At 32.2% G+C, this 70995-nt stretch overlaps 1 protein-coding gene across 5 annotated transcripts; it reads left to right on the top strand.

The window, feature by feature from the left end:
- Positions 1-1853: 1853 nt before the first annotated feature.
- On the top strand, positions 1854-50731 carry LOC127707906 (sarcoplasmic calcium-binding protein-like). Of its 5 annotated transcripts, XR_007985080.1 has the most exons (5): positions 17276-17406; positions 30605-30683; positions 32619-32739; positions 36937-37038; positions 50183-50731. XR_007985080.1 is itself a non-coding variant. In XM_052212669.1 (3 exons), the coding sequence occupies exons 2-3, from the start codon at positions 36938-36940 to the stop codon at positions 50634-50636; spliced, it is 555 nt and encodes a 184-aa protein (XP_052068629.1). In that variant the 5' UTR covers positions 1868-1946; position 36937; the 3' UTR covers positions 50637-50731. The 5 variants fall into 5 exon arrangements, 1 of the variants encoding a protein (XP_052068629.1); XR_007985081.1 differs by lacking the exon at positions 32619-32739; XR_007985082.1 differs by lacking the exons at positions 17276-17406; positions 30605-30683; positions 32619-32739; positions 36937-37038 and adding exons at positions 1854-1946; positions 5526-5627.
- The last annotated feature ends 20264 nt before the right edge of the window (positions 50732-70995 follow it).

The raw sequence follows: 70995 nt of genomic DNA on the forward strand, positions 1-70995 counted from the left end.
ATCCTCCTTGTGCATTGTTTGAAAATTATTTGAAGTGTCTGCATCCAGTTATAGCATTTCTAAGAAAATAATGGGTATTAAATGTCATAGCTATATAGTAAGATAACAAAAAGTGTATGTGCTAAGGGAGACAATGCTTAAAGCTTTCAAAAAGTTAACTTGTTTTATGATTTTTTTTTTTTTGGATACATTGTTCAATGAAGTCTTGATTTGTATTATTGCATCGCCTTGACAGAGTCAAAAAGTGAGACAAAGGTATTCTGTTTCCAGCAGTAATGGCGGTGTCAGTGGATTCTGCGGTGACATCAACAATTTGTTTGGTTTATGGGCAACCACTAATGGTAAATCAATGATAATTGGTATGACTTTGTATAAGCCCTGGCACATTTCATTTCCATGGATATTATTTGTCCGGTCCCCCTTAGTCATGATCTATTGACTTTGAAACTTTTGCATAGTTTACTTGTTAAATTTTGTGATAGATCAGTTTTATGTTAACCGCTAATGGTAAATCAATGATATTGGGTATGCAGTTGTAAAAGCATTAGCACAATTAATTTCCATGGAGATTATATGGCCCTTCTCCATCAGTCATGGTCTATTGACTTTGAAACTTTTGCATTGTTTACATGATAAAGTTTATGATTATATCAGTTTAAGGGCAACCACTTATGATAAGTCAATGGTATTTAGTATACAGTTTAGCTTTGGCATATCTTATATATCAGAAACTGTTTGGCGCTGTCCCTTCAGTCATGGTTCATTGATTGCAAGTATTTTGCATAATTTACACGTTAAAGTATTTCTATTTAAATTTCACCATTTTTGCATTTTACTAACAAAATTATATACAGGGGAGACATACCTCTGTATCAACAGTTTATCATACCCCCGCTTTAAAAAAGCTGTTTTACATAATGATTACATTTAGTTGACATCAAAACATTTATATAAGTTAATCAGACTACATTGCTACTATTACTTTATCGAGCAGTTCTGAATATTGGCTATAGCATATGATAGCAACATGGTTAAATGTTTAAAATGAAGTTATCGTAAAGTTTTTCGGAATCTTTTGGTATAGAATTTTCAACAAAAAAGGAAATAAAGTAATACAAGGCATTATGAACACCGGTCATTATAACAGGATAATGATAAAATAATAAAATATGACAAGAACAACGAGAAATAGTAATAATTAAGTCATGGTCATTTTCCTTAAGACTAGTTATTTAAGATTAGTCTTGAAACAATTGGATGGAACATTTAAATTATGTTCTAGTTTACAGATACACCTCATCCACATATACTGATCAGCTATATCTAAACTAGGTCATTTAAGTTATATACAGATATGACTGATACATTAAATCTTCCATCTATTCAAATAAATTCTTTTGGGATCCTCAGCTCAGTATTCAGTGCTTCTGTACCGACGGTTTTTTTTTTTTTTGTTTTTTTTTTTTTTTTTGTTTTAAAGTTAATATTTTTTATTATATATCTGTTGTTTTAACAATTTACTCGGATTACAGCGTTAGCCCGAGTATCCCTGTTATTAGTTACTGAATTTCCAGGGGAAAAGCTCAGTAAAAAGTAATCAATTATTATAAGTATAACATCTACATTCTTTTAAATACAGTGTATATATTTCATGGTATAAACCACGTGTTTACGGAACATCAATTAATAAATTCCAGAAATAAAATCGTATAATAAAAAAGCAAAATGAGGATGTTGAATTTGATGTATTCCTTTTTGTGCTCCTTTGTTACATTTGTTTGTTTTTATAGTGATTAAGATGATAACACAATGTTGACACAGTTATTTTGTACTTGACCTTTTTTGCCGGATGTGTTAACACGTTTTCTAATTCATTGTCCGAAAACTAGAGTAAAAACGCACATATTTGTAGTTAATAAATTACTGGATTAAATTAAACTAGCTTGGTAAGTATTATATACTATTCATTTGTAATAATGTCACAGAAATAGATGTTTATAGATTTAAAGTGTTTAAATAACAGGAAACATAATAGAAAAAAAATCAACATGTGATTTGATACCAACATACTCAAAATTGCTTGATGTAAAACAAAACAGTCCTGGATTATGTTCATTTTAGTCTAAAAGTATAATAAAAAAAGTGTTTTGTTTTGTATGTTTATACATAGGTGAGATAAAAAATCATCAACAACAAAACAAAATCCAACAAAGGTATATTAACTTCAATAACCTTTATCTACTGAGACATTATTCATACATTTCATTTACATATATTATTGAATATTTTTTAACATGTGACTTATGTTATCTGTATTGACTTGATCAATAACATACGTTTTTAAATTTATATTTCTTTTTAAAGCATGTTTTTTATTTATAACATATTTTTTAATGTTATTTATATGACATTAATCAATTTAGGGTTAAAACATGTGTCTAAGAAGTTCTTTTGGAAACCGGGTTATAAATATATATTAAGCCTTAATTTATTTGCAAAATAACTCGACAATTTCAATATGTGAGAGATAAGAATTTAAAGGTAATCAATAATATTGCCAGCCATAAAATTAAGGAATAAAAAAGTTAAACTTAACAAGAGACCAATGAATGCAGGAAATACATGAAGTGACGTTTCAATAAACGTTTTTAAAGGCCTAACAAAGATTTTTGTCAGTTGATGTTATTGGTTTTTTTAATCTTTTTTTTTTTGGGGGGGGGGGGGGGGGGGGAGAGAGAACATGAAGTGAATCGTAAATATTTTGTCATGCTATGACCTACAAAACATGTAGCAAAAAGTGGTATGGCGATTATCACATTTATTTGTATCACTCACATCGTACACCTAAAGGAACTACAACTTTATATTTCCATTGTTTTTATTGAAAGAAATTCGAAACCAACGAATTGTTTAATTTTTCATTTTGGAGCTGGAGATATTTTCTTTTCAAATGTTTTAGACAAATTTTTCACATTTTACCAAAATCTATCAATTGCAGTTTTGGGTGTTATATGTTACAGGCATTTTATAAATTTAGGCATTTTATAAAATGCTTGCTAACTTTTCTTCATGTATTGTCTGCATTCATTGGTGATTTTTTTTTATCTTTTAATGTTATTGGTGGAAACAGTATTCATTACCGTTGAATTATTATCTCTCACAAATGAAATCGTCGAGTAATTTACAAACAAATCAAAACTTAATATATATTTATAACCCGGTTTTCCACTGGATTTCTTGGACAATCGTTTTAAATTTATTACTGATTGGTGTTTTATTGAGACATGAAAATTACATTAAAAAATATATAATTAGTCATTCTAGTACCAATGAACTGTCTTTATAGCTGATTATCCCATGTTTATCTTGATATAGTCGGAATGCGAATATATATGTTCAAACTATTTTAGGTCATTTTTTAGTTACAACAAACAAAAGAACTATGTCAATTGGACCTGCTTTGATACTATAACTGCACTTGAATTTTTACTAGATAACATTTTTGTTTGCTATGGAGATTCCGTATATCGTCAGGTTATCGGAATTCCCATGGGGACTAACTGTGCACCACTGATTGTGGACCTGTTTCTGTATTGTTATGAGTTACAATTTATGACTAAAATCAGCAAAGACCCATCGAAACAACATCTGATTCAAATATTTAACACTTTTAGATATTTAGATGATATATTGGCTCTCAATAATGACGACTTCAGTATGTACACTAAAGAGATTTATCCTGCCGAACTGACTTTAAATAAAGCTATTACTAACAATGAACATTGTCCTTTCCTGAATCTTGATATTTATATCGTTAACGGGAAGCTTAATACCAAAATTTATGATAAAAGAGATGATTTTTCATTTCCTATTGGTAATTATCCATTTTTAGATGGTGACGTTCCCTTGTCAACATCTTATGGTGTTTATATATCTCAACTTGTTCGAATCGCTCGTGTATGTAACAACGTATTTGATTTCAACGAAAGAAATCTCTGTATTGCTGAAAAATTATTACACCAGGGTTTTCGATATCACAAACTAGTCAAAACATTTACTAAATTTTATCAACGGTACAAGGACATCATTCGTAAATATAAATCAACATGCAGACATCTTGTACGTTCAGGTATTTCATATCCAATCTTTTATGGTAATATTCTTTACAAAGCATAAAAATGTCGGCATTCACCTCAAAAGCTTACCAAACCTTTAAACAGACTTATTAGGAAGGGATATAGTTACGATACTGTTGTCAGGTCATTAAGGATTGCATATTTTGGTATTAATATTGATTCACTCATAGGGTCTTTGCATCGGAAATAAACACATTTATTCCAAAACCAGTTGTTGGCATGATACGGGTTATGTTCTTCTCATATATTTTATGATGGTATGATAGTAATCTCCTAACGGGAGGTATTGTACTTGATTTTCATATGATGAAGACATAATCTTTCAATCAGTTTAATTGAGGTCTGGAGATGGCAAGTCAGTAACTGCTAGTAGTCCTTTGTTAATTTATGTATCATTGTCATTTTGCTTAGTTTCTTTTGTTACCTATTCTGACATCGGACTCGGACTTCCTTTAAATTCAGTTTTACTGTGCGTATTGCTATGTGTTTCTTTATTCTACATTGGCTAGAGGTATAGGGGAATGGTTGAGATCTCACAAAAAATGTTTAACCCCGCCGCATTTTTGCGCCTGTCCCAAGTCAGGAGCCTCTGGCCTTTGGTAGTCTTGTATGTTTTTTAATTTTAGTTCATTTATATGTTTTGGAGTTTAGTGTGGCGTCCATTTTCACTGAACTAGTACACAATTTTATTTAGGGGCCAGCTGATGACCACCTCCGGGTGCGGGATTTTCTCGCTGTGTTGAAGACCCATTGGTGGCCTTCGGCTGTTATCTGCTCTTTGGTGGGGTTGTTGTCTCTTTGACATATTCCCCATTTCAATTCTCAATTTTATGTAAAGCACTTTACACTTAAAAGCTGTATAATAAATTACACAACATGATTAACAAATAAAAATAGTTTGAAAGAATTGACGCACTTACTTAAAGCAAGCTAAAACTTCTTAAACTGTTGATCAGTCATCCTAGCGTCATGCAGTTTATATTAGTTAATATACTTAATAGACAATTTGATTTGGCAATGTAAAAAGGTACAGGAAAACACGTGTTTGTGCAATTCTAAGAACAAACTATACAGACAAACTAAAAGTAACATTTTGTGTGTCCTATCCAGATTGTGACATTTTGACTGAGTATGAATTTGCACGGTGGATGATGCATGCATAGTAGGAGACGCTAACCCTGTCAACGCACCTGGTCTTTCTCCTTTCGGACTTCGTGATAAATTGCAATTCACAAGTAAAAAAATATTTGCAATTAGATGGACACAATTATTTCCCATAGAGTAAAACATTTCCAATCTTGCAGTAAAGTGTTATACAATTACTAGCATATGTTAGCTCTAAAATGTTATGCTCACAAATTTTAGATACTAAACTTTTATCTTACCTAGAATGGCGAACACTTTTCTAATAAAGAAATGGACAAGACTGTATAAAACTTTTGACCTAAACAAAGACAACGTGTTAACAATTTCTGATGCCATTTTGTTTTCGTATGTATATTAAGCGTAATCCTATGTACAAATGTGGTTTCAAATTGTTTGTAAATGTAATGAAATAACATTCTAACGCTACCAAAAGGTGACAAACTATCAAATTGTTGGCATCTTATATCGGTTAAGGTTATGCTACAAGCATTTGTTGCCTGTTATTCTCTCTTACCTAAATAAATTTTAAGTTTATTTTCTGGTATTTTCTCTTTCCTTGATACATTGTGAGATAGTTGCCGGTTAAACAGTGAGGGTGTTAAATGGTGTTTTCTTTTCTTGATAAAGCGTAAGTTAATTGCTTTTTATTATATCTGAACTGAAAAAAAATATAACTGATCAAATGAAATTGAGAAATCTTAGAAGGTTGTGTGCTAAGCAGGTCATTCAAATGCATAAACTCCAAATGATTTTCAAATAAAGGCAACAGTAGTATACCGCTGTTCGAAACTCATAAATCGATAGAGATAAAAACAAATCCGGGTTACAAACTAAAACTGAGGGAAACGCATCAAATATAAGAGGAGAACAACGACACAACAAAATCACAACATTAAAATGTAACACACACAGAAACGAACTATAATATAGCAATGGCCACTTTCCTGACTTGGTACAGGAGATTTTAAGAAAACAAATGGTGGGTTGAACCTGGTTTTGTGGCATGCCAAACCTCCCGCTTTTATGGCAACGTCAAACACAACACCAAAACGACAACATCACATGACAGGACCACAATACAAATAAATGGGAGAACATAAAGGACAAAGAAACACACGAATAATAGCTAACAAATGGTACTAGGCTTAAAATTCAATACGCCAGACGTGCGTCTCGTCCACACAAGACCAACCAGTGACGCTCAGGTGAAAAAAGTTGAAAGCCAAAACAAGTACAAAGCTGAAGAGCACCGAGGACCTAAACTTCCAAAACGTTGCGCCTAACACGGCCAGGGTTTTCTGCCTGGGACAAGAACATCCTTATTATTTAGAATAATTTGTAATTTTGGAAACAGTAAATTTTATAAAATGACTATATAATAGATATACATGATAAAACCGAAGTGGGGACTAACTACAGAATAAAAACGGATACATTACATAAAACAACTTAATCCAACACATAAAAATACACAGCCGAGTTAGCCAAAGCCTCAACGCACAAAGTGACGTCACATTTGAAAATATACACACTTAAAAGAAAATTTACTTATTTTAAGGTTGTGATTTTTATATGTGTGCGTGTTTTACGAATTTTAACATTACATGTAACGTAAAATAAAACTTAATAAATTGTAATGGGTGCAATGTGTTATAACGTCATAAATCTTATTTAATAAAATGTTCAGTTGAAGCCTAGGTTGTATTTACAATTATATAATTGAAAAGGCTAAAGGCAGTGAACTTCCAGCGGCGTTGACTAATTTCTGCATTTTTCAACATGTATTTGCGCCTGTTTGCTCTTATAGCTAACGTTCAACAAAGACAATTTTGCCGTTTTTGTGCGGTTTTTCTTCATAGTATTGATTGACTTTTACAAGGCTTTCTGAATCTTTCAAGAAGCCTGATTATTGATGATTTGTCCTCCCTTCTTAAAACATATATTGTTTTTCCAGCAGAAAAGCCTTTAGCAATATTGTTTAAAATGCAAAAACCATTATTTGAAATGTCTCACTCAAGAACTTGGAATATACAGCAAAACAGAGAATTCCACATATACCCTACTTCTTTCACAAAAAAGGAGATTGTAGAAAATACGTCCCTTTCTCTTTTTTGGTAGTATCATAAAAAAAGAACGATAAAAATATTTATGCTGGATATTTAAATTTACAGAAATCATACAAAACAATATACAGGTGGGTCTTCAAGATGTTTGATTAAATATACTTCTGAAGTTCTTACCACCATGCCCTCTACAGTAAAATATTGCAATAAAAACATTATGATGAGGTTTATTCAACCAGAAGTGGCGTTCAAATATGTACTTTTTTTTTATTCGAAAGATCTACTCCAAAATCTTCAATCCCAATCCCAATCTTTACAATTATGCAATAATAGCAAAACCTTCGATTATTCTAAGCTTTTTACACTACTATTTCAGATGCTCAATTGAAAACAGAGTTTTTTTTCTACAAAAATTGGAAACGTTGATACCAATGCCTTTTTATAGGTAAACTTGATGAAGAATCACAGTGATTCCTACAACAAATACACCGAAGACGATACTATCAAAACGCTGGAATTTTTGATTGACAAGATATTGTTTGAGTTTGATAAATTGATTTTTCAGCATCACGATTGGTGACCAATACGATGTCGGTGACTCTACTCGCTAGCGACATTTCGTAGATCTGTAGATACCAGCATTGATGTATGACCTGTATTGTTTTCTTTTTTGTCCTTTTCTTGTTTGTATATGCATAAACAATCGTTTTAATAGGGGTTTTTTAATAAAAATATTAACTTCAAAATAACTTTTAATCCGTATAATGGTTATCAGGGTAATGAAATCATCTTTCGTTTATTCTCAAGAAGAGCATCTCGTCCACCCATTTTTTTTTAAAATATACAAATGAGGGATTATCCTGAACGGTTCCATACCGCGTCCGTCGATTGGCTGAAGGTCTAGTGCAATGCATGCATAGCCAACAATACGTCATTCAATTTCTTAATACCTTTCCTTAATTTTTCCAAAGAAATAAATGATATAAAGATTTGGTTTTGAAGTTTGGATGTACCTATAGAAAACTTATTTCAAACGGGATAGCACATCCTAATTTTTATGGAGATGTTGATTTCCGTGCCCGGACAATTAGATACAATACTGGTAAACTTATCGATCCTTTAAATAAAGTTATTCTAAAAGGTTACCAATTCAACACTATAATTAGATCTTTGAATTTGTTTCTATTAGTATTAATATTGATTTTGTTATCAGTAAATTAAAATCAAACTAAATATAATTTTTATATACATATGCACATCCATGGCTTTACAATCTATCAATACCTGTATCTTGGCATTGCACAAGGTGATTTTTTTTTCTCTGACTGTTAATGACGTCTTTTGACTAAATCCATTGCATGTTGGATGTGTACTGATTGATATTTAAGTCTTAAATGCATGATTATTTTAATAGATGTTATTTGGCTTTGAACTAGTTGTCAGTAACTGCGAGTACTCTCGGGTCTGTGCTAAATGTCTTTTTTTGTTTTGGGGATGTATAAGTTCCCTGCAACGTCCACTTTTTGTTTTTGTTTTTTTTCATAGGTATTCCTGTGTGTATCCATCTGATGAGTTTAGCCTTTTCAGCTGATTTTTATGAATTGTTTTTATGTTATACTTTTACACCACTGTCCCAGGTTAGTAGGGGGGTTTGGCGCCCGCTAAAATGTTTAACCCGCCACATTATGTATGTGCCTGTCCTATGTCAGGAGCCTGTAATTCAGTGGTTGTCGTTTGTTTCTGTGTACCATATCAGTTTTTCGTTCATTATTTTGTACATACGTTAAGCCGTTAGTTTTCACGTTTGAATATTTTCGGGGCCTTCTCAAGCTGACTTAGCGGTATGGTTTTTGCTCATGTTACAGGCCGTACGGTGACCTATAGTTGTTAATTTCCTTGCATTTGGTGGAGAGTTGTCTCATTAGCAATTATACCACATCATCTTATTTTTATGTTTACTCAGTCAAAAAGTAAAATATCGAACTCCAAGGGAATTTCAAAACGGAAAGTCCTCTATATAAAATGGCAAAATCAAAAGCTCAAACACATCTACCTATTTTTGACAGTTTTACCTATTATGTCTGTTTGTTTTGTTCACACATTGTTGTCATTATAAAGGAATTGTATGCGACTGTCATACAAATTAGAGGTTTAGCTTGCTATAAAACCGCGTTTAATCCACCATTTTCTACATAAGAAAATGCCTCTACCAAGTCAGGAATATGACAGTTGCTATCCATTCGTTTGATGTGTTTGAGCTTTTGATTTTGCCATTTGACTAGGGACTTTTCGTTCTGAATTTTCCTCGGAGTTCGGTATTTTTGTTATTTTACTTTTTATCTAACGAATGAAAAACAACTGTCATATTCCGGACTAAGTACGGGCATTTCCTTATGTAGAAAATGGTGGATAAAACCTGGTTTTATAGCTAGCTAAACCTCTCACTTGAATGACAGTCGCAAAGAATTCCATTATATTGACAATGGTAAAAACGTCAAAAAAATGGGGTACAGCAGTCAACATTGTAATATAATCTTAAATACTATAAAAAAGAGACAAAGTACAAAAGCAAAAATGAAAGACAAGAACTCAAAATTGGTCATAGCACAATAACACAATTGCGGGATGTATAAGTACCGATCCTCGTCATAAGTATATAATAAAAAAATGGATAAACAGTCAAGGTAAAGAATATGCAAGGACAGAAAAGGGGAATTTTTACACGTAATTAAGATGATAAACAACGTCAGTACCTAGTATCTATACTTCAAGACCATCATGTATTATTTGTGAAGTTGAAACGGAATATTTATCAACAAGGTCTTGGTATTTTCCAATGATCTTTTTTTAAAAACACCAAACTGTCATAATAGGAAATAGAACACAATTGGTAAGTTTGGAGATAAGATGACTTGATAGATTCTTCGTTTAGGTGAACTGGTTGTGATGCTGACTTTTATCAATAGCTCTAACTGGTGTTTTATCGATTCATGTAATTATTCCATAAAGCACTTATGTAGGATTCTTCTGTATTACGATTACACCCCTGTTAACAAAGCCTTAATAATGTGAACATGCACCTGCGTTACATATCAACTGTGAAATAAAACGATATATGGGGAAGAGGGGATAACCCATATTGGTATATATAAGTATTTATAGATTATTACATGACATTTTCCATATTGGCCTTGGTATCAGCCCTAGACTCCCATATCAGGCCAGAGGGCTTTAACCCGAAGGCTTGATATGGGTCGTGGGCTGATACCACGACCAATATGGAAAATGACATGTAATAATCTATTTATCACAAATTTTCAAGCTGGAGAAAAAAGAAAGCATATATCAAATTATGTTTAATATTTTTTTTCAACAAAAATTCAAAAATCATTTGAATAAAAAAAATCAAATAAATGTATCACAGTGAGTTAACAAAATTCGTATCACAGTGAGTAAACAAAGTTTTGTGAAAAGTTTAACAAATAATTAACAATAAACATATTATTTCTCAGGGTTATAAATATTAAGTGTTACATTTCCGATTAATGCTGAGGAAGAATACACCTTATCGCTAATTGGAAATCTGTTCCGCTTGACCCGAGAATCTGTTCCGCTTGAACTTTCGATGTCATACAACAATCACTTTTCCATTGTGGCGTCCTATATTTTCTATTATGACGTCAAAATTTTACGGGATCTTTTGTGATATTCAGTAATGGCGGACAAATAACTATTTCAACTGTTGATTTTTACATTCTTTCTGCTACAGCAGATTCATAACTTTCTATTGTTTTACAGACTTCATTGTTTTTTTCATTGTGTTTTCATTTTTCATTTCTTGTTTGAATTTACTTGCATCGTCATTTGATACTGGGAGAAACCTCTCCTGATCGTCTAGCTGCTTCAGATGACATCTTGTTTACAAATAGTTTTTGATTGACAGGTTACCAGATTTCAAATTCGGGGGCTCGATATGGATTTCGAGGGCTAATATCGATATTGGCCCCGAGGGCAAATAACCAACCTTGACTTCCGGCTATTATTGGCCAGGCAAAAACGTACATATTAGTACAAAATGTGTGATAAATCTTGTTATTACCTTTATTGCTTTGACTGTTTCAGAGATAGATTTATTGAAAGCAACAACATGCAGGGTGAACAGGCTAAAGACTACAAGACAAAATATTTAGATTGGTTTCGAGATTTTTTCCTGAAAGGAGAAGAGAAGATGACAGAGGATAGTTTCGTTAATAAGATGACAGGGGAATATAACAGAGATGGTAAAGAATTTGAGAAAACTATATGTCTGTACTGGTATCGATCACAGATGTTAACAAAGATAATATGATATCCAAAGATGAGTTTGTAGAGGCACTGAGGGCAATGGGATTGGTTACCTTTGATGAGAAGTATTTTAACGCATATCCTCAAGTTAAACCGAGTTGCATAGAAGCTAATCTATTTCTGCAAAGTTGGGTCGAGTATTGCTGTAACAGCGACGATAGTAACGTTAGTAATTTGGAGAAAGCTCGTCTGTATGGATTTAGAATTATTGATACTATTTAAGGATTCATTTTCTTTTATTATTCAATCATATGACATTAGAATGAACACTGTATCACTAAAGTATCTATAGATAAATAATAAACTTTTCAAATGTATTCTTTCATACTGCCAAGGCGTTGGCCCTCTCCCATTTTCAGTTACAAGAAATGAAAACCATTCGTAAATAACTATTACTACAAATAAAACGAATCCGAGTTTTGTGGTCCGGATTTGTTCAAATTAATTTCAGTATTTTATACTATGGAATTCTGAGGATTGAAGGATATATAACATACATTTCCACGGATGGTTTAACCTGAGAATTTATTTGGAGCAGAAATCGTATGATCATTATATTTTTGAAAAATCACAAAAAAATGAAAACCGCAATAGAAGCGTTTTTTATTGTATTTCAGGGCCACAGTATAAAGACTAAAACCAACCTTTATTCCATCAATGCTCACTCCGGGCCATATAAATTTTGCTTGCGATTTTGATGTGAGATTGTATTTTAAACAGCTTTAGTTTATATTACCATCGGTTTTAATATAAGTTTGTGTTGTTTGAAGGTTTAGTTTATGTAACTTCCGGTTTTGATTTAGTTTGATAGTCCATGTGAATACCTTAGACGCATGAAATTAATAGCAACATTCCAGCAGTCCTGTATATGGAGTATATATCTCCTAGTTGATACTTCAACTGCAAGCTGCGAGGATCGTAACAATCTTTACTAACACCGAATATATATATTTAGAGATTGGCTGGGAACTCCTACCCAATAGGAGGTACAGAAGAAAACTCAAATTATTTTATAAAATATACAATGGTCTCGCTCCACAATATTAATTTGATTTAATTCCCCCAACTATGCAAAGTACAACTGTTTATCCACTGCGTAATGACAATGACTTAATAGCCCCCTTTTGTTAACTCTCCTCAACAAATTCTGCATTTCTTCTCTCGTCCATAAGAGAATGGAGCAAACTTGATAATTCTACCTGTACACTTGATACCCTATCTAAGTTTAAACGCTCTTTGTTGAATAATACATACGAAGCAAAGACTGTACCTAAGCATTTTATGTACGGTCGGCGGAAATTGAGTGTAATTTTAACACAGCTGCGATGTTCAGCCTCATTTCTAAATAACGACCTATTTGAATCAAATATAATACAGAGTCCATATTCTGCTCCATATTTAATTGCAATAAATACATCGATATAAGGAACGATCTATTAACCAACATTCATCGTTTTCAAGTGAAACCAATCTATAGTTGCTCACTGAAGGTAGCCAAACTTTTACATACGAGGAAAGCTGTGAAATCTTGAAAGAAGTCTTTAAATTTATAAAATAAAATCAAAAATTCCTCATAGTATAATCAAATAAAGTATGAATAAACAAAATCACCGTGGCCACAGAATTTCATTGAAATTATTTATTTATTATTATCTATTTTAATTTTATTTAATTTTTTTTAATTTTTTTTTTTTTTATTTCATTTCATTAATATTTTTATTTTTTTCTCAATTTTCTATTCTTGTTCTTGTTAATAGTGTTAGGCTTTTTCATCAGACTCTGCAAATGCCCCATTTCAATATTACTTTTAAAAGAGAGATCTACTGAAATGGCAATTGTAATAATATTATGTAAAGGAGAAGATTTCATAAGTTGGTTAAATTTGTGTCAGATCCTATTTGTATTTTTGAGCAAATAAAATCGTTATAAACTAAAATAAAACTACGATATTCCAGGGCTTGCATTTCCTATCATGATTTCCTTGATAAAGGGTTGCTGCTGACAAAAAGCTATTAAACCAAGAGTTCCAAGTTGAAAAAAATCTCTTCGAAAATTTCACAGACGTTAAAAATAAGTTCCTTTGGATTAATTTCCGCAGTAGAGAATTCAATAGATTTTAAAGGAACAATATCCTCAATGTAAAAGAACGTGTTGTTGAATATATATATATATGTATATATAGAAGCACATCTATGCAGTCTCTGTTGTAAATACTTAACCTACGTCATTTTTGAAATTATAGAACTATACAAGCAGTGTTCGGTTTTTAATTGTATAACTGTAAAGATTGTTTAAGTTTTATTGGAATAGATTGAAATGATTTATTTTACATCATCATAATAATACTGATGAAGGATATCTGTTATCCGAAATATTTATAGATACTTATATCTATTGTTTCCTTATTTTAGTATTTGTGTTGTTTTGTACACTTTATCATGCGTATATATAATATATTTATTGTGTACAGAATCGTTTCTCATAACGACCCAGCGCCCTCGTAAAAAAGATCGTTCACTAATATCTAGACGTTTTATATATATATATATATATATATAATGCGTTTTGTTTAAATATACTTTTTCACTTTTTTGGTCTTTTGGAAAATGTTGTTTGTGCTGTATTTAGACCCCTTTACGAAGAAATTTGTTTTGCATACACACGTATAAAAATTGCGGTTTTTATCCAACGCAATCATAGGTTTGAACGTTGTTTTCAATTTAGACTTATTTATATTTTTCGTTTGGGCTTGTATTATATTTGCCTTCGGGTTTATATGATCCGTTCATCCTATTTCGACTCTTCAAAACTCAAGAGTCTATCCTAAATTGAGGTAAATTATATGACCTTCCAAATACCGTTTCGATCCCTAACACCACTGAAGAGACATTAATTGTCGAAATCCGGATATGGTGTACAAATTTTTTTGCACCTCATGTTTGCGGTATACCATTTTTTCCGCAAGTTTATTGTTTTCTGTTTGGTGTTAAATTAATATTAAAGATCCATTTTGTTACATCTTGTGGTCCGTTTATTTGGCAATCGCCAATGGCAGTCAGCAGGGTTTAAGAATATCCGTTGTTCGACCTGTTAGTCAAATGCGTTTTGTTTAAATATACCTTTCAACATTTTTGGTCTTTTGGAAAATGTTGTTTGTGCTGTATTTAGACCCCTCTACGAAGAAATTTGTTTTGCATGCACACTTTTAAAAATTGCGGTTTTTATCCAACGCAATCATAGGTTTAAACGTTGTTTCAATTTAGACTTATTTATATAGCGCGTCGGATACAGTGCAGGCGATTTGGTGTCACGATATCTCAGTAGCATGAGTTCGAATCCCGATGAGGGAAGAACTAAAAATTTGCGAAAGCAAATTTACAGACCTAACATTGTTGGGCTGATGTTTAGACGAATTGTATATACAGAATGTACACAGCCATGTATCACCATCACTGCTGGTGATCCGATGGATAAATCTGTTGTAGAGTTGTTACTGGTTCCGACGTACTTATAAATATAATTATTTCTGTGACTGTATCTTGCATTAATTTGTAGGATCCTTTACAATAGATATTTCAGCTGATCTGTAACAATTCCATCTTCATGCCTTATATATCTATATATATCTATATATATATATATATGTATTAAGACGCTAGATTGAACTTGACGAGGAAAGGTAAAACCCGGCCACCGAAAGCTTTATTATTGTGAGGCCTAGGTGGTCGAGTGGTCTAGCGCGTCGGATACAGTGCAGGCGATTTGGTGTCTCGATATCTCAGTAGCATGAGTTCAAATCCCGGCGAGGGAAGAACAAAAAATTTGCGAAAGCAAATTTACAGATCTAACATTGTTGGGCTGATGTAGTGCCTAGAAAATCAACCTAACGATGTTAGAGTAGATCTGTTTATTTACTTCCTCCCCGAGCGTGGCTTGAACCTGTACTTTTTATTTCTAACTTCTACGACAACACCGCCTAGCATTGCGAAGACACCTTATCCCCTCCTATAACTATAGCTGATAAAAATCAGCTTTCGTTTCGGGAGGTGTTACCTTCTCGTAGAAATTAAACAAGGATATCTGATACAATACACGAAGTATTCTTTTAGTGTACAGAAATGATCATCTACTCAACTCTTCAGTATAATTACAGGATGCTAATCTATTTTTAGAAGCATACAATCACTGTAAATTAATATGTATATAGACATATATACACATATTAATTTACAGTGATTGTATGCTTCTAAAAATAGATCATATATTTATATATATTGGTATTTAGATTGATCATTAGTGGGTTTTGCCATTAAACCGTGATTCATAACAATAAAGGATCAAGTCTGATATTAAGTGGAGCAATTGCTGCCCTTAGAAATTCTCTACAACCTGTTTGTAAAATGAAATGTTGAAACGTTCATAGATGTTGTCGGGGAGAACATTTGGAACTTCATCTGGTGCAGTAAAATTTGTATTGTTAATGTTCTTAGTAATCTTATCACCTGTTAACCTAATTCAGAGATCATCAAAAGCAGGTATTATCTTTAATATATAAAAAGATTTTTACAATCTAAAAATATTGAATTGCCATATTTTCATTTGCTATCCTACAATTGGTAATAATTATGATTTTTTTAACTGTAGTAAGGGTACTAGTTAAAAGCACTGAAACGATAGTAGTTGAACACTTATAGGATGCCGACTTGAAAGGATATTTTACGGTTTTTGTATAGTTTTATCAGTAACCTTCTTTTAGAAATGAGCTTTAAATGTTCAGGGGTTGCCTTAAGCTTAGAAATGGTTACTAAATGTGATTGTCTATCATAAGACTCTATGGAGTGCAATGTCTAGGGATCTCTCTTTGTCATTGGGAATATCTCTATTATTCAACAGGCTCGTATTAAACAGTTCAATATTAGTCATCTTTGACCATGGATTAGGGCTGTAACTAGGATCTGTGTTTTGTATTCTTTCTTTTACCGAACTTAGTACAATTAAAAAATGCATTCTTAAGGATTTCGATCCAATAGTGTTTTCCTTACACCATCTTCGCTAGCAAAGAGTTACGATTCAGTCCCCTCCTCTCTGGTGGGTCTGGATCATAATTCTTGGCTAGCGAAGATGTCCTTACACTAACGTTAAGCGTCAGATTATTTATTTCGGCTCCCAGAAGAGCAGGGAATAAAGGTAACATTATCAAATCATTAGGAATAGCCGATGCCTCAATTGCATAGCAACACAAATTATGCTAGCATGCTATTCTTTAAAAGGAATGAGTGGCGGAAAATTTAAAAACACCTTTGAAATGAAACGGGATAGGAAGTTTACATTCCATTTTTATTTAGAGTCTTCTTTTATATCAAAATATATTGCTAAGATTTCATGGAATACCAAAAAGCCGTTGTATACGATCTCTGCATAAAACACCAAATGAAAAATATCGTGGAAAACTGAACCCGTAACAACGGAGTACGATGATTTTCTACATTAAAAGTCTAAACTTCACACTGTATAAACATTGCTTTAAACTACTTTGATATTAACGATTATATTTGCGTCGATCATTCCGCATTAGTACAGGTAAAAGTTAAGTGAAAGTTTTAACAATATATTTGAACTGAAACGTTACATAATAATTTCATAAAAAGGTGTTAACGTTAGTGCAGGACAATTTCTTTTTTCCTTGTAGAGCAAAGTTTACCAGTATATTTTCGAAGGTAAGTCTTCATATTTAAGGTGTGTGAATATATGTCTTTGCCCTTTAGAAGGTTCAGGAGGACACAATCATGATCATCATAGATGTAATATACATTTTAATGGATTACACTTTAAATCAGTTCTAATGTGAACCCTAAAGTACAATTTGATATTTGGACTGAACAAGAATTGCCATTATTCCTTAATTATAGTTTTCAATCAAACTATATTGTCTGAAATATCTGTAATTATAATATGTGTATTTGGTTGAAATTGTTAATAAATTTCAATACATATGATGATATTCAATACATGTCAAACATATCTGAAGCACACCCGTTTATTGTTTCATCATTTAGTCATTTATCAAAATTGGTGAATCATGAATAAGTTGAAACTGATATGACTGATTCAATCGGTTTTATAAATTTAAATTATTTACTGATAAGATACATTAGATGCACCATATCAAGTTGTTTAACAAAGCAATAACAGTTAAAGTGTCTCTGCTGGTGAAAAAAAGTCGGACAAAATTGACTATAATCTTTAAAATGAAGCTATTCACTAGGTAATATATGACAATATTCTTAAATGCATCAATGTTAAAAGATTAAAATAAATTTTTCCCGACTTTTTTCACCAGCAGAGACACTTTAACTGTTAGTGCTTCATGTTAGATAGCAGGTTTAAAATTTTGTACGCAAGACGCACGTTTCGTCTACAAAAGACTAATCAGTGACGATTAAATCGAAAAAGTTAAAACGGCCAAATAAAGTACGAAGATGAAGAGCATTGAGGACCCAAATTTCCAAGAGGTTTTGCCAAATACAGCTTATGTAATCTATTCCTGGGATAGAAAATCCTTAGTAATTCGAAATATTCAAATTTTTGTACAAAAGTCTCTTCTTGATAATATTATATCATATTTCAGAGCATTTATAAAATAATAACAGAAATGTTTATATATAACTGAAAACTGCAATTGATGGATTTGGGCAAATTAGAAATACTTATCTTAAAAGTTTGAAAAGATCTTATAATCCAATCTGGATGTTAAGCAACCAACAATCAATATAGAATTCTATGAAAAGCGAATTTAAGTCTCAAAGACACATATTATATTTGGTTCCAGAAATCCTTCAATGAAAATAAAATAAATAAAAAATTGTTATTCAACAATACGGTTACGAAATGTAACTAAAAAAAAAGTTGAAATTTGCAAAGAAAAAATATTTCTTTAATTTATATTCATATTCCTGTAAATTTTATCAACTTAATAATATGTTCGGTGTGGGTGGTTAGAATAAAGATGGAACCGGTCAAACCTCTTTTTGTATAATGGTTTTTTTGTTTCATTTGCCATAAGGTGTGTATGTCATTGATTGACAAAAACATTTACGATTTACTTCACTCCCCCCCCCCCCAAATAAAACAAAAAAAGATTACAAAAAATAATAACCTCCATTGACAAAACCCTTTAATAGATTTATAAAACTTTTAATTAAACGTTACTTAAGGTATTTGATGTGTTTAATATTCTTTCGTTGTAGTTAAGTAATTTCTGTTTTAAAGTTATGGTTGGCAATATTATTGATTATCCTTAAATAGTATTCTCCTGACGTAACGAAATAGCGGAGTAATTTTGCATACAAATTGATACTTCATATACATTTAAAACCCGGTTTCCCATTGTACTACATGGTAAAAGTTTTATATCTAATATTGAACGTACCTTATAAGGAAATGTAAATTACATTCAAAGAAGCACTGAAAACTGATCTGACGATCCCAAATGAATTAATTTGAATGGAAGGTTTATTTAATGTAACAATTATTTCTGTATATAACTTACCTGACTTTGTTTTTAGATATAGTAGATCTGTATCTGTGAAAGATGAGCATCGATAAACAAGATAGTATTATAGAACATAATTCAAAATGCGCCAAGTATTAACAATGTTGTTCCTACCGATTTAGTTTCCACAAATTTATGTTCTTCCATTAACTGAACACCACGTGAATTTCCATTTATTGAACAAATTGTTTGTCAATACAATTTTTTTTCTAATCTTCAATCGACAATTACTGCTTAATATTTAAATTATTGACTTCTATCTTACGTAGAATGGCGAACGCTTATCTAATGAAGAAACGGACAAGACTGTATAAAACTTTTGACTTAAACAAAGACACTGAGTTTTCGCGGGACCTAATACATTCAATTATTGAATCCGGTTCCTTACTTGGAAGAAAAAGAAGAAGAACAGTTGATGATGCCAATTTGTTTTTGTAAGTATATTTAGCGTAAGACTGCACACAAATGTAGTTATATATTGTTTGTAAATAGAAAGATGAAAAACTAACAAATTTTGGCATAAATAGAAATAAGAAGATGTGGAATGACTGCCAATGAGACAACTCTCCATCCAAGTCCAAATGTGTGAAAAGTAAATGGCTGACTTAGTAGGACAGGTGCAAACAAATGCAGCGGGTTTAAACGTTTTAACAGGCGCCATTAAGATTGTTTTGGCTTTAGAATTAATTGAAAGTATTATTAATCTATTTCCTTCAAAAAGTTTGCTTTCTGTTATTCTCTTTCTTTGATAAACTCTGAGGTTGCTGCCTGTTTATATCTCTTTCCTTACTACAGTCTTAGAGCATTGTCTGTTGATAGATTGTAAGTCCGTTGCCTATAATTTACTGAATTTGATATTGACAATAATTGATGTGGTATCTAAAAATGAAAAAGGAAAATGGTTCTTGTTTGCAGAATGTGGTATTTTGGGGCAACTGCAAAAGCGTCAATTAACCTCTTAATTTGCGAAACATTTGTAACTATTTGTGTTCTGTTCTAAAGGTTTCATATGATATTTTGAAAATTGTTATCATAAAAAAACTAAAATATGGCATTTTGTTTCATTATAGCAATATTTTAGACTGTGTAATCTCGATTTAATGGAAATTGCAATGTACTATATTTTTAGGACCGGGCAAAAAACAGAAACTACATTCTGCAAACAGAAACTACAGATAATAAGCTTTCGACTGATATATAATATAGCCGTGTGTTAGATGGGTGTATTCAAGTCCTTAACTAATAGTCCTTTTGAAAAATGTCTCCCGCCTAAATACCCCGGGATATTAATTCAAAATTGAGACATGAATTTTCGAAAATTACAAACTTTCAATAAGTCATTGACAGAAATATAAAGAAGCAATTGTGACAGCCTTTGAGAAAACTTTTTGAAAAAGCGGAGAAGAAATAAGTTCAAAGGGACATTTTGAAAATGAATTGATATATAAAAAAAAAATTATAAAAAAAAAACTTTGTTTATATACTGTATATTCACGTTTAGATAATATTTTTATAACGAACGTCTCCATGCAATTGAATACAGGTTTGTCCGAACATTACGTTTTGTTGTAGTTTTTTGTAAATTGTAATATTCGTAGGACTATCAGGAATACTCTTTAATATCATTGACGTCTGAAAAGTGCATTACAGTGTGTATATATGTCATTTTTGTAGATTTATATGCAGAAAAAAAATTAAAATTTAAGAACAAATAGTGTAACAACGTTAACTATCTAATGGTTTGTCCTAAGTACATTACTAAAGGAGGATAATATGTACTTACAGATATTTTTGTTCAAAAGAAAAACATAGTTTAAAAGAAACATTTTTTTTTTCAAATACAATGTTAGTTTAAAAATGCCTTTAATCAATGTAATATTAATCGGGGTAATAAACATGTAAACGTGCAAGTCCGTATCGTTTTAATTGAGATATAACAAAGACATAATATGAGACTGAGTTATCAACTATAGTGTAGTATATTTAAATATATATTGCGTTTTGTTAAAATATACTTTTTCACTTTTTTGGTCTTTTGGTAAATGTTGTTTGTGCTGTATTTAGACCCCTCTAACAAGAAATTTGTTTTGCATGCACACGTATAAAAATTGCGGTTTTTATCCAACGCAATCATAGGTTTGAACGTTGTTTTCAATTTAGACTTGTTTATATTTTTTCGTTTGGGCTTGTATTATATTTGTCTTCGGGTTTATATGATCCGTTCATCCTATTTTGACTCCTCAAAATTCAAGAGTCTATCCTAAATTGAGGTAAATTGTATGGCTTTCCAAATACCGTTTCGATTCCTAACATCACTGAAGAGACATTAATTGTCGAAATCCGGATATGGTGTACAAAAACCTTTGCACATTTTGTTTGCGGTATAACATCTTTTCCGCAAGTTTATTGTTTTCTGTTTAGTATTAAATTTATATTTAAAATCCATTTATTACATCGGTGATCCGTTTATTTGGCAATCGCCAATGGCAGTCAGCAGGGTTTAAAAACATTTGTTGTTCGACCTGTTAGTCAAATGCGTTTTGTTAAAATATACTTTTTCACTTTTTTGGTCTTTTGGAAAATGTTGTTTGTGCTGTATTTAGACCCCTCTAACAAGACATTTGTTTTGCATGCACACGTATAAAAATTGCGGTTTTTATCCAACGCAATCATAGGTTTGGACGTTGTTTTCAATTTAGAATTGTCAATATATATATATATATATAATATATATATATATATTTATATATCAGTGTTGTCTTTATTGCATTGGCTGTTTCAGGGATAGATTTATTAAAAGCAACAAACTGAAGGGTGAGCAGGCCACAGAATTCAAGACAAAATATTTAAATTGGTTTCCAAATTTTTTCCTGAAAGGAGAAGAAAAAATGACAGAGGATGGATAGTCAAAAGATGAGAGAGGAATATAGAAAAGACATCAGAAAGGATATGGATGTATTGGTATTGATCACAGATGTTAACAAAGATATTATGATATCCAAAGAAGAGTTTAGGGAAGCACTGAAAGCAATGGGATTGGTTACCTTTGATGAGAAGTATTTTAACGCATATCCGCAAATAAAACCAGGCTTCATAGAAGCTAATCTTTTTTTGCAAAGTTGGGTCGAGTATTGCTGTAATAGCGACGATAGAGATGTCAGTAATTTGGAGAAAGCTCGTCTGTATGGATTTGGAATGATTGATTCTATTTAAGGATTCAGTTTCTTTCATTATTCAATTATATGTAATAAGAATGAACACTGTATCACTTACCTGTCTGTAGAATTTATTAAACTTTTTGACGATATATTTGGTTTACAGATTGATTAAAAAAAACACCGACATAGCTAGATAATACAATTAATTATCTAATTACTACCACAATTTGATATAAATAAGTATTGTAATTTTCATTGTTATTAATAAATGTAACGTCAGTATTACAAATCTAATCTTGAATCAATCCTTATCCTATCTTATTTTTGGGAAATATTTTTACAAATTCAAATGTGACGTCACTTTGTGTGTTTTTTTTAGAATTTCAAATGTGACGTCACTTTGTGCGTTGAGGCTTTGGGTAACTCTGCTGTGTATTTTTATGTGTTGGATTAAGTTGTTTTATGTAATGTATCCGTTTTTATTATGTAGTTAGTCCCCACTTCGGTTTTATCATGTATATCTATTATATAGTCATTTTATAAAATTTACTGTTTGCAAAATTATAAATTATTCTAAATAATAAGGATGTTCTTGTCCCAGGCAAAAAACCCTGGCCGTGTTGGGCGCAACTTTTTGGAAGTTTTGGTCCTTGGTGCTATTCAGCTTTGTACTTGTTTTGGCTTTCAAACTTTTTTCATCTGAGCGTCACTGGTTGGTCTTGTGTGGACTAGACGCACGTCTGGCGTATTGGATTTTAAACCTGGTGCCTTTTGTTAGCTATTATTTGTGTGTTTCTTTGTCCTATATGTTTTCCCATTTATTTGTATTGTAATCCTGTCATGTAATGTTGTCATTTTAATGTTATATTTAACATTGCCATAAAAGCGGGAGGTTTGGCATGCCACAAAACCAGATTCAACCCACCACTGTTTTCTTGAAGTGTCCTGTACCAAGTCAGGAAAATGGCCATTGTTATATTATAGTTCTTTTCTGTGTGTGTTATTTTTTAATGTTGTGTTTTTGTTGTGTCGTTGTTCTCCTCTTATATTTGATGCGTTTCCCTCAGTTTTAGTTTGTAACCCGGATTTGTTTTTATCTCTATCGATTTATGAGTTTCGAACAGCGGTATACTACTGTTGCCTTTAATTATCAGACCGGGACAAAATGTCGCTTATGTTTTCAGACACCGACATTGTATCGATTAACCTATTCATGATATTGACCGTAAAACTAACGTAGTGATGAATTTAGTCGTTCTTCCACATACCTTTGTTGGAGTAGTTTTTTTTAAGGAGAACAACACTGCTAATGAAGTCAAAATACGGTGTGTGAACATGCACGAGCGTAACGTATTAACTGATATGGGCAGTTTAAATTTAATACTGTTCAAATAACAAAAAGAAAAACGACACAAAGTACTGATGCATGAATACTCGCAGTTGATGCCAAAAATATTTGAAAACAAGCCAGGAGCATGCAATCAATTGGTTGTTGTTGGTAGCTGTCTATCATATTTGTTTTCCGTTTATCATTGTAGCGAAATCCGACTGTTGGTCTTCTTTTTTGAATTGATTCACATTTTATCATACTGGGGCTTTTAAAACTTTTTTTCCTCGTTGTTGAAAGTTGCATATTGACCTATCGTTGAACACATCTGTTTTCTTTGTTCTTTATGGATTGTTATGCCATTTGCAATCATACCACATCCCCTTACTTTATATTAATTTGTTGGCAGTTAAGATTAGGATTAGTATATGGGTTAGTTTATTAAGACATCAAATTCTTTTTCAATTTTCATGAAATTTTCAGAAAATTGAATATAGGCTTCGACATGATCTAAGGACAAACGTGGATTTTTGTTGTTGTATTTTTCATTTTTATTTTTATTTTACTAACAAAAAGGATTTATATTTTTTTAGTCTACATTTAAATACAGTCGGAAGTTGAATTTTTCAAAACATCACTAAACCTTTTTCAAGCCAGTTGTATCAATATGTGAATATTAAAGAATATTTGAAGTTTCCGAGTTTCGTCGTTTACGTCTCTGTTATAAGTATTTCGAACTTTTGGCATGGTACATTTTGATCTGAATTTTGGAGAACTTAGGAAGATATATAAAAATTGTCAATGAGGGTCGGTTAAAAACAAAACTTTACGACAAAAGAGATGATTTCAGCTTCCCAATTGTGAACTTTCCATTTCTATGTAGCAACATTCCAGCAGCGCCTGCATACGGAGTATATATCTCCCAATAATATGATATTCCCGGGCTTGTATTTCCTATGATGATTTCCTAGTGACTAGTGAAAAGCGGTATACTACTGTTGCCTTTATTTCAGAAAGCAGGCAACACTTATAATGACTTTTTCTTGCTGTCACTGTATAATTACTAGCTACATCATACGGGTTGTTTTTTAGTCTGTGCAGTGTAAAGTCATGAATATTGCATTTTTTTTTGGGGGGGGGGGGGGGGGGGGAATAGAATATAATTTTGGAAAGCCTCGCGACAGTTGTCTGTTAATCAAAAGTACGGAGTCTAACGAAACATTTATGTAATGTAATTATGATTAATTAAAGATGAAAAGTTGTGTCGGGGGAAATAATCTTAAAATAGCTTACGATTCATGTTACGGATACTCAAGTACAACAATGAAAAATTCAAATGAAAATAATTTTAAAGTGATGATAATATCTCCTTATCATTCAAATTATGATTTAAAACTAATTTCTCAATCTAAAGAGTACATATCAATTATTTTTCATGAGTTCGGCTCCCAGTGGACCATACGTATACTATATTAGAGTACGGCTCCCAGTGGACCATACGTATACTATATTATTAGCATTGCATTGATGTATTCAATAATAGGGCACTCAAACAATAGTGAAATGTATGCATATTAATAATAGGCACTGAAACTAACATGGCTAAGTTTAATAGTTACATTGTCATCATTAATATTAAAAGAATATTGTTGGGATGATGCATAGTGCAGAACAAATTTGTTGCTCATAACAGAGCTTAGTTTACCTGTATATTCTTTAGGCAAAGTCTGATTAAAAATCGCGTAGTCAATTTGTATGTGTTCATGACAGAGTAAGATGCATATGTTTTATCAATAACCCATAGATATAGAACAAAATTCACTTTAGATTAGTTCCAATTTGACCCTTAAACTCTACTTTCTGTCCAAACATAAACTGAGAAACTGCTACATGTATTTAGTCAGTTTGATATCATGACAGAATATAAATAATTATGGTCCCTATTTTTCAAAGTTCTATCTAATTATTTTGTCCGTTATACATGTAATTATGACAAATTGCTGAAACATGTCAATGAGTTTAAGAATTGAATGCTTCTATTTGGAATTGGGTTGAAAATGCGTTTAAGGAAGCACATTTTAGCGTTTACCGAAGAATATTTTATATGAAGCGCGATCAACCTTTTCACAACACTATCGAATTACAAAATGAAATATTCAATTCTTATTATTACATCTTAATGATACAACTATGAAACTACGAGTTACATCAGGCCTTTCGATTGTTTTCTGTGAACTATTTTTAAAAACGTTGTCACAGAAAGCAATTGCAGATATATTTGTTGCTTTTTGTTGAGTAAATTAACTATATATAACTTTGGAAACTCCTCGGCCAATCAAAATTCACAGTCGTATGAAACTTCTATGTAATTAATACAGAATGTAGCAGTTAATTATCGTCATTATTCTAAAAAGTATTATATTAATTGGTTGTTTACTATGTTTGATTTTTGATACTTGGTGCCTGATGATTTTGTTGTCAAAAAATGAATGAAATTCATTTCGAAAAATCCTATGTTACAGATTTCGTGTATCGATATGGTTCAGAGAATGTATTATTTGAATTTCATCTGGATATATGATAAATCAAAAAATTCAAATAGAATATTACTATCCATATAACTTAAGGCGTAAAACATTACTAGTGTTAAGTTATTTGCAACACGTATTTCGACAGGCGTATACAAAACAGTTAAACACAAGTTTACCTTGACAATAGATCACTGCTGTTCTTAGGATTTAGGTTCCTGTTTTTTTCTTTTCATGAAACTTGACACCAAGTAGTGATTTATGTCATGTAATAATGGAAAAGTGCAAATGAGTGTAAATTGATTAAAGCATAATGTAAGGAAGAAAGTATATCTCACTAATGTGAATATAAATTATTTCTATTGCTTAGAATTACCAAATATTGCTCGCCTTTTGTCGATATTCCCTCATGACATGTGTTATTTAAGCTTTCCAGCAATAAGTCGATACCGCTTCTTGTTAACTGCTTGTCCCTGATAATACCATACGCTCAGTGCTCAGTGCGTTCGTTCTGACATGATATACTACTGGATTTTCTTAAATTCAATGTTGACCAATTTAGAAATTATAAAGAAACTAAGGTTTCAAAAGCCTCAAGCAAAATGGACTTAAAGGGAATTTGGTTATTATTTTTAGTCCTTTTTAGTCGTTTGGCTCCTATAGTATTCACTATTTTATGGTCTATTAGCTTTTAAAGAATACTAAGGTAGAGTGAAATTTCAATGTTAACAGTTTTATTTGTTGAACTGTTTAAATTAAACTATAAATAAAGCATATTCGTGTTGACAATTGTGTTTTACAGAGCATATGAATAAATATGGAGTCTAACTTTATAATTGTGGCATCCGATGTGGTAGTAAAAAGCTTACTGCACAAAAAGACTGCTAACAGTTTTCCATTATATATATAATTATGCTCACCGAAAGTGTTTGGTGGCTTTATTTACAATTAATCAAAGTTTGTGTGGTGTTACCTTTTTGAACTTGCCGCCAGTAGACCTTTGTGTATTCAGCCATTACTGAGTGCTCGCAAGTTTATATACAAAATCTAAAAGGGTAAGTGTCATATGACATACTGAACTGATGGTTACTTGTCCTTTCCGGGAAGCCGGAACTATACAATGTTAAGGTATTAAAAAAAAAATAGAATAAAAATCAATTGAGTTGTCCAAAGATTGTCCTACAACAGACATATTTCAAAGAGCTTCAGTAGCCATAATATCCATAAATCAGCTTGAAATACACAATCGGACACCACTGAGTGCACACTGATTTAGCAGACGATATTGGAAAGTTCATACATAAGTTATTTAAAAGATAGTTCATCACCTCAATTAAAATATTTACAATATATTTGTGTTCGCCAGGGTATGACCAAATGAAAATAAATTTATTCATTTAGCAATGCTAAGATAGATTTATTTTCAAGGATGCGAATTGTTTTTACAACCACTTGGTCGATGTCACTGCTGGTGGACGTTTCGTCCCCGAGAGTATCACTAGCCTAGTATTCAGAATATCTGTGTGAAAATCATTGATATGTTCACTTTCTATATATCTACTGTTTATAAAACATATAAAATGTGGAATAAGTCCAAACACTAAGGTTTCTTAACCCCCATGCATAGATTGTCTCAGCCCGAATCGGCACAAGTTGTTAGTTTTATTGCTCATCAACTTCGTATTCGATTTTGACTTCCAACAGTTTTAATGCAAGCGTCACTGATGAGTTTGATGTAAACGAAACGCGCGTCTGGCGTACCAAATTATAAGCTGGTGTTTTGGATGAGTTTTACCCGTTGTATCTAAGGCATAAATTAAGACGAGAGTACTTATACTATGCTTAAATCTCTTGAATCGATTAGGAAGAGACAAATCAAGGTAACAAAAGAAAACTGAAGAACTCCAAAAGGAGCGATACTCATATATTGTATTGCATGATAGTTTCCTAAAATGCATCAACAGAAGATATTTAGTCTCAAGAAATAGTTTTCAATGCAAAAATTGGTTGTTTTTTGTATGGTTAAGTAAACTATGATAAATTATGCACATTCCGTGTCGCAACAAATAAACAGAACAATTAAAAAAGGCATTCCACTTCCAGTAGTTTACACGTTTAACATCTGATTAACTTGATAATTATCATTCTCATTATAATCCTATGTTCAAACATAATTTAGAAATATATAGAAGAATATGTCTATCCTCCAAATATTATATTTGGTAAAAATTGAAACGTGACTTGCGATATTTATAAAAATAGTGAAGTACTGCCATACCTGTGAATATCAGTATCAAATATTTATCTAGCTTGCTACAAAGGAAGTATACACATATTTCAAGACAACAAATAAGTTTTGAAAAAGTATCCCTATTTGTTCCTTGAAATATTGATATTAACTATTCCCCCAGTACATTACAGTATCAATGTAATGTTCTGTAAACAACTGTTCCAAAAAAATTTAAATCATTTAATAACACTAAAGTTATTCTACCCCGAGGCATAGATGGCATAAGAAGAATTTAGCACTTTTGGTTATTTTTGGTTTGCAGTGTCCATCGTCTTCTTTTATGTCGTCCTAATGTTAAGGCTCCAGCGCTTTTAATATATATACAAAAGGCACACGTTGGACATTCTAAGGAAGTTTGTGTTATATTTCTTAGCCAAATATTACTTTTAATTTGTTCATATTACCGCAGCACTGTTTCTCAATGCACAGATGAAGTTTGATAGACAAACACTATCTAGCTCACACCGTTCCTTCCTGATCCGCATGTAAACGAATATTACCCTCCCGGAGCACCTGAGATCACATCCAGTTTTGGTGGGGTTCGTGTTGCTCAGTGTTTAGTTTTCTATGTTGTGTTTTGTGTACTATTGTTTGTCTTTTTCTTTTTTAGCCATGTTGTTGTCAGTATATTTTCGACTTATGAGTCCCTTTGGTATCTTTCGCCTCTATAATCGATAATAACTTGCAACGATCTAGAAATGATTTGATATCTCTTTTTTCTTTAATTTTGGAAATCCTTTTAAATCGAGGAATATAATCTTTGTGCAAAGCTATCATTGTTTGTTTGGATTTAGCTACACTTGAGGTCTTTTAGCTTATAAACTCTTACACATTGACCTAAGATATCATTATGAATAAAACAAAATAGAATACAGTAGCGTTACGAAATGTTGGGAGAAGGTATAATCAATGACAACATGATACCTAAGCTAGCTTTCTGTAGTAGGAAGCTTTAATTGAATCTGCTTTCTAAATAATGTGCTGTATATCGTTTCCTTCTTCATCTTTAAATAAGTGGTCATCCTATTGATAACTGCATTGTGCAGGTTTTGTGTGCCTATTTTAAAACATATGATCTACGAGCTAATTAAAAGGTTTTAGTCGCACTCTACACTTAATTAAGCCCACCAGGGTCAGAACAGGTACCAAGCCGCGCTATCTAGACGATGTTTTGTTCGCTGTTGTTTGTCTTAGTTTGTATGTCTGTTTTTAAGTCAGATGTTGACGGTTGATGTAGTCTGTTGTACTGTGCTGTATTTATTGGCGATTCCTGTTGTCCCTTTTGACCTTAATTGTCACATTAAGTCGTTTTGTCTCATTGTAAATAAGACCACTTTTGCTTTTTTATATTTATATCATAATCAGAATCAATACGTAATGAATATAAGTTATAACTACTGAACTGGTTACTGTATTTCTTCTTTAGCAGATATTGAATAACGTGAAATAAGTTTTGCGTTATAGTAAGTTGCTGTTTCTGAATAGGCCCTGTTATGGATTGGAGATTTGCTGTATTGGCCCAGAAACTCTTCTATTGAGCTAAGACACTTACTGTAAAGCAGGTACAGGAAACTGAACTTGTCTATTCGCAGTCACGATGATTTTGTTTTCAATATTGATAAAAGTTTTTTTATCTAGCAAATATAAAGTAGCTTGGAAGAATAATTCAATTTTTTAAAGCATTCCTACTCTTTAATATCGTTACAAAACACAGAATACGATTTAAACTTTTTAACGTTGTTTTAAGTTACAAAATGTGATTAAATTTATCTAATGCATAAAGAAACGTTAAAAGTTAAGTCAGGCGTTAACAAAATTGAAATCGTAAGTTAAAATTCTCAATGGGCTTATATATCTTTTTCTCATATTGGATAAAGCCAAACGTGTGTAAAATTACAACAAGGTGATGTCATCCGCATTGAATATGCTGTTTTGTCCGTTTTAGGATTGATCTTATCATATATCATTTAATAATTGATTCCACAACATAGTTTACATATTGTTATTTTAATATGTGTTATTTCTCACATGGTAGATCAATCAAACCTTATATATTGTAGATCACATATGATGTCAGCTTGGAGTTGTATATCCTAATGGCAAAATATGATAGTTAACAGATCGGAAGATACCAAAGCGGTATTCTAACTTAAGTCGATAACAACTGATAACGTCATGGCAAAATTAGCTTTTTATGTTTTTGCTTGCAAATGTTAGTTTGATCAAACCATTTATTTATAAGACCGGGTGCGTCAAACGGGTAAAAAAGGAAAAATAACAAAAATACCAAATATCAAATGGCAAAATCAAAAGTTCAAACACATCAAACGAGGGAAGCGGCTCCTGTTTTGCTTAATCACCCACCAAGCCAATCCACACTCATTCGAAATGTCACAATCAGGATTAGGACATAATAGATAAATTACAGATTGGAAACTTTTCATGTATCAAAAGATATAAAACTAAAAGAATGTTGCTGGTGAATATCGGTCAAACAACTCGTGATGGTAAACGAAAAATAACTTATGTAGTGTATATTTCAGCCGTTCATCCTCATAAGTTTATTGTAAAAGTTTTATATTGATATGCAGCAGATTTTCAGAAGTATTCTTAATATAAAGTTCACTGGAATATTTGAGATTCAATCAATCACTGAAACGTGGGCGTATGAAGCCTGTAATTCAGTAGTTGTCATTTGTTGCTGTATATTGTATTTGTGTTTCGTTCATTGTTTTGTACATAAATTAGACCGTTAGCTCTCTTGTTTGATTGTTTCACATTTGTCCTTTTATAGCTGACTATGCGGCTTGGGTTTTGTTCATTGTTGAAAGCCGTATTTTGACCTAAATTTATAAACTTCTATGTCATTTAGTCTCTGAGGGAGAGTTGTCTCATTGACAGTCATACCACATCTTCTTAATTTTATATATCAACAAATATATATTGTCGAACTGCATTTTAATAATTTTATCTTCTGTTTATTCATATTTTGGATCAGTGCAGAAATTTACAAAGTATGATCCCATTTTTGTAATAATAAAATCTGTTTAAGGCGACAATCTTTATACTTTGCATAAGGAATATCAGTGTATAGTGTAAATCAATCAAATGTTTCATAATTCTGTAAATTTTTTTTAAGATTCTGAAAGCATTATTTCCCAAATTCTACATAGTATCATGCTCTGATGTCTGACATTTATTTCGGCTCCAGGATAAGCCTGGAATAAAGTACACATTTGTCAACAATACAAATATCTTTTAGCAAATTTAGAAATGATACTTCAAAAAGTATTTTTTTACACTGACGTCTAGCGTCTAACTATTTATCTCCCAGGTAAGAGGGTTATAAAGTTAGCATTGTCAATAAAACAAATGTCATTTATCAAAACTAATAAGTTTCAATACTTAATAATTCGTTTTTCAAAGAATTTCTGGTTTATACAAATATCAATGAAAAAGACACATACAAAGAGTGCAAGTTATTAAAATAGCCATAACATAAAGTCGAAGTTATTGTTATAATTTATATGAGATTAAGAAATATATAGAAACAACTGTGAATAACATACAATCAATTTTTACTTGAAATATTTGGTCCGGACTACTCTTGAAACATATATATATACAACGCAAGTTTTTTTCAGCAAGAAAAATCACAGCTTCTTAATAACAATTATTATATGGTTGAATTTCATAGCTATTTTTGAAAGAAATCAGTAGAGGGAAAGTTTAAAAACAGCTTAATAACGAAATTTGATAGAAATGTTACATATATTTTTACCTTAAGGATCACACAAACGTCGTTGTATACTACTTTTAAATTGAACACCTAATGAGAAACATTGTCGAAAAAAAAATGAGCAGCGAACCGTTTTGATTTGTCTACATTTAAATTACACTTCATGCTGTTTGAACAGTGCTTTTTATTAAATTTAATATTAAATATTGTTATTTCTCTTAGGAAGTCTATACAAATTCACTTTAAAAAGTAATGTAAAAGTTATGAATATTAATTAAGTAAATACACTGAAGCTAACTCAGATGACGTTACAAGTATGATTGTCATCTTTATAGATAATTGATTCATTGATGCATACAAAATTAAGCTAAATAATAATTTGTGAGCGGTATGAACATTAATGCAGAAAGATACCTCGAACCATATAGAACCAAAATTACAAGTATATTTCTGAAGGTAAGTCTTCATCTTAATTATATGTCGATGTGTATCTGTGTACATGATAGTGAAAGAGGGCATCCTTATTATCATCATCATCACCTAATGATCACAATCCATATCAGTTACAATGTAAACCATCAAATCCTATATCTACCCAAAATTTGTTGCGGATGGACGGTCTGATGTTTGATATTTGGACTACAAAAAAGACTTGCCTTTATCTTTATTATAGTTTACTATTTAATATTTTGTCAGAAATATATTTCATTTGACGTGTGTACTTGTTGAAATTGTTAATAAATTTGTATCTGGATGACAATAAACTGACAACGCCATGGCAAAAAAAGAAAAAGACAAACAGACAAACAATAGTACTCAAAACACAACATAGAAAACTAAAGACTAAGCAACAGCAACCCCACCAAAAACTGGGGATGATCTCAGGTGATTCGGAAGGGTAAGCAGATCCTGCTCCACATGTGGCACCCGTCGTGTTGCTCATGTAAGTACAAACCCGGTAAATAGTCTAATTCGGTAGGTCACATTCGTGAAAAGGGAACGGGATTGTAGATGAGATGCGCCATATCAAGATATTTAGCATGTGTTATGTGTGTATTATAGTCACTATTATTGCTTTTATTATATTAAATGAATATATTCTACGTTTATCTTTCATTATTTTGTTATCATGATAATGAATGAAATTGGTAACAATTGCAATGCACCCGATACGCATTTAGACAATAAATGTCTCTTCCGTGATGATCGAAGCCAAGATATTTGAAAATCCAAATCTTTTCAAAAATTGAAGAGCTTATAGCATGTATCAACCAAAGCCGGGCAATTTTTCCCTCTATTTTTTTCACGAGCAGAGACATTTTCACTGTAAGTGTTTCGTGCGTACACTTTTGATTAACATTACATCATATTTCGGAGCATTACAAAATAATATCAGAAATGTTTATATATGTAACAGGCATTTTCCAAATTTAAGCATTTTGTAAAGAGACCGACTAGGTGCGTCGATAGGGTAAACGTCTCCTGCTATGTATGCATCGCCCGTCATGCAAATTCATACTCAGTCAAAATGTCACAATCGGGATAGGACACAGAAAATGTTTCTTATAGTTCATCTGTACAGTTTATTCTTTGAATTGCACAATAGCATGTCTTCCTGTAAATTTTTACATTGCTTAATCAAACTGTCTATGAAGTAAAGCATTTGATATAAAGTGTATGACATTAGGGTGTCTTATTACCAGGTTCAGAAGTTTGAGCTTGAATTAAGTAAGTGCGCGCATTCTTTTCAACAGTTAAATGTGGTATTCATGTTGTGTTATATTTTTTAGTGTAAAGTGCTGTTCATGTTCTGGTTTTAATGTATGTTTTTGGTGTACATTTTTGTAATATACTGATCAAGATTAAACAGGGTGTTGGTTGAGATATCCAAAACTAGTTTAATCCCATCACGTTTTACATTTGCATGTCCTAAGTCAAGAACCTCATTATTCATTCTTAACTATTAGATAGTTTTCAGCGAATACAACAAGCTACAATTTGGACTAGTATTTCGTTCTAAAAAAAATATCTTTAATTTTTCGCTTTCATCTTTTCTTTTAAGATTTTCCAAAATGTTATCATTTTGATCAATATTATCATTAATGGATCTGATATTTCTTATCGATTCAGTCACTGAACAAGACTGTTTTCTTAAATATTATAAACCCATTTCCCCAAATAACTTGTTGACGAATTCTTTTAAAGTTTGTTTGATGTTTTTGTTTTGATAACGTTTAGTTTTTGTACATTTTTACTTGCTGGTTCATGCATATCAAAATACAAAAGAGGCGGAAGATACCAAGGGAACATTCAAAACTTATAAGTCGATGACAACTGACAACACAATTGTCATACACAAACGAACGACGAAGAAAAGCCAAACACGTCCACTAAGCACTACACAGAAAACTAAAGACAAACATGTCCCCTAAACACTACACAGAAAACTAAAGACAAACATTTCCCCTAAACAATACACAGAAAACTTAAGACAAACAATTCCACTAAACACTACAAAGAAAACTAAAGACTGGGCAACAAGAATTCTTTTATATCTGGAATATAATTTTCCAGATTTCTACGCAAGATTAGTTCATTGTTTTCAAGTTTGATTTTATACTGACCAGGTATAAAAACAAGTAAAATAACAAAAATACCGAACTCTAAGGAAAATTCAAAACGGAAAGTTCATATCATCAAATTGCAAAACCAAAGCTAAAACACATTAAACGAATGGAAAACAACAAAAATGTATGTGCTGCATTTCTTTTTATTTATCCTAACTAGATGCATTTATCTGAATTAACCAATCTTTAATCCAACCTGTAATTATTCCTTACTCAAAAGCGATCGTTTCTTTTTTTTTAAGATTATTCTATATAGATTCATATATCATTTTTCAAAATGGTACACAAACTCCTTATGTTTGGTTGAGATCGACATCAAAACTGTGATATTAATAGGAATCCATAAATAACGAACCAGATATCTGTTCTTCTTATCATAGTTAAGTTTCATTTTCCCAATTAGGAAAACTCTTTGCAGAACTTTTTTTTAATGTTTGACTTTCTTTTGTATTACGACCAAAATATATACTAAGACTTTTTACTGGCTTATTTGTCCAAAGGCTAGTTATTCCTTTCTAAGTTGATAAAACCTGAAGGATTACAACTTCATATTTGCATTGTTTTTACTGAAAGAAATTCGGAACCTATAAATTATTTTGCGTCTGAGAGGCATAATTTTGCCTTCAAAGATTTTTTTAATTTTGGAGCTGGAGATATTTTCTTTTCAAAAGTTTTAGACAATTGTTTCACATTTTACCAAAATCTATCAATTGCAGTTTGAGTTTTATATGTCACAGGCATTTTATAAATTTAGGCATTTTGTAAAATGCTTGAAAACTTTCCTTCATGTATTTTCTGCATTCATTGGTAATTTTTTTTTTTTTTATCTTTTAATGTTATTGATGGCAATAGTATTGATTACCTCTAAATTCTTATCTCTCGCAAATTAAATTGTCGAGTAATTTTACAAACAAATTGAAACTTAATATATATTCATAACCCGGTTTCCCACTGGATTTCTTGGACAATTGTTTGATGTTTTATTGCGACATGAAAATTATGATAAAAATAGATTTAGTCATTCTAGTACCAATGAACTGTTTTTAGAGCTGATCATCCCAAAAGAATTGAGCGTGCTTCAAAAAGATTTATAAATTACATTTAAAAAAGTATTTTATTAGTTATTTCAGTACAGAAGCACTGAATACTGAGCTGATGATCCCAAAAGAATTACCTTAAAAGTCACGATTATATTTTTATACAACTTTGCTGGACTAGTTTAGATATAACAGATCAGTATACAGGAATGATGAGCACCTGCTAAATTGAAAATGATTCATATGTTCCGTCTAATTGTTTCAAGACTCATCTCAAATAACTATCCTTAGGCAAATGATATACCAGATATAAACAAGTTTTAGTTGGTCAGTCTTAAGTTTCTATATAATGTTTTGTGCACTTTTTTGTCTTTTTATCGTCGTTCGTATTTGACCATCGTGTTGTCAGTTTTGCTCAAACTTATCAGTTTTGATTATCCCCTTGATATCTTCCGCCTCTATTTTTATATTGATATACATGTAAAGCACTTTACACTGAAAAGCTGTATAATAGATAACACAACATGATTAACATATAAATATTGTTTGAAAGAATTCGCGCCCTTACTATCAGCAAGCTCAAACTTCTTAAACTGCTGTATCAGACATCCTAGCGTCATGCACTTTATATTGGTTAATATACTTCATAGACAATTTAATTAAGCAATGTAAAAAAATAAAGGAACATGCAGGAAAACATGTTTTTGTGCAATTCTAAGAACAAACTATAGCGAAAGTAAAAAAAAACAGATTGTGACATTTTGACTGAGTATGAATTTGCATGATGGGTGATGCATACATACCCTGTTAACGCACCTGGTCTTTCTCTTTTTGGGCTTCGTGATAAATTGCAATTAGATGGACACACTTACTTCTATAGAGTAAAACATTTCCAATCTTGCAGTAAAGTGTTATACAATTACTATTATATGTGAGCTCTAAAATTTTATGCTCACAAATTTTAAATACTTAATTTTTATCTTACCTAGAATGGCAAACACTTTTCTAATAAAGAAATGGACAAGACTGTATAAAACTTTTGACCTAAACAAAGACAACGTGTTAACAATTGCTGATGCCATTTTGTTTTCGTAAGTATATCTAGCGTAATCCTATGTACACATGTGGTTTCAAATTGTTTGTAAATGTAATGAAATAACATTCTAACGCTACCAAAAGGTGACAAACTATCAAATTGTTGGCATCTTATATCGGTTAAGGTTCTGATACAAGCATTTGTTGCCTGTTATTCTCTCTCTTACCTTGATAAATTGTAAGTATATTTCCTGTTATTTTCTCTTTCCTTGATACATTGTGAGATAGTTGCCGGATAAGCTGTGAGGGTTTTACTTGTTTTCTTTTCTTGATAAAGCGTAAGTTAATTGCTTTTTATTATATCTTTGAACTGAAAAAAAATATAACTGATCAAATGAAATTGAGAAATCTTAGAAGGTTGTGTGCTAAGCAGGTCATTCAAATGTATAAACTCCAAATTATTTTCAAATAAAGGCAACAGTAGTATACCGCTGTTCGAAACTCATAAATCGATAGAGATAAAAACAAATCCGGGTTACAAACTAAAACTGAGGGAAACGCATCAAATTTAGAGAACAACGACACAACAAAAACACAACATTAAAATGTAACACACACAGAAACGAACTATAACATAGCAATGGCCATTTTCCTGACTTGGTACAGGACATTTTAAGAAAAAAAATGGTGGGTTGAACCTGGTTTTGTGGCATGCCAAACCTCCCGCTTTTATGGCAACGTGAAACACAACACCAAAACGACAACATCACATGACAAGACCACAATACAAATAAATGGGAGAACATATAGGACAAAGAAACACACGAATAATAGCTAACAAAAGGTACTAGGCTTAAAATTCAATACGCCAGACGTGCGTCTCGTCCACACAAGACCAACCAGTGACGCTCAGATGAAAAAAGTTGAAAGACAAAACAAGGACAAAGCTGAAGAGCACCGAGGACCAAAACTTCCAAAACGTTGCGCCTAACACGGCCAGGGTTTTCTGCCTGGGACAAGAACATCCTTATTATTTAGAATAATTTGTAATTTTGAAAACAGTAAATTTTATAAAATGACTATATAATAGATATACATGATAAAACCGAAGTGGGGACTAACTACAGAATAAAAACGGATACATTACATAAAACAACTTAATCCAACACATAAAAATACACAGCCGAGTTAGCCAAAGCCTCAACGCACAAAGTGACGTCACATTTGAAAATATACACACTTAAAAGAAAATTTACTTATTTTAAGGTTGTGATTTTCAATATGTGTGCGTGTTTTACGAATTTTAACATTACATGTTACGTAAAGTAAAACTTAATAAATTGTAATGGGTGCAATGTGTTATAACGTCATAATTCTTATTTAATAAAATGTTCAGTTGAAGCCTAGGTTGTATTTACAATTATATAATTGAAAAGGCTAAAGGCAGTGAACTTCCAGCGGCGTTTTTGAATAATTGCTGCATTTTTCAACATGTATTTGCGCCTGTTTGCTCTTATAGCTAACGTTCAACAAAGACAATTTTGCCGTTTTTGTGCGGTTTTTTTTCATAGTATTGATTGACTTTTACAAGGCTTTCTGAATCTTTCAAGAAGCCTGATTATTGATGCTTTGTCCTCCCTTCTTAAAACATATATTGTTTTTCCAGCAGAAAAGCCTTTAGCAATATTGTTTAAAATGCAAAAACCATTATTTGAAATGTCTCACTCAAGAACTTGGAATATACAGCAAAACAGAGAATTCCACATATACCCTACTTCTTTCACAAAAAAGGAGATTGTAGAAAATACGTCCCTTTCTCTTTTTTGGTAGTATCATAAAAAAAGAACGATAAAAATATTTATGCTGGATATTTAAATTTACAGAAATCATACAAAACAATATACAGGCGGGTCTACAAGATGTTTGATTAAATATACTTCTGAAGTTCTTACCACCATTCCCTCTACAGTAAAATAACGGCCATGGTTTTCTGCCTGGGACAAGAACATCCTTATTATTTAGAATGATTTGTAATTTTGCAAACAGTAAATTTTATAAAATGACTATATAATAGATATACATGATAAAACCGAAGTGGGGACTAACTACAGAATAAAAACGGATACATTACATAAAACAACTTAATCCAACACATAAAAATACACAGCCGAGTTAGCCAAAGCCTCAACGCACAAAGTGACGTCACATTTGAAAATATACACACTTAAAAGAAAATTTACTTATTTTAAGGTTGTGATTTTTATATGTGTGCGTGTTTTACGAATTTTAGCATTACATGTTACGTAAAGTAAAACTTTATAAATTGTAATGGGTGCAATGTGTTATAACGTCATAAATCTTATTTAATAAAATGTTCAGTTGAAGCCTAGGTTGTATTTACAATTATATATTTGAAAAGGCTAAAGGCAGTGAACTTCATGCGGCGTTTTTGAATAATTTCTGCATTTTTCAACATGTATTTGCGCCTGTTTGCTCTTATAGCTAACGTTCAACAAAGACAATTTGCCGTTTTTGTGCGGTTTTTCTTCATAGTATTGATTGACTTTTACAAGGCTTTCTGAATCTTTCAAGAAGCCTGATTATTGATGCTTTGTCCTCCCTTCTTAAAACATATATTGTTTTTCCAGCAGAAAAGCCTTTAGCAATATTGTTTAAAATGCAAGAACCATTATTTGAAATGTCTCACTCAAGAACTTGGAATATACAGCAAAACAGAGAATTCCACATATACCCTACTTCTTTCACAAAAAAGGAGATTGTAGAAAATACGTCCCTTTCTCTTTTTTGGTAGTATCATAAAAAAAGAACGATAAAAATATTTATGCTGGATATTTAAATTTACAGAAATCATACAAAACAATATACAGGCGGGTCTTCAAGATGTTTGATTAAATATACTTCTGAAGTTCTTACCACCATGCCCTCTACAGTAAAATAACGGCCATGGTTTTCTGCCTGGGACAAGAACATCCTTATTATTTAGAATAATTTGTAATTTTGCAAACAGTAAATTTTATAAAATGACTATATAATAGATATACATGATAAAACCGAAGTGGGGACTGACTACAGAATAAAAACGGATACATTACATAAAACAACTTAATCCAACACATAAAAATACACAGCCGAGTTAGCCAAAGCCTCAACGCACAAAGTGACGTCACATTTGAAAATATACACACTTAAAAGAAAATTTACTTATTTTAAGGTTGTGATTTTCAATATGTGTGCGTGTTTTACGAATTTTAACATTACATGTTACGTAAAGTAAAACTTAATAAATTGTAATGGGTGCAATGTGTTATAACGTCATAATTCTTATTTAATAAAATGTTCAGTTGAAGCCTAGGTTGTATTTACAATTATATAATTGAAAAGGCTAAAGGCAGTGAACTTCCAGCGGCGTTTTTGAATAATTGCTGCATTTTTCAACATGTATTTGCGCCTGTTTGCTCTTATAGCTAACGTTCAACAAAGACAATTTTGCCGTTTTTGTGCGGTTTTTCTTCATAGTATTGATTGACTTTTACAAGGCTTTCTGAATCTTTCAAGAAGCCTGATTATTGATGCTTTGTCCTCCCTTCTTAAAACATATATTGTTTTTCCAGCAGAAAAGCCTTTAGCAATATTGTTTAAAATGCAAAAACCATTATTTGAAATGTCTCACTCAAGAACTTGGAATATACAGCAAAACAGAGAATTCCACATATACCCTACTTCTTTCACAAAAAAGGAGATTGTAGAAAATACGTCCCTTTCTCTTTTTTGGTAGTATCATAAAAAAAGAACGATAAAAATATTTATGCTGGATATTTAAATTTACAGAAATCATACAAAACAATATAAAGGCGGGTCTTCAAGATGTTTGATTAAATATACTTCTGAAGTTCTTACCACCATTCCCTCTACAGTAAAATAACGGCCAGGGTTTTCTGCCTGGGACAAGAACATCCTTATTATTTAGAATGATTTGTAATTTTGCAAACAGTAAATTTTATAAAATGACTATATAATAGATATACATGATAAAACCGAAGTGGGGACTAACTACAGAATAAAAACGGATACATTACATAAAACAACTTAATCCAACACATAAAAATACACAGCCGAGTTAGCCAAAGCCTCAACGCACAAAGTGACGTCACATTTGAAAATATACACACTTAAAAGAAAATTTACTTATTTTAAGGTTGTGATTTTTATATGTGTGCGTGTTTTACGAATTTTAGCATTACATGTTACGTAAAGTAAAACTTAATAAATTGTAATGGGTGCAATGTGTTATAACGTCATAAATCTTATTTAATAAAATGTTCAGTTGAAGCCTAGGTTGTATTTACAATTATATATTTGAAAAGGCTAAAGGCAGTGAACTTCATGCGGCGTTTTTGAATAATTTCTGCATTTTTCAACATGTATTTGCGCCTGTTTGCTCTTATAGCTAACGTTCAACAAAGACAATTTTGCCGTTTTTGTGCGGTTTTTCTTCATAGTATTGATTGACTTTTACAAGGCTTTCTGAATCTTTCAAGAAGCCTGATTATTGATGCTTTGTCCTCCCTTCTTAAAACATATATTGTTTTTCCAGCAGAAAAGCCTTTAGCAATATTGTTTAAAATGCAAGAACCATTATTTGAAATGTCTCACTCAAGAACTTGGAATATACAGCAAAACAGAGAATTCCACATATACCCTACTTCTTTCACAAAAAAGGAGATTGTAGAAAATACGTCCCTTTCTCTTTTTTGGTAGTATCATAAAAAAAGAACGATAAAAATATTTATGCTGGATATTTAAATTTACAGAAATCATACAAAACAATATACAGGCGGGTCTTCAAGATGTTTGATTAAATATACTTCTGAAGTTCTTACCACCATGCCCTCTACAGTAAAACAACGGCCAGGGTTTTCTGCCTGGGACAAGAACATCCTTATTATTTAGAATAATTTGTAATTTTGCAAACAGTAAATTTTATAAAATGACTATATAATAGATATACATGATAAAACCGAAGTGGGGACTGACTACAGAATAAAAACGGATACATTACATAAAACAACTTAATCCAGGACATAAAAATACACAGCCGAGTTAGCCAAAGCCTCAACGCACAAAGTGACGTCACATTTGAAAATATACACACTTAAAAGAAAATTTACTTATTTTAAGGTTGTGATTTTTATATGTGTGCGTGTTTTACGAATTTTAGCATTACATGTTACGTAAAGTAAAACTTAATAAATTGTAATGGGTGCAATGTGTTATAACGTCATAAATCTTATTTAATAAAATGTTCAGTTGAAGCCTAGGTTGTATTTACAATTATATATTTGAAAAGGCTAAAGGCAGTGAACTTCCAGCGGCGTTTTTGAATAATTTCTGCATTTTTCAACATGTATTTGCGCCTGTTTGCTCTTATAGCTAACGTTCAACAAAGACAATTTTGCCGTTTTTGTGCGGTTTTTCTTCATAGTATTGATTGACTTTTACAAGGCTTTCTGAATCTTTCAAGAAGCCTGATTATTGATGCTTTGTCCTCCCTTCTTAAAACATATATTGTTTTTCCAGCAGAAAAGCCTTTAGCAATATTGTTTAAAATGCAAAAACCATTATTTGAAATGTCTCACTCAAGAACTTGGAATATACAGCAAAACAGAGAATTCCACATATACCCTACTTCTTTCACAAAAAAGGAGATTGTAGAAAATACGTCCCTTTCTCTTTTTTGGTAGTATCATAAAAAAAGAACGATAAAAATATTTATGCTGGATATTTAAATTTACAGAAATCATACAAAACAATATACAGGCGGGTCTTCAAGATGTTTGATTAAATATACTTCTGAAGTTCTTACCACCATGCCCTCTACAGTAAAATATTGCAATAAAAACATTATGATGAGGTTTATTCAACCAGAAGTGGCGTTCAAATATGTACTTTTTTTTTATTCGAAATATCTACTCCAAAATCTTCAATCCCAATCCCAATCTTTACAATTATGCAATAATAGCAAAACCTTCGATTATTCTAAGCTTTTTACGCTACTATTTCAGATGCTCAATTGAAAACAGAGTTTTTTTCTACAAAAATTGGAAACGTTGATACCAATGCCTTGTTTTAGGTAAACTTGATGAAGAACCACATTAATTCCTACAACAAATACACCGAAGACGATATTATCAAAACGCTGGAATTTTTGATTGACAAGATATTGTTTGAGTTTGATAAATTGATTTTTCAGCATCACGATTGGTGACCAATACGATGTCGGTGACTCTACTCGCTAGCGACATTTCGTAGATCTGTAGATACCAGCATTGATGTATGACCTGTAATTTTTTCTTTTTTGTCCTTTTCTTGTTTGTATACGCATAAAAAATCGTTTTAATAGGGGTTTTTTAATAAAAATATTAACTTCAAAATAACTTTTAATCCGTATTATGGTTATCAGGGTAATGAAATCATCTTTCGTTTATTCTCAAGAAGAGCATCTCGTCCACCCATTTTTTTTTTTAAATATACAAATGAGGGATTATCCTGAACGGTTCCATACCGCGTCCGTCGATTGGCTGAAGGTCTAGTGCTATGCATGCATAGCCCACAATGCGTCATTCAATTTCTTAATACCTTTCCTAAATTCTTCCAAAGAAATAAATGATGTAAAGATTTGGTTTTGAAGTTTGGATGTACCTATAGAAAACTTATTTCAAACGGGATAGCACATCCTAATTGTTATGGAGATGTTGATTTCCGTGCCCGGACAATTATATACAATACTGGTAAACTTATCGATCCTTTAAATAAAGTTATTCTAAAAGGTTACCAATTCAACACTATAATTAGATCTTTGAATTTGTTTCTATTAGTATTAGTATTGATTTTCTTATCAGTAAATTAAAATCAAACTAAATATAATTTTTATATAATATGCACATCCATGGCTTTACAATCTATCGATACCTGTATCTTGGCATTGCACAAGGTGATTTTTCTTTCTCTGACTGTTAATGACGTCTTTTGACTAAATCCATTGTATGTTGGATGTGTACTGATTGATATTTAAGTCTAAAATGCATGATTATTTTAATAGATGTTATTTGGCTTTGAACTAGTTGTCAGTAACTGCGAGTACTCTCGGGTCTGTGCTAAATGTCTTTTTTTGTTTTGGGGATGTATAAGTTCCCTGCAACGTCCCCTTTTTGTTTGTTTTGTTTTTTCATAGGTATTCCTGTGTGTATCCATCTGATGAGTTTAGCCTTTTCAGCTGATTTTTATGAATTGTTTTTATGTTATACTTTTACACCACTGTCCCAGGTTAGTAGGGGGGTTTGGCGCCCGCTAAAATGTTTAACCCGCCACATTATGTATGTGCCTGTCCTATGTCAGGAGCCTGTAATTCAGTGGTTGTCGTTTGTTTCTGTGTACCATATTTGTTTTTCGTTCATTATTTTGTACATACGTTAAGCCGTTAGTTTTCACGTTTGAATAGTTTCGGGGCCTTCTCAAGCTGACTAAGCGGTATGGGCTTTGCTCATGTTACAGGCCGTACGGTGACCTATAGTTGTTAATTTCTTTGCATTTGGTGGAGAGTTGTCTCATTAGCAATTATACCACATCATCTTATTTTTATGTTTACTCAGTCAAAAAGTAAAATATCGAACTCCAAGGGAATTTCAAAACGGAAAGTCCACTATATAAAATGGCAAAATCAAAAGCTCAAACACATCTACCTATTTTTGACAGTTTTACCTATTATGTCTGTTTGTTTTGTTCACACATTGTTGTCATTATAAAGGAATTGTATGCGACTGTCATACAAATTAGAGGTTTAGTTTGCTATAGAACCGCGTTTAATCCACCATTTTCTACATAAGAAAATGCCTCTACCAAGTCAGGAATATGACAGTTGCTATCCGTTTGTTTGATGTGTTTGAGCTTTTGATTTTGCCATTTGACTAGGGACTTTTCGTTCTGAATTTTCCTCGGAGTTCGGTATTTTTGTTATTTTACTTTTTATCTAACGAATGAAAAACAACTGTCATATTCCGGACTAAGTACGGGCATTTCCTTATGTAGAAAATGGTGGATAAAACCTGGTTTTATAGCTAGATAAACCTCTCACTTGAATGACAGTCGCAAAGAATTCCATTATATTGACAATGGTAAAAACGTCAAAAAAATGGGGTACAGCAGTCAACATTGTAATATAATCTTAAATATTTTAAAAAAGAGACAAAGTACAAAAGCAAAAATGCAAGACAAGAACTCAAAATTGGTCATAGCACAATAACACAATTGCGGGATGTATAAGTACCGATCCTCGTCATAAGTATATAATAAAAAAATGGATAAACAGTCAAGGTTAAGAATATGCAAGGACAGAAAAGGGGAATTTTTACACGTAATTAAGATGATAAACAACGTCAGTACCTAGTATCTATACTTCAAGACCATCATGTATTATTTGTGAAGTTGAAACGAATATTTATCAACAAGGTCTTGGTATTTTCCAATGATCTTTTTTAAAAACACCAAACTGTCATAATAGGAAATAGAACACAATTGGTAAGTTTGGAGATAAGATGACTTGTTGGTTTCTTCGTTTAGGTGAACTGGTTGTGATGCTGACTTCTATCAATAGCTGTAACTGGTGTTTTATCGATTCATGTAATTATTCCATAAAGCACTTATGTAGGATTCTTCTGTATTACGATTACACCCCTGTTAACAAAGCCTTAATAATGTGAACATGCACCTGCGTTACATATCAACTGTGAAATAAAACGATATATGGGGAAGAGGGGATAACCCATATTGGTATATATAAGTATTTATAGATTATTACATGACATTTTCCATATTGGCCTTGGTATCAGCCCTAGACTCCCATATCAAGCCAGAGGGCTTTAACCCGAGGGCTTGATATGGGTCGTGGGCTGATACCACGACCAATATGGAAAATGACATGTAATAAAATTGATAATGGAAATGGGGAATGTGTCAAAGAGACAACAACCCGACCATAGAACAGCAGAAGGTCACCAACAGGTCTTCAATGTAGCGAGAAATTCCCGCACCCGGAGGCGTCCTTCAGCTGGCCCCTAAACAAATATATATACTAGTTCAGTGATAATGAACGCCATACTAAACTCCAAATTGTACACAAGAAACTAAAATTAAAAATAATACAAGACTAACAAAGGCTAGAGGCTCCTGACTTGGGACAGGCGCAAAAATGCGGCGGGGTTAAACATGTTTATGAGATCTCAACCCTCCCCCTATACCTCTAGTCAATGTAGAAAAGTAAACGCATAACAATACGCACATAAAAATTCAGTTCAAGAGAAGTCCGAGTCTGATGTCAGAAGATGTAACCAAAGAAAATAAACAAAATGACAGTAATACATAAATAACAACAGACTACTAGCAGTTAACTGACATGCCAGCTCCAGACTTCAATTAAACTGATTGAAAGATTATGTCTTCATCATATGAATATCAGGCACAATCCTTCCCGTTAGGGGTTTAGTATCATACCATCATAACATATATGAGAAGAACATAACCCGTGTCATGCCAACAACTGGTTTTTAAATAAATGTGTTTAGTGCCGATGCAAAGACCCTATAAGTGAATCAATATTAACGCCAAAATATGCAATCTTTAATGACCTGACAACAGTATCGTAACTATATCCCTTCTTAATAAGTCTATTTAAAGGTTTTGTTAGCTTCAGAGGTGAATACTGACATTTTTGTGCTTTATAAAGAATATTTCCATAAAAAATTGGATGTGAAATACCTGAACGTGTAAGAAGTCTGCATGTTGAGCTATATTTACGAATGATGTCCTTATACCGATGATAAAATTTAGTAAATGTTTTGACTAGTTTGTGATATCGAAAACCCTGGTGTAATAATTTTTCAGTAATACATAAATTTCTCTCGTTAAAATCTAAAACATTGTTACATACACGAGCGAATCGTACAAGTTGAGATATATAAACACCGTAAGATGGTGACAAGGGAACGTCACCATCTAAAAATGGATAATTAATGAAAGGAAATGAAAAAATCATCTCTTTTATCATATATTTTAGTATTAAGCTTTCCGTTAATGATATAGATATCAAGATCGAGGAAAGGGCACTGGTCATTGTTAGTATTAGCTTTATTTAAAGTAAGTTCAACAGGATAAATTTCTTTAGTATACATACTGAAGTCGTCATTATTGAGAGCCAAAATATCATCCAAATATCTAAAAGTATTATTAAATTTGTGTATCAGATGTTGTTTCGATGGGTCTTTGCTGATTTTTGTCATAAATTGTAACTCATAGCAATACAAAAAAAGGTCCGCAATAAGTGGTGCACAGTTAGTCCCCATTGGAATTCCGATAACCTGACGATATACGGAATCTCCAAAGCGAACAAAAATGTTATCTAGTAAAAATTCAAGGGCATATATAGTATCAAAGCACGTCCAATTGACATAGTTTTTTTGTTTATTGCTACTAAAAAATGACCTAAAAGAGTTTGAACATATATATTCACATTCTGACTTTTTAAATGTCCATTTAATTAGGTGTGTGAATTTTTTCTTAATGAGAATGTGAGGCAATGTAGTATATAGGGTAGAAAAATCAAAACTTTGAACAGATTCAAAATCACCAATATATGCATGTAATTTATCAAGTACTTCCAACGAGTTCTTGACACTCCAAAAGTAATTAATTCCACTATTTTCGAATGCCTTATTTGAACAATTTATTATCAGGTTTTTGATTGTACCAAGTGTACTACTAAGAAGAATAGACAATTTAGTAGTGGAACAATGGTTTGAAGACGAAATGAATCTATATTTGTAAGGTGTTTTGTGTAGCTTCGGAAGCCAATACATAGTTGGGAATTTCATTGTATTTGGTTCTGCTTGTAAAGCGGTAGCTAAAAGTTTATGTTTGTTACAGATGTCGTTTTCTGAAAATGGAGTCAGTTGGAATGTTGGTGAATTGGTGATTTCTTTTTTCAGAACCTCAATGTAAAATTTACGTCAAACAATAATAATATTATTAGCAGCTTTATCGGCCGGGACAAAAACAAATTCCTTGGCTAGTTCTTTTAGTTTATGTCTGATACGAGAAATAGGTTTATTGTGGTTATTGTTTCGAGTAAAATGTTCTTTAAAATGTTGAATACGTATATCAACTATGTTCATTACTGAATTAAAAAAAGAGTCCAAAGATTTTTTGTCAGCTTTTTCCCGTTTTATCCATTTCAAACAGTAAGTATGGAGTGAGTCGTGGATGATATTACGACACTCATTCCAATTAATAATTGACGGGGGACGATATTTAGGTCCTTTACTGAGGAATGATTTTAACTCTCGGTCTTGAACGATGTTAAGATCTCCTGTTATAACATGGGAAATGGGTCCATAAATGTATTTGGAATAACTGCAATTACATGAAGTAGGTGTATTTTCACTGATATTAACATCTTTACACAATTGGCTATAATTAAACACAAATTTCCGGGTAGATTTCTTGTAAATATAACAAATAAGAGGGAGCTCAGTATTATCAAAATATCCCGGAATTTGTTCTTTAACAGAATGGTCGTTAAAAATACCGGCAATATTTACAAAATCAAAACCTTTATTGACATACTTTATTTTAATAAACTGTTTTTTATGATCTTCAGGGCGATCAATTTTGGGAAACAGTTTAGAATAACAATATGCCATTATAATTTGAACGATTTCATACTTAGGACTGTTATATGAAATTGTGTTGCAATCCTCTAAAATTTTATTTAACTTATGAACCGGTAATGAACAGAGCTTTGTTAACAGATAATGTCTGCCGTTGTTTTTTGAAATAGAAATTAGGTCCGAAATATTGGTATGATTGGTCCGAAATTTTCTTTGATTGCGATTTTTTCTACGACCATGAGAACGGTTTTTACGAACAGTTTTAGAAACTATATCCAAAATGTTAACAGAATCGGTTCTTGATATATTACCAATTCCCATGATATTATCATTAAGATCGAGAGGGTAGACTGTCTGTAATTTTTTAATCCAATTTAATTCAATTATTTTCCGTGATCGTACAAACTTTGAATGAGATTCACCAGGCTGCTTATTTACTACTTCTAAAGGTTGAACTGCTAAATATTTAATAGGATGATTGTGCTTCTTAAGGTGTTGATAAATGATACTTTTGAATTTATTGGGTCTTTTAAAACGATACAGATGTTCTTGAGTGCGTTTAGATAAATATCGTCCAGTTTCACCTACGTACTGAATACCGCATCCCGGTTTGTTTCATGTGAGTAAATAAATAATAATCTATTTATCACAAATTTTCAAGCTGGAGAAAAAAGAAAGCGTATATCAAATTATGTTTAATATTTTTTTTCAACAAAAATTCAAAAATCATTTGAATAAAAAAAATCAAATAAATGTATCACAGTGAGTTAACAAAATTCGTATCACAGTGAGGAAACAAAGTTTTGTGAAAAGTTTAACAAATAATTAACAATAAACATATTATTTCTCAGAGTTATAAATATTAAGTGTTACATTTCCGATTGATGCTGAGGAAGAATACACCTTATCGCTAATTGGAAATCATTTCCGCTTGACTCGAGAATCTGTTCCGCTTGAACTTTCGATGTCATACAACAATCACTTTTCCATTGTGGCGTCATATATTTTCTATTATGACGTCAAAATTTTACGGGATCTTTTGTGATATTCAGTAATGGCGGACAAATAACTATTTCAACTGTTGATTTTTACATTTTTTTCTGCTACAGCAGATTCATAACTTTCTACTGTTTTACAGACTTCATTTTTTTTTTCATTGTGTTTTCATTTTTCATTTCTTGTTTGAATTTACTTGCATCGTCATTTGATACTGGGAGAAACCTCTCCTGATCGTCTAGCTGCTTCAGATGACATCTTGTTTACAAATAGTTTTTGATTGACAGGTTACCGGATTTCAAATTCGGGGGCTCGATATGGATTTCGAGGGCTAATATCGATATTGGCCCCGAGGGCAAATAACCAACCTTGACTTCCGGCTATTATTGGCCAGGCAAAAACGTACATATTAGTACAAAATGTGTGATAAATCTTGTTATTACCTTTATTGCTTTGACTGTTTCAGAGATAGATTTATTGAAAGCAACAACATGCAGGGTGAACAGGCTAAAGACTACAAGACAAAATATTTAGATTGGTTTCGAGATTTTTTCCTGAAAGGAGGAGAGAAGATGACAGAGGATAGTTTCGTTAATAAGATGACAGAGGAATATAACAAAGATGGTAAAGAATTTGAGAAAACTATAAGACAACATATGTCTGTACTGGTATCGATCACAGATGTTAACAAAGATAATATGATATCCAAAGATGAGTTTGTAGAGGCACTGAGGGCAATGGGATTGGTTACCTTTGATGAGAAGTATTTTAACGCATATCCTCAAGTTAAACCGAGTTGCATAGAAGCTAATCTATTTCTGCAAAGTTGGGTCGAGTATTGCTGTAACAGTGACGATAGTAACGTTAGTAATTTGGAGAAAGCTCGTCTGTATGGATTTAGAATTATTGATACTATTTAATGATTCATTTTCTTTTATTATTCAATCATATGACATTAGAATGAACACTGTATCACTAAAGTATCTATAGATAAATAATAAACTTTTTAAATATATTCTTTCATACTGCCAAGGCGTTGGCCCTCTCCCATTTTCAGTTACAAGAAATGAAAACCATTCGTAAATAACTATTACTACAAATAAAACGAATCCGAGTTTTGTGGTCCGGGTTTGTTCAAATTAATTTCAGTATTTTATACTATGGAATTCTGAGGATTGAAGGATATACAAGTAATAGCTTTTCTAAAAAGCTTGCCGTATTTTAGCTGCTTATACATGTATTGAGATCGGTGGTTTGTGGGTATAGGGTTTTTTTTATTGGAATCTTAAACTCCTAGCATTAGAATATATAGTGCCTTTTTACTCCTGGTTTTTGATTTTAGTTGTAGTATTGGTGAATCAGGGTTATCATTGAAGGAGGCTTGATAGTCACATATGATAATATATATATATGGTTTGTAATAGCTAAAGTTACGATACAAACACTTTTTTGTCTGTTTTGTGGAATATGATTGTTTACTCTTTATGACAATGCAATTAGTTTTATCATGCATACTGTGTCTTGACAGTTATGTAATAGTTAGCAAGGTTATAATCAAGTTGATAAGAAAAACGTATTATTTACTTTTAAGGATTACTGCTAGACAAAATGGACTACCAGTGGCAGATCTAGAAATTTTCATAAGAGGGGGCCAGCTCCAGTCATGATTCAGTGATTCACTACATGTATATGATCAACCAAAATTTTCCCACGAAAGGGGGGGGGGGTCCTCTGAAAAACTCTCTAAATCCGCCTCTGACTACTATAGTTGGTCCTTCGAATATGAGAATATTACATCTTATATGTATAGAAGACAGTGGTCTCTTTAGCCCAAATTAGAAAGGCGCCGCACCCTGAGTGCCCTTAGCCATGCCCTGGGTGCCTTCAATTGCGCCCCTCCCTGATGCCTTTTTCCAAGGGGGGGAGAATAGTAAGTTTATTTCGCTTCTTTTGGTTAATAGTGATCTGTTGTATGAATGTGTATTAACATGTTTAATGAACATGTAGTATGAATGACTTTTCTAATGCAAATTTTATAGAGCAAATAATCAAAACAACAACTTATGCATCTTTATTAACAACATATACAGTAAAAAAAAATGTGAACTCGTGATACACACAGAAACGTAGACAAAAGAAATGAGAAGTGCCTTTTCCTATCATAAAAAAGTGTCCTGCACTTCACTGGCACCCTGCCCCTTTCTATTTCTAGCTGGAGCACTTCAAGTGATGAATATCTCATCTGGCTTTTGTCTTAGAAGAAGCAATTAGTTTTGAAGGTACAGGTTAAGTTTTGTTATTACTAATTTCCAGATGTAGTATAACTGTAAGAAGATGTTTTGTGGTAATGGATTTGGAATGAAATATTAATTGCAAATAATTTTCTAGAACATGTTGTCAGCTGGCTTCTTATATTTTTTATTATTTTGTTGCGGTTTGTAATCTTGACATTTTTTTTGTAAGTTCTATAGATGAGAGCTTCATATTGGTATTATCATTTAGTGCTTTATATTTGGTTGCATGTGTAAGCATATGCTTTTGTTAGTTGGAATATTTATATCTTCATTTCTGATGGCAACAAGTTCATGTAATACATATAGTCAGGATTATTAGTAAGCGATAGTTGTTTTGTTTGTTTATGTTTATTGTCATGATTGATATGGACTATATAACTTGCTGTTTGGTGTGAACCAAGGCTTCATGTTGAAGACCGTACTTCAACCTATAATGGTTTACTTTTACAAATTGTGACTTGGATAGAGAGTAGTCTTTGGTACTGATATGACATTCTGATATATCTATCGACAAGATTGAGAACACTTTTTTTTGTAATAAAACATATTTAATTCTATGATATCATACTCAACAATTTATCGGTAATTTGTGCATTTTTCCTTTTTGATGTGTACTCTCTGATAATGTCAGTATCAGTTGACTGGTCGTGATATATAAATTATTGGGTCAGTTCGCAATTGACATGCTCAGGTGCGCTGTGTCAGGATCTTCTTTCCCCTTTCATTCACAAAATCATGCATGATTTTTTTTTTTTGCAGAATCGCAAGAGTGTTTTGGTGAATGAAACACTTCTCATTTTGTTTGAAAGTTTCAGTAAAGTTAGTTTTGCCTTTTTGACAGATTGTGTGAAAATTCGAACAGAATATGAATAAAAAACACAATAAACTTTTAAAAAATGCACCACTATTAATAGCTTTCCTTGCTTATTCACAATGATGTACAAAATGTATAAATATATCATTCATGCTATTCCGATCTGAGTTTTTATTCATACATAGTCTGGTGCTGTTCCAAGTAGTCTTCTTTTTCTGTTTCTTGAGAAGTATTTGTTTTACCTGTTCAGTCACTTTAAAGTGTTACAATTAATATTTAGACGCAACACAGAATAGTGACCAAAAAGGTACTGCTATCATATGAGAGGAGCTAGAAAAAAAAAATGAAATGTACACATTATCAACATTTTTGTGGGACCATCAAGATATGGTTTCATTGACTTTTTTGTCAATATATAGACAGATATTCATAGACCAAATAACAAATAAGCAACAAATTCAAAAGTAGATATAGGATGAATTATAGAAAGAAGGGGTACCCGGGGGCCCGAAACTTGACAAGGTTTGGTTTGGAACAAGTAATATGTCTGCATTAACATTAAATGTAGGTTTTAAAAGGGGGACCCAGATCGCCTTTCCCTAAATCCTTTTCTGAAATTAAAGGTAACCGCATATTTCTGGCCGCAGTTGAAAAATAAATGAACATGACTTTGAAAAAGCAAGAATATTAAGCTAAAAGAAATAGACCAAATTTGGATGACATCTATTAAAATGTTTGAAATAATTATGAAGTTGACAAGAAATGAACTTGTTCAGATAATATACAGTCAGCCTACAGACTTGTTGCTTCCTGAAATGTCTGCTTACACAGTCATGCTTTCCTAAAATGATTTGTAATGTGATCGTTTTCATGATGAATGATGAGCAAACATAGATTATGCCGTTGGTTTTCTCGTTTGAATTGTTTAACATTGTTATTTTGGGGCCTTTTATAGCTGACTATGCAGTATGGACTTTGCTCATTGTTGAAGGCCATAAGGTGACCTATAGTTGTTTATTTCTGTGTCAATTTGGTCTTTTTTGGAGAGTTGTCTCATTGGCAATCATACCACATCTTCTTTTTTTATATTTTAATGACAAGATAAATGTTATGTTACCCACCCAACTAAGTAAAATATATAACTTCTTGTTGAACTTCTAAAACAACGATAAATCTGCTGATTCATATCATATCATTCAATGCTGTCAGATGCTATGTGAAAAATAAAGAAATTTACCTTAATGTATGCTTCCATTATATTCGGCATTGTTATTCAGTTATGTTCAAAGCAGAACTTATGAAAGGCATGCAATAATTTATTTTCAATAGATGCATTTGAAAAATTTATTTTCGGCACTAGTAAAGCAACGTCTATGTTCATGATGTCATGTGATCATCTATATCAGTCAGGGGACTTATTGAAATAAGTGATTTTTAATTTAAGTAGCAAATTCAAAGTTTTGTCACAAATTGTGATTTTGTTGTTTTACCAAAATTTTAAACACATACATGTAGGTTTAGATCATATCTTTTCATTAGTAAAATTAAAAAAAAATATACTTTTTGCTTCTTTTAAGCAGAAGGTTTATGCCTTTGATGCAATCATTTAGCTGCAAATTCTATTTTAGTTGAAAAAATGCTATAAAAATGACTTTACATAATGAACTGATACTTTCTTAACAGATTTTTCCCAGCAGTGGGAGTACTGTTCCTGTAAAATTCAAGGATCATTCAAGGACTCCAAAGAATAAATCATCATGTACGAGTCCCATTTAACTGTCTACCCCACATGCGAACATCATTTGGGACCTCGCTGTGTTGCAAGTATCTTGGGTTTTCAGGCATATTAATTCAAATTGCTCATTGGACATTGCTGCCTTTTTTAATTTCATCTATCTATAGTCGTAGACGTCCAGCTAGAGGGGTCATTAAACAAACTATAGTGCACTGAAACCCTTGCCAATAACTAAACCGTGATGCTTGGTGTTTGCTTCCTTGCACACACGCAACCATATTACTCACCTTGTTTGTTTTCTATTCTTCTAATCAGCTGTTTATCGGCAGAGACATATAATATTATTATATGTCTCTGTTATCGGCAATTGTCTGTTTTGTTTACATCGGAAATCAATGAAGCGGTGAATACGCGGGGAAACGAAAGGGCATCTTCGTATCAATACGGTAAATTCCGTGATTTGAATATTTTCTAATCAATATGTTCAAGCAATGAAAAATGTGAGGATAACATTTTTAATCATAGAGCACACGTTTTGTGTATTTACTATTTATAATTATAGTTTATGAAGAAATATAGCAAAATATGTTTCAATACGCACTATAAAGTGTAGATTAGATGTATTATTGTTTTGTTTTTGAAAGAACATTAATAATCCATAATTACACACCTTTGTACCAAAATTGCAACAAAATTTCAAGATAACATAAATTTCATCATCACAGAATGATATTATTTGCTCAAATTGACAGGGCTTCGAGAACTAAATTTGGCTTAAATTATGATAGCAATTGAACACTTCATTATAGTTTCTACCGATGACCTACTATCATGATTTTTATCTGACCCCACTTACGGACGCGTTGACATATAATGCATACAACTCAATAATAGCCAATCATACGTTAAAATATCCTTCACTTCCCCCAGAAGCAGCCCGGAAGCAGCTGAGATGCAGCCATTTAATGTTATTTATAACCAATGAGATACCGTTAACAGATTAACCACATTCCAGACGTCCAGCCTCTGACTAATCAGACCGTATCACCATGGTGATACGGTAATAACATACATTTCCACGGATGGTTTAACCTGAGAATTTATTTGGAGTAGAAATCGTATGATCATTATATTTTTGAAAAATCACAAAAAAATGAAAACCGCAATAGAAGCGTTTTTTATTGTATTTCAGGGCCACAGTATAAAGACTAAAACCAACCTTTATTCCATCAATGCTCACTCCGGGCCATATAAATTTTGCTTGCGATTTTGATATGAGATTGTATTTTAAACAGCTTTAGTTTATATTACCATCGGTTTTAATGTAAGTTTGTGTTGTTTGAAGGTTTAGTTTATGTAACTTCCGGTTTTGATTTAGTTTGATAGTCCATGTGAATACCTTAGACGCATGAAATTAATAGCAACATTCCAGCAGTCCTGTATATGGAGTATATATCTCCTAGTTGATACTTCAACAGCAAGCTGCGAGGATTGTAACAATCTTTACTAACACCGAATATATATATTTAGAGACTGGCTGGGAACTCCTACCCAATAGGAGGTACAGAAGAAAACTCAAATTATTTTATAAAATATACAATGGTCTCGCTCCACAATATTAATTTGATTTAATTCCCCCAACTATGCAAAGTACAACTGTTTATCCACTGCGTAATGACAATGACTTAATAGCCCCCTTTTGTAAACTCTCCTCAACAAATTCTGCATTTCTTCTCTCGTCCATCAGAGAATGGAGCAAACTTGATAATTCTACCTGTACACTTGATACCCTATCTAAGTTTAAACGCTCTTTGTTGAATAATACATACGAAGCAAAGACTGTACCTAAGCATTTTATCTACGGTCGGCGGAAATTGGGTGTAATTTTAACACAGCTGCGATGTTCAGCCTCATTTCTAAATAACGACCTATATGAATCAAATATAATACAGATTCCATATTCTGCTCCATATTTAATTGCAATAAATACATCGATATAAGGAACGATCTATTAACCAACATTCATCGTTTTCAAGTGACAACCAATCTAGAGTTGCTCACTGAAGGTAGCCAAACTTTTACATACGAGGAAAACTGTGAAATCTTGAAAGAAGTCTTTAAATTTATAAAAAAAAAATAAATATTCCTCATAGTATAATCAAATAAAGTATGAATAAACAAAATCACCGTGGCCACAGCATTTCATTTAAATTATTTATTTATTATTATTTATTTTAATGTTACAAGTTTGATCGTTTATATAAATATACATTGTTAATTTCCATTGTGTAGTGCAATGTAGGCGTACATATAATAATAATTTTGCAGCTGATAGAATAGGTTTAGGTAAATAAATTGAAGAAAAACTACGGTTTCTTATTGGTGCATTCTGAATAAAATTCGGATCTATCATAACTTTCATTCGTATACACCTCTATGTCTTGCATTGTTCTGGACATAATATTCAATTTCATGTATGATAATATAGTATCAACATATGCTAATCTTACTTCAAGCATACGGATTCATTTCATCTCTATGGGTAGCAGATTCTGCTGAACAAATTTTATTGGTTTTAAAAAATATCGGATGCCTATATAATTCTTTCATTGCCTTTTGTAGTTGAGAGGTTGTTTTATTCAATTAACAACTTTTATTTTTGTATACAGAATATTTTAAAAATGTGTTGGCGGATTATACAAAATATATGGAGAATGTGTCCCCATGGACACAGATGATGCCCCTGCTTGCATACATTAAAAAGGGACATAACTCAAGAACAATAAAAGTGACGCTACCCAAATTTGTACTTGATCTTAGTTTTGTGGTAATAAGTATTGTGTATAGGTTTCATGTTTGGTTGGGGCAAACTTAAGTTACAGAACGGAAACTAAAAATTTTACAATTTTTCGATTTATAAAGGGGCATCACTCAATAATGGTTAAAGTGACACTACCCAAATTCAACTTGATCTGTGTTTTATCAGTGGAAGGCAAAATTAAACATTGCATTGTATAAAGCATTGATTGTACTTGATTCAACCATAATCATGGACAAAGGAAGATAACTCTAATTTTAATAAAATGTTCCGCTGGGCGCAGCTTGATACGACCGCAGAGGTCGAACCCTGAACAGTTGGGGCAAGTATGGACACAACATTCAAGCTTGATACAGCACTGAATTTGGATTGTAATTAAATATTTGACACAGCATAGGTTTCTGACACAGAATGAATGTGGTCTAAGAACTTAAAAAATTTTAATTTACCTATTCAAACCATATCATTATTATTTGCTTTTATATATAAATCAGAAATAACCAATTTGAAATGGAAAATTTTAAAGAAAAAAAATGAAAAAAAATCCCCCCTCCAATTTTTTTGAACCTCCTTATGATTCATCACCCCCAAACTCAATCCCAGCCTTCCCTTTGTGGTATGGTACCTTGCAGTACAATTTCAGAGAGATCCATACACTTGAACACAAGTTATTGTCTGGAAACTACAAAAATGCTTGTTTTCTGGCCCCTTTTTGGCCCCATTTTCCTAAACGTTTAGGGCAATTACCCCCTAACTCAAACCCAGCTTTCCCTTTGTGATATGGAACCTTGTAGTACAATATCATAAAGATCCATACACTTACACACAAGTTATTGTCCTGAAACTAGAAAAATGCTTGTTTTTGTGCCCCTTTTTGGCCCCTAATTCCTATAATTTGGAGGCAATTACCCCCAAAATCAATCCCAGCCTTCCCTTTGTAGTATGGTACCTTGCAGTACAATTTCAGAGAGATCCATACACTTGAACACAAGTTATTGTCTGGAAACTAGAAAAATGCTTATTTTTGGCCCCTTTTTCCTAAACGTTTTGGGCAATTACCCCAAAACTCAATTCCAGCTTTCCCTTTGTGATATGGAACCTTGTAGTACTATTTCATAAAGATCCATACACTTACACACAAGTTATTGTCTGGAAACTAGAAAAATGCTTGTTTTTTCCCCCTTTTTTGGCCCCTAATTCCTAAAATTTGGAGGCAATTACCCCCAAAATCAATACCAGCATTCCCTTTGTGATATGGAACCTTGTGGTACAATGTCAGAGAGATCCATACACTAACACACAAGTTATGTCTGGAAGTTACAAAAATGCTTATTTTTGGCCCCAAATTCCTTAACTGTTGGTACCATAACCCCCAAAATCAATCCCAACCTTCCTTTTGTGGTATTGAACCTTATGGTAAAATTTCATAGAGATTCATTCACTTAAACAAAAGTTAGAGTGCGAAAACCAATGTGTCTTGGGACGACGACGACGACGCCAACGTCATACCAATATACGACAGCAAAATTTTTTTGCGGTCGTATAAAAGTTACTTGAACAATGGCATCATTGATATTTTTGGAAAAAAATGAAAAATTGCTATTGTAAAGGGGCATAACTCTAGAACAGTAAAAGTGACGCCACCATAATTCAAACTTGATCTGTGTATTGTGGTGATAAGCATTGTGTATAAGTTTCATAACATTTGGTTGAGGCAAACTAAAGTCAGAGAACGGAAATGAAAAATTTTGCAATTTTTCCATTTATAAAGGGGCACAACTCTAGAAAGGTTAAAGTGACGCCACTAAAATTCAAACTTGATCTGTGTTTTGTGGTAATAAGCATTGTATATAAGTTTGTTTGAGGCAAACTTAAGTTAGAGAACGGAAACCAAATTTGGGACGTACGGACGTATGTACGTACAGATGGACAAGGGTAAAACTAAATGCCCCCTCCCCTTTGGCGGGGGCATAAAAATATGGAAATAGCATCTTCATCTTTGCAGGATGCTGATATGGCTTTATAAAGTTCCATATTGAACACACCATCATTTGGATGCTGGCATCTAACATATATATAGACTTTGATATACCTTTTGTTTGGATGCTGGCATCCCAATTACATGTATATGCATGCAGACTCAACTTTCTCTTTGGATGCTGCCATCCCATGAGAAAAATTGGATGTTCATCCTTAATCTCAGGGATGCTGGAATCCCAGTTGTAAGTAAAAGTTGTCTCAACACATTATAAATTGAAGGCTGACAGTCATTTCCTTTGGATGCTGGCATCTGTTTCTGTGAAAGCCGGTGGCCGTTTTGTTTAAAGGCTGACATCTTTGCATTATATGTTTCTTTATATATATGACCAGGTGACTTAAGTGTAATCGCTCAATTGAAAAGTCTTTTATCTTTTAAAAAAAAATTCACATATTTGGTGTTTGTTTATTATTTATGGTACATATAAAAAATATATAGGAAAAGCGCATAAATCTAAAACTGGTGACTTTAATTGTGATGAATTACAAAAATACAAATAAAACGAAACAGTAATATACAATATTATATTGTATTAAAGAGTGTTTGGGGTTACTGAAAGTGAGCTTAACCTCATAGTCTGCTGAAATGATATCATAGACATACACTCTACTATTCAGATTGGTGACTGCACTTTCTTAAGGTGCTTCATATGAAGTCTGTAAGCCTGTGTTTTAATTTTGTGTCTATGACAAACCCCCATTTTTAATTAAACTATATATTGGCATTAAATATATAAGATATCATTAGATTTGTCTTCCCTAGTTGCCTGCATACAATAATACAGTACTGGTTTAATAACGATGCAAAATCTTTTAAATTTTTATTTAAATTATCAGTACTGGTCTCTTTCATCTGTACGTACTGGATATTGTCAATATCACTGGACTTGCTATATGCACATCATGTCATGATCTGTTTCCATTTCACAAGGAGATCTGTTTTCCCCAGTTGCCTACATACAATAATACATGTCATGCATGTACCACTTTGATAACAATGCAAAATCTTTTAAATTTTAATTTTAATTATACATACTGGATATTGCCAATATCACTGGACTTGCTGTATGCAACTTCCCATGCGTAGGTACATCATGTCATGATCTACTTTCATTTCAATCACAAAACTTACATTTTCAGTATTAGGATCATTGTTAAGCTTTTTTCTGTATTCAATATTTATCAATCATCTAATAAAATCGGTTACATGAACTAGAGCTTTCTAACTTTCTTTTATCATTTATTACTTATCTGAAATCAGCTGGAATCGCAAATGATCATAATGATCTAGTGCTCTTTGGATGTTTTGTCGCCTAAATTCAACCTGTCCAGTAACTATAAAGTGTTACGATACATAATACACAACACATGAATAGTAACCGGAAAGGTACAGCCACTGCTTAAAAAACACTGAAACGAGAAATGAAAACAGTATAGTTTTTAATACAGATAAATATTCTGACCAATATAAATGTTTAAAGAAATTGCTTAAAATGAGTTTCCTGTTGCTTACGTCTTTCATCCACAACAATTTGGGCTCATATTTGTCTCTAAGGCAATTATACCACGTCTCCTTAGTTTTACATTCACAGTAAAATATAAACTGGCCTCAAGCAATCAATGATTCTATATTCTTCATATAAAATCTTGCAAATATATGAAAGATTGTCAACAATAAGTTTTTGTTGTAACATCACAATACTTTTAAAGTAGATATGCATGTAGAATATAGTGTTAAAAATATATTGCTTTCCTCCCAATGTTCAAAATGACTACTCGTGATCATTGAGATGGAAGCCATCTCTGTGGGCCCCGCTGTGAATAATGTGTGGTAAAAAATTTGTATCTTTATCATTTGACATGGGGTTGTCAACTGAAACTGAAGTTTATGACCTTGACCTTTGACCTAGGAAGTTGTACATAAATTATGACACACCCTCTGGTGTTGGTTTATATACATGTCAAGTATATATATATAAACTTTGAAATCATAACGGTTCTCAAGATATAGAGCGGACATGATCTTTACCATAGGACATGGGGTTGTCAACTAAAACCAAAGTTTTTGACCTTGACCTTTGACCTAGGAAGTTGTACATACATTATGACACACCCTCTGGTGTTGTTTAATATACAAGTCAAGTATAAACTTTGAAATCATAACGGTTCTCAAGATATAGAGCGGACACGATCTTTACCATAGGACATGGGGTTGTCAACTAAAACCAAAGTTTTTGACCTTGGCCTTTGACCTAGGAAGTTGTACATACATTATGACACACCCTCTGGTGCTGGTTAATATACATGTCAAGTATAAACTTTGAAATCATAACGGTTCTCTAGATATAGAGCGGACACAATTTGTTAAGGACGGACGGACAGACTGATCACTATAGGGCGTCCGCCATTCGGCGGGGCCCTAATAAAAAGATGACGCAAAGGCATACATATATATATATATAGGACTAGCTTGACCCATAAAAACATGTAGCAAATTAATTTCTTCGATGTACAAAAATATATGTATTAGAGTAAATTTTATTTCAAGTCGATAAATCTATATGTGCTCCTTTCTTAAACATTATTTACATAGTATTCATAGTGACATTCACCCTTTAATATTCATACATGACAATGATGTAAGGGTTTTGCTCATTGTTGAAGACCGTACGCGGTACCCTATAGTTGTTAACTTCAATGACATATGGTCTCAGGCTGGTGGAGAGTTGTCTCATTGGCAATCATACCACATCTTATTATTATATATGCTGTAGCTCTGGTTCCTTAACTAATTTGGGTCCTTTTCAACATTTGTATTAGCTGTGGAGTCGCAGTCGCTGATCCAGGGGGGTGGGTGGAACCCCCCTTTTTTTTTGACGATCAATGCATTTGAATGGGGACATATACATGTAGTTGGAACCCCCCTTTATCCTGGGTTGGGAACCCCCCTTTTAAAAATGGCTGGATCCACCCGAATCATGACACATATGATTCTTGTGATTTGATTCGATCCTCAGTTTTAATGATATGAACTATTAAATCAACCAACTTGCTAGATGAGCACAGTATTATCAGACTTTAAGGTAAGCCTCTATAGTAACTGGTGAAAATGAATGTTATGTCAGATAAATCCCCCCCCCTCCCCCACAAAGAATTTCAAATACTTGTTCCCTTCAGACCCGTGCAATTAAGATGCGAACAACATATTCAACTTTCTGGTAAACTGGATAGACCTTATAGCTATTTGTCTGTCATTTCTGGACATCACAAAGGTTCCCGTAAAATTTTGACTTCACAATACAAAATGTGTGACACCACAAAGGAAAAGTGATTGTTGTACGACGTCAATACTTCAAGTGTAGCAGATTATCAGGGCAAGTGTTCTGATATTCAATTAGCAATATGGTCTATTGTCTCCTGGTACGAGGAAAATTCTCCCTTACAAACCTGAAAATCAGTAATTCATGGAATTTCTTTTGGTTTATATGGCTTTTTTTGGTGAGGCATTTTTTTCAGGGCGAATTCAGTCTTTGAAAAGTTTCTTGACTTTCTAGACCGAAAATCAATCTTAAATCAAATTTCTTATACTTTACATTGCCGGTATTAAAATTGTAACTTGTAAGGCCTCTTACCAGTGATGAAATTTACTGGTGTAGGCTAGGTTATATGGCTAGTGGTGAACAAATTAATTTACCTGACTGATTTTTATATTGGCCATGGCAGTAGGGCTTGTGGTTAATCGTAATTAGAGACATAGTCTTGGTGGGGTGTCATGTGCATCAGATTTTTGTCAAATCTATTTATTTCTCTGCGGAACAGCTTAATCCCTCATTGCATGATACATGTAGGATACATATTTTTAAAATATATGAAAAGGGAAATGGATGTCCCAGATGCTCACCGCTACTACAAAAGGATCGAAGTGCTATATGCACATATCATTGGCCAAATGAACGACATGTCCTAATCAGTGTTTTTAAAACTTCTCAGAAAAATATTGACGGAAATGAGGAATGAGTAGTGAAAAATAAATGAAAACGGAACCACTCTGATTCTAAAAACGGATGTTAGATATACTGCACATGTATATTTGGGTTAAGATGCATACGATGTTATATTTTTGTCCATGTTCCCCATGTTAAAAAATTAAAATGAGAAGGCATTTACCTTACAGCTTCATTTTCCAGCGATGCTGGAATGTATAAATGATATAAAACAAGGTAAGCGTCTTGGACCTACTTTATCTCTTTATTCGGATACTTGCGGATATCTTCTCAAAGTTCAACAGGAATATTAGAAAAGAACCCGGATAGAACCAAGAAGTTGGGTTTCTATAACCAAACAACCCGGATGTTGAACCAGTTACCATGTCCTAATTTGGTGTAGATAAAACTTCTAGAAAAATATAGACGGAAATAAGGGATGAGTGGTAAAAAATAAATGAAACTGACAGTTTCTTTCCGACTGATTTAAAAAGAAAAGGATGTGCGATATACTGTATATCTAGGTTTATGGAAATATCATAAGATTCTATATTTTTGTCTAGTTTCCAATGTCAAAATAATTTAAATACAAAGATATTTACCTCAAAGCTTCATTTTCCGGCGATGCTGAAATGTTTAATGTTATAAAACTAACACCTCGTTCATATAAGATGCGAATACATGAAAGCTGAACTGATAATCTGTCCTGCTTGAACTATTGATGTCATGCAACAATCATTTTTCAATTGTGGCATCAGATATTTTGTATTGTGACATCAAAATTTTACAGGAGCCTGGGTGATGTCCAGGAATGGCAGACAAATAAAAATAAGGTGTATAGGAAAACATGACCTAACACCTCGTTCATATAAGATGCAAATACATGGAAGCTGAATGAATGAATGTGTTCAATATGAAAATAATAGTTACAATGTCAAAATCACAAAACAGCCGTTGGACTTTGAGTATGACTTTTGAGCAAATTTGGAGGGAAATGGGGAGTAGAGGGTGTCAAATAGTGTTCAAGGGAAGCAAATGCTCTTTAAATTTTGCGTGCTTCAAAAATTGAGGAAAAATTATAGGGAAGTTGGGTCATCTTTTCAGACTTAAGTTAAATAATGACTAATGTACTTACCTTCTTATTCTATCCGGGATATATAAAAAAATCACAACTCAGAACAGGAACAATGACACTATGTCTATTTTACTTTGACTACTGATCTGCAAATCTACAAACAGACACAAAAATATCATAAAATAGTGAAATATAAGATTGATTGCACTTTGTATGGATAATTCCCACACGTGTTACATGGGGAGCCGGTTTGTTTACAAATAATAATGTCACGTGATCGCACACTGACGTCACAATTTTGCATCGCCCTTACAACACACTACACAATATTCACACATACATAACCCATTTATCATGCAAAGTGAATGTGATTTGTTGTCAAATAATACAAAAATATCGCATGTACAGTTAATGAAGAAATTAGTTCATCAAATAGATAAGATTTTCACTCACGACATAAATCGACTGGGTTAACCCTTCTGTCATCGGGGATAATTGATAAATGGGATTAAACTGACCGTCAAGAAGGTCTAGAGAACCACCTCTGGAGAACCTTAACATTAATAAGTAATACTTACCAAAATTACTCTATATTAGTAAACGCTATTTAAATGAAATGTCAGACAGATTTCGATAGAATACTGATGCAGGCAGTGATGCAGGTTATTTTGGCGCGAAAAAATATTCTTACTCCTATTGCTTGACGTAATAAAATTTGTATAGAATCAAATTTAACTAAAGTTCAGCGTGCACAAAAGTGAATATGCAGAAGCATGACAATATATTAATGATAAAATGTGTATATATTTCTGTAAAAAAATTTGCCAGTATACTTCACTAAGAATTACATTTGAGCGCAAGGAGATCTCTATTTGTCAATTGGTTTATTAACCCTGGTTGAACCCGGGGTCGAAGTTCAACATGTTAACATAATAACGGACATTTACCTAATTGCATTCGGAATTTTCATGACTTTTTATACCTTCAACGTATTTTGCATTCAGAATACTCATGACTTTTTATACCTCAACGTATTTTCCAAATCATTTATTTATTTAGTATATATTAACGGAAATTTACCTAATTGCATTCGGAATTCTCATGACTTTTTATACCTTCAACTTATTTTGCATTCAGAATTCTCATGACTTTTTATACCTTCAACGTATTTTCCAAATCATTTATTTATTTAGTATATTTATATATAATTTAATTTTTTTTAATTTTTTTTTTTTTTATTTCATTTCATTAATATTTTTATTTTTTTCTCAATTTTCTATTCTTGTTCTTGTTAATTGTGTTATACTTTTTCATCAGACTCTGCAAATGCCCCATTTCAATATTACATTTAAAAGAGGGATCTACTGAAATGGCAATTGTAATAATATTATGTAAAGGAGAAGATTTTATAAGTTGGTTAAATTTGTGTCAGATCCTATTTGTATTTTTGAGCAAATAAAATCGTTATAAACTAAAATAAAACTACGATATTCCAGGGCTTGCATTTCCTATCATGATTTCCTTGAAAGAGGGTTGCTGCTGACAAAAAGCTATTAAACCAAGAGTTCCAAGTTGAAAAAAATCTCTTCGAAAATTTCACAGACGTTAAAAATAAGTTCCTTCGGATTAATTTCCGCAGTAGAGAATTCAATAGATTTTAAAGGAACAATATCCTCAATGTAAAAGAACGTGTTGCTGAATATATATATGTATATATAGAACCACATCTATGCAGTCTCTGTTGTAAATACTTAACCTACGTCATTTTTGAAATTATAGAACTATACAAGCAGTGTTCGGTTTTTAATTGTATAACTGTAAAGATTGTTTAAGTTTTATTGGAATAGATTGATATGATTTATTTTACATCATCATAATAATACTGATGAAGGATATCTGTTATCCGAAATATTTATAGATACTTATATTTGTTGTTTCCTTATTTTAGTATTTGTGTTGTTTTGTACACTTTATCATGCGTATATATAATATATTTATTGTGTACAGAATCTTTTCTCATAACGACCCAGCGCCCTCGTAAAAAAGATCGTTCACTAATATCTAGACGTTTTATATATATATATATATATATATATATATATATAATGCGTTTTGTTTAAATATACTTTTTCACTTTTTTGGTCTTTTGGAAAATGTTGTTTGTGCTGTATTTAGACCCCTTTACGAAGAAATTTGTTTTGCATACACACGTATAAAAATTGCGGTTTTTATCCAACGCAATCATAGGTTTGAATTTTGTTTTCAATTCAGACTTATTTATATTTTTCGTTTGGGCTTGTATTATATTTGCCTTCGGGTTTATATGATCCATTCATCCTATTTCGACTCTTCAAAACTCAAGAGTCTATCCTAAATTGAGGTAAATTATTTGGCCTTCCAAATACCGTTTCGATCCCTAACATCACTGAAGAGACATTAATTGTCGAAATCCGGATATGGTGTACAAATTTTTTTGCACCTCATGTTTGCGGTATACCATCTTTTCCGCAAGTTTATTGTTTTCTGTTTGGTGTTAAATTAATATTAAAGATCCATTTTGTTACATCTTGTGATCCGTTTATTTGGCAATCGCCAATGGCAGTCAGCAGGGTTTAAGAACATCCGTTGTTCGACCTGTTAGTCAAATGCGTTTTGTTTAAATATACTTTTTCACTTTTTTGGTCTTTTGGAAAATGTTGTTTGTGCTGTATTTAGACCCCTCTACGAAGAAATTTGTTTTGCATGCACACGTTTAAAAATTGCGGTTTTTATCCAACGCAATCATAGGTTTAAACGTTGTTTCAATTTAGACTTATTTATATATAGCGCGTCGGATACAGTGCAGGCGATTTGGTGTCACGATATCTCAGTAGCATGAGTTCGAATCCCGATGAGGGAAGAACTAAAAATTTGCGAAAGCAAATTTACAGATCTAACATTGTTGGGCTGATGTTTAGACGAGTTGTATATACAGAATGTACACAGCCATGTATCACCCTCACTGCTGGTGATCCGATGGATAAATCTGTTGTAGAGTTGTTACTGGTTCAGACGTACTTATAAATATAATTATTTCTGTGACTGTATCTTGCATTAATTTGTAGGATCCTTTACAATAGATATTTCAGCTGATCTGTAACAATTCCATCTTCATGCCTTATATATCATGTACTGTATTACGACGCTAGATTAAATCTGACGAGGAAAGGTAACACCCGGCCACCGAAAGCTTTATTATTGTGAGGCCTTTGTGGTCGAGTGGTCTAGCGCGTCGGATACAGTGCAGGCGATTTGGTGTCACGATATCTCAGTAGCATGAGTTCAAATCCCGGCGAGGGAAGAACTAAAAATTTGCGAAAGCAAATTTACAGATCTAACATTGTTGGGCTGATGTAGTGCCTAGAAAATCAACCTAACGATGTTAGAGTAGATCTGTTTATTTACTTCCTCCCCGAGCGTGGCTGGAACCTGTACTTTTTATTTCTAACTTCTACGACAACACCGCCTAGCATTGCGCAGACACCTTATCCCCTCCTATAACTATAGCTGATAAAAATCAGCTTTCGTTTCGGGAGGTGTTACCTTCTCGTAGGAATTAAACAAGGATATCTGATACAATACACGAAGTATTCTTTAAGGGTACAGAAATGATCATCTACTCATCTCTTCAGTATAATTACAGGATGCTAATCTATTTTTAGAAGCATACAATCACTGTAAATTAATATGTGTATATACGTCTGCCTTTGTGTTGTGACAACATATATATATATATATATATATATATATATATATATTGGTATTTAGATTGATCATTAGTGGGTTTTGCCATTAAACCGTGATTCATAACAATAAAGGATCAAGTCTGATATTAAGTGGAGCAATTACTGCCCTTAGAAATTCTCTACAACCTGTTTGTAAAATGAAATGTTGAAACGTTCATAGATGTTGTCGGGGAGAACATTTGGAACTTCATCTGGTGCAGTAAAATTTGTATTGTTAATGTTCTTAGCAATCTTATCACCTGTTAACCTAATTCAGAGATCATCAAAGGCAGGTATTATCTTTAATATATAAAAAGATTTTTACAATCTAAAGATATTGAATTGCCATATTTTCATTTGCTATCCTACAATTGGTAATAATTATGATTTTTTTAACTGTAGTAAGGGTTCTAGTTAAAAGCACTCAAACGATAGTAGTTGAACACTTATAGGATGCCGACTTGAAAGGATATTTTACGGTTTTTGTATAGTTTTATCAGTAACCTTCTTTTAGAAATGAGCTTTAAATGTTCAGGGGTTGCCTTAAGCTTAGATATGGTTACTAAATGTGATTGTCTATCATAAGACTCTATGGAGTGCAATGTCTAGGGATCTCTCTTTGTCATTGGGAATATCTCTATTATTCAACAGGCTCGTATTAAACAGTTCAATATTAGTCATCTTTGACCATGGATTAGGGCTGTAACTAGGATTTGTGTTTTGTATTCTTTCTTTTACCGAACTTAGTACAATTAAAAAATGCTTTCTTAAGGATTTCGATCCAATAGTATTTTCCTTACACCATCTTCGCTAGCAAAGAGTTACGATTCAGTCCCCTCCTCTCTGGTGGGTCTGGATCATAATTCTTGGCTAGCGAAGATGTCCTTACACTAACGTTAAGCGTCAGATTATTTATTTCGGCTCCCAGAAGAGCAGGGAATAAAGGTAACTTTATCAACCATAAAAAAATGATGCTTAAAACTATTTAGTTCTAATATTCGATGATTTGTTTTAGAAATAATTTAACATTACAGAAATACTCCATGTACTCTTAATACATTTTGTTTCCAAACAACACAAAATCTTTATTAGGAATAGCCGATGCCTCAATTGCATAGCAACACAAATTATGCTAGCATGCTATTCTTTAAAAGGAATGAGTGGCGGAAAATTTAAAAACACCTTTGAAGTGAAACGGGATAGGAAGTTTACATTCCATTTTTATTTATAGTCTTCTTTTATATAAAAAAATATTGCTAAGATTTCATGAAATATCAAAAAGCCGTTGTATACGATCTCTGCATAAAACACCAAATGAAAAATATCGTGGAAAACTGAACCCGTAACAACGGAGTACGATGATTTTCTACATTAAAAGTCTGAACTTCACACTGTATAAACATTGCTTTAAACTACTTTGATATTAACGATTATATTTGCATCGATCATTCCGCATTAGTACATGTAAAAGTTAAGTGAAAATTTTAACAATATATTTGAACTGAAACGTTACATAATAATTTCATAAAAAGGTGTTAACGTTAGTGCAGGACAATTTCTTTTTTCCTTGTAGAGCAAAGTTTACCAGTATATTTTCGAAGGTAAGTCTTCATATTTAAGATGTGTGAATATATGTCTTTGCCCTTTAGAAGGTTCAGGAGGACACAATCATGATCATCATAGATATAATATACATTTTAATGGATTACACTTTAAATCAGTTCTAATGTGAACCCTAAAGTACAATTTGGTATTTGGACTGAACAAGAATTGCCATTATTCCTTAATTATAGTTTTCAATCAAACTATATTGTCTGAAATATCTGTAATTATAATATGTGTATTTGGTTGAAATTGTTAATAAATTTCAATACATATGATGATATTCAATACATGTCAAACATATCTGAAGCACACCCGTTTATTGTTTCATCATTTAGTCATTTATCAAAATTGGTGAATCATGAATAAGTTGAAACTGATATGACTGATTCAATCGGTTTTATAAATTTAAATTATTTACTGATAAGATACATTAGATGCACCATATCAAGTTGTTTAACAAAGCAATAACAGTTAAAGTGTCTCTGCTGGTGAAAAAAAGTCGGGAAAAATTGACTATAATCTTTAAAATGAAGCTATTCACTAGGTAATATAAGACAATATTCTTAATGCATAAATGTTAAAAGATTAAAGTAAATTTTTCTCGACTTTTTTCACCAGCAGAGACACTTTAACTGTTAGTGCTTCATGTTAGGTAGCAGGATTAAAATTTTGTACGCAAGACGCACGTTTCGTCTACAAAAGACTAATCAGTGATGCTCAAATCGAAAAAGTTAAAACGGCCAAATAAAGTACGAAGATGAAGAGCATTGAGGACCCAAATTTCCAAGAGGTTTTGCCAAATACAGCTTATGTAATCTATTCCTGGGATAGAAAATCCTTAGTAATTCGAAATATTCAAATTTTTGTACAAAAGTCTCTTCTTGATAATATTATATCATATTTCAGAGCATTTATAAAATAATAACAGAAATGTTTATATATAACTGAAAACTGCAAATGATGGATTTGGGCAAATTAGAAATACTTATCTGAAAAGTTTGAAAAGATCTTATAATCCAATCTGGATGTTAAGCAACCATGCAACAATCAATATAGAATTCTATGAAAAACGAATTTAAGTCTCAAAGACACATATTATATTTGGTTCCAGAAATCCTTCAATGAAAATAAAATAAATAAAAAATTGTTATTCA

This window comes from Mytilus californianus, unplaced genomic scaffold (genome assembly GCF_021869535.1).
Source record: "Mytilus californianus isolate M0D057914Y unplaced genomic scaffold, xbMytCali1.0.p SCAF_7, whole genome shotgun sequence".
Lineage (NCBI taxonomy): Eukaryota > Metazoa > Mollusca > Bivalvia > Mytilida > Mytilidae > Mytilus > Mytilus californianus.

Excerpts from the sequence above, each read along its gene's own strand:
- LOC127707906 (XM_052212669.1), top strand. The coding sequence starts at position 36,938 with ATGGCAAACACTTTTCTAATAAAGAAATGGACAAGACTGTATAAAACT. Across the intron at positions 37,039-50,182 it reads GCTGATGCCATTTTGTTTTC|AGATAGATTTATTGAAAGCA; the intron begins GTAAGTATATCT and ends TGACTGTTTCAG.